Source organism: Phyllostomus hastatus, unplaced genomic scaffold (assembly GCF_019186645.2).
Source record: "Phyllostomus hastatus isolate PE091 unplaced genomic scaffold, TTU_PhHast_1.1 phas_contig_17, whole genome shotgun sequence".
Classification (NCBI taxonomy): Eukaryota; Metazoa; Chordata; class Mammalia; order Chiroptera; family Phyllostomidae; genus Phyllostomus; species Phyllostomus hastatus.
This window is the reverse complement of record NW_025333664.1, coordinates 26,265,215-26,337,303: the sequence shown is the minus strand read 5'-3', so window position 1 is coordinate 26,337,303 and position 72,089 is coordinate 26,265,215. Positions and strand designations below refer to the sequence as shown.

At 41.7% G+C, this 72,089-nt stretch overlaps 1 protein-coding gene and 1 long non-coding RNA gene across 2 annotated transcripts; one reads left to right on the top strand and one right to left on the bottom strand.

Moving 5' to 3' along the window:
• Positions 1-31,307: 31,307 nt before the first annotated feature.
• LOC123814914 lies at positions 31,308-32,376 on the bottom strand. The gene is made up of 2 exons (XR_006785006.1): positions 32,235-32,376; positions 31,308-32,046 (listed from the first exon to the last, which is right to left on the bottom strand). It is a non-coding gene; the product is annotated as an uncharacterized LOC123814914 (long non-coding RNA).
• On the top strand, positions 32,056-71,685 carry FERMT1 (FERM domain containing kindlin 1). The gene is made up of 15 exons (XM_045833058.1): positions 32,056-32,594; positions 35,967-36,138; positions 37,535-37,768; positions 41,659-41,805; positions 43,042-43,255; positions 44,921-45,023; positions 52,834-52,941; positions 53,340-53,471; positions 55,385-55,434; positions 62,658-62,782; positions 63,532-63,638; positions 64,762-64,983; positions 66,900-67,024; positions 67,711-67,852; positions 69,231-71,685. The coding sequence occupies exons 2-15, from the start codon at positions 35,988-35,990 to the stop codon at positions 69,402-69,404; spliced, it is 2,034 nt and encodes a 677-aa protein (XP_045689014.1). The 5' UTR covers positions 32,056-32,594; positions 35,967-35,987; the 3' UTR covers positions 69,405-71,685.
• Positions 71,686-72,089: the final 404 nt, after the last annotated feature.

The following is a 72,089-nucleotide window of genomic DNA, read 5'->3' as shown; positions in this document are numbered from 1 at the left end:
GGTTTGCTGGAAAATGCTGGCATTCCTTGGCTTGTAGAAGCATCTCTCTGATCTCTGTCTTGATCTTCAGAAGATGTTCCCTCTGTATGTCTGTCCCTAAAGTTCCTCTTTTTGTAAGGACACTGCTCACATTGAATTAGAGCTCACCATAATATTTCATGCCCATGACATAGGTGATTTGCCAAGAAATTTGAAGTTTGAAAAGTAAATGTGCAAAGAGGGGCTTTGAGAACAAATATCCATTTGTCCAATATCTGAAATCCCATACTAGGACCACATACAATAATGTTCATGCTTCCAGAAGAGTAGGAGGCTATTTCTTAAAACATGCTATAGTACCCATTAATTGCAGATAATAGTATGCCAATTATTGATTTGGGGGCCCTTAGCTCCAAATTCATTGCCTTCATTGCAAAAATGGAGCTGAACCCTGTAAACATTTCTCCTTTGCCAGATGGCATGATATCAAGCTTTGCCATAGCCCCAGAGGACCACTGCAAGAGGAAGAGATTTCCTTTCTGTCTGCTGTGTTCCTCTCACCCAGATCCTGCAGCATGTGGTTGCTCCAGTGTCTGGCTTCTGAAGTGAATGATTTCTCTATCCTACAGCAACAAGTAGTGGCCAGGGGCCACCAGCTCCCCTGACACTGCCAATTCCCCCAGCACCCAACAGAGCAGATCTCCAGCAAGTTCTACTGTATAGGACCTCAGCCAACTTACCCACCATCCAGGGAGCCACATCCTTGTCCTCCCAACAGGGTCTGGACCCACCCTGAGAGAGGAAGGACTCCTTCTTGGTTATATTATCTCAGCCCTCATGGTGATAGCTACTCCTTACACCTGCTCTTCTTGCATTCTTTTAAGAGCCTTCTTACTTCTTATCCACCAACATTTCATTACTTCAATCCCATCATATTTAATATTTTTCCATATTAAACTTTCCATATTCAAATATCATGTGCTTTATGTCTCCTGGTTGTGCCCTGACTGATACAAACAGTTTAGTTTGGTTTTCAGTATTTAACAGTAAAGATTGGGCAGGGAAGTCTTCGTGTGAAAGCACGTCTCTGTAAGGAAGCAACCCTGCCCTGATGCACTTCCAAGCCTTCCATCTCAAGCCATTCTCTGCTTCAGAAACATCTTCCAGAGAAGAATAACATCAAAACTGCAAGCTCAATTTATTTTGCTCCAGTCACCTTCTAGATTATTATTGATGACACATGTTTTGTTGCCTTAAAAGTAGTATTAAAATATAAATGAGCAAACACTAAAAAAAAGGAAGGCTCCTAAGTTTACGACATTGGCTCACTGAGCAAAATAACTCAGAGTATAAATCACCCTGGCTTGGCTCCAGCTGAAACCCAGATATTCCTCCTTAGATGTTCCAAGGGGTGGTTATCTCCCGCTGTATGGGTAGGCTGCTTGGATTATTAAGTTCTGATCCCCAGAGAGAACAATTTAGCAGAAGCTCCCTTTATCCTAAGCTCATAATATAGAAGGAAGAAGAATAAGAATTGGTTTCATTAGGAGAAGAAAGAAACTGGTGGGGTAAGAGGGATTTCCTTGAAAATCTGCATTAATTATTATTACTTAAATTAATGTTATTTGATACATGGCCTTCAGAAGAACACACAAAAAATAGTCCTTTTGGTATTTAAGTTGCTTCAGCCATGCTGAAAGGTAGTTTAGCTATATTTATTAAAATTAAAATATATATACCCTCATCTCCAGAATATAGAAAGAACTCCTGAAAATCAATACAAAAAAATATAAACATCATAATGGAAAGATGAGCAAAAGACTTAAACAAACATTATACATAAAAGGACATTCAAATGGCCAATAAATATATTAAAAGGTGCTCAACATTATTAGTCATCAAATCAAAGCATATTAAAACCATAACAGAAGACATACCCACTAGAATGGCTAAAATAAAAAAGAACAATAATACTAAGTGTGAGAGAAATCAGAACTCTCAACTATTGCTGGAGGGAGTTTAAATTGATACTCCAGTGACTTTCTAGATTGTTATTGATTTATATTTGTTTAAAAAGCATACATATATATTTATTATATCTTTAATATGTACTTATTATCATTATTATATATTGATTATTATTTGGAAAACCACTAGGCAGCATCTACTAAAGCTGAATGCATACCCACCCTGGGTTCCACCGATTCCACTTCTAGGTTTACACTCAGCAGAAATTCATGCATATGTTCACCAAAAGACTTGTACAAAAGTGTTCATTTTGGCACTGTTTCTGGGAGCCAAAAACTGGAAGTTATGGTTATAGTAGCTAATAAAATGGATGAATGTATTGTGGTTTAGTCACACATTGGAATATTATATAGCCATGATAAATGGTTTACTCTCACAAACATAACAGTGAAAGAAAGAAGTCAGACTTGAAAAACAGATATCATATGATTTCATTTACATTAAGCTCAAGTACAGGCAAAACAAATCTATTTAGAAATCAGATACCAGTTAGCCTTGAGTAGACAGGCAGGGGCATGAGAGGGCTTCTGAGGGACTGATAATTTTCTGATTCCTAATCCGGTTGCTGGTTTCATAGGTGTGCTCAGTTTGTTAAATTGCTTGAGCTGCTTAGTTATAGTGTGTGAACATTTTAAATTTACATAATACCAATAGAAAAATAAATTCTTAGGCAGATGTACAAATACATAAATACCTCATGGCTCAATTTTTTGTTTCTCAGGAAACACTTACTAATGCGTTCAGTGGGTGGATCAGTTCGGATCTCCTGAGAGGCAGAAGCCAAGAGAAGACTACAATGCAAGGAACTTGTCGGGGGGAACACTGGCAGAGAAAAAAGGGGAAAGAGGACAAGAGAAGACAAGCAGACCCTTTAGACTATGACACAGATGTGACATCTAAAAAAGAAAAAAAGGAAGAAAGGATTGAGTAGGAAGATCCTCAGACCACAGCTTAGTTTCGAGAAAATTTAAACCAAATATTTGGGGAGAGCCTTAGTCCTAGTTACCTGGAGTCACACGCCAGACAGGTATAGTTCCCCTGCTGTACTCAGTCATTGGCAGCATGGTCCGGCTGTGATGGATGCACAGGTGTGGCACTTAGAAGCATCAACCAGCTGTGCTCCCTGCAGCAGGCTCTCCTGAAGGGTGGTAGCCATCACAGGAGGCATGCACAAAGAACATTCTTTATAACATGGTTTGCACCAGCAAAAAAATGTAATCCCCATCAATCAATAGTCCACTGCTGGGGAGGTAATAAAATAAGTAAATATATACACTGTAAAATATAAAAAGGAACCAGAGAGATCTCTATGTACAAATGTTACAGAACAGACCATTGGTGGGGGGGTGGTGAACAATATACTATTACTGAATGGAGCCCCCTTTCTGCTCTCGGGGTCCACCCCCCGCTAGGTTTGCCTTGACCATCACCAAGGAAAGACCTCTCAATGCCAGAGATTGGTGAAAAGGAAAGTAATTATTTATTCAAAGAGTTATATGGCCTTAGAGTAATGACAATATCTTCATTAAAATACTAAAGTCCTTTAGAATACCTACAAACACACACAGTCCTTCCTTCTCCCCTCTTCCCAGTCCAGGGTACTGTATCTTAGGAAAAGAAGTAGAAGTCCATGGCTCAGGTAGCTGCTTCATTCCTGGCACCATCAGCTGTGTTGCCACCGCAATCTCCAGTTAATCCAAAACCATGCAACACCTTCTCATGGCCCACCAGCAAGAGTCCTTTCACCCCTTTTCTTCCCAGCAAGGTCCCTCCTGCTTCCTAAGCCACATGGCAAAAGGGAGCCCCAAAGCCGAGTGGTCCTGACTCTTGCCAAAGTCCTGTGGGCCCCAACCTTCCTTCTTTTCTCTCTCATGCAGGTGCTGTAACCAGGGGGAGTTGCCTCCCAGTTACATCCTAGATGGAAGTCACTTCCATCTCTCTGGCTCAAAGCATGGCCACAGTTACTTAACATATCCATGAAACCAGTTAAAAGTTACAGGTATGTTAAATTAGCATTCCTGAGGTTATCTGCAAAACTGTGGTTATCTGCAAAACAGGGCCATTGAAAGTTGTTTTGCTAAACAACTCTCCATATGTCCCATCCCCCAGGTCAGACTTGTCGGGGTGAGGACATCCTGTATACATTTTTTTCTAATATTTCCTGGACACCCTGAGTGCTAGACCCCAATTACAAATCCTTATTTGGGGGCCCCCAGCTGCACTCTGTATCACTAACATGAACAGATGTTTGAGACATATCACAAGAGTAAAAAAAGTAAGTTGCAGAGCCCTTTTCTTTCTACTGTGACCACAAAAGACCCTGATTTGTATTCCTTAGGACTATACATTACAAAATTCTGATAAACTTTCAATCATCATTTCCCTTCTCTTTGGATGTATTTTTAAGTATGATGCATTTTAAAGTATGGCATTATTCCTTTAGCTGCCTTTTGTAACCCAACAAATCGATGGGCTAATTTATTTTTCATCAATACTTTTCCATTGTTCCTTTCTCAACCACTGTTTGCCTTAGGCATTTGCAAATATGTTTCAATAGAAGTGCATATCTTCCATGAAAAGAACAGCCATTGATATCAATGGTCTCTCACAGCTTTCATCTTTGTCCATATCCTGGCTTCTACCTTTGAAATCTCATCCTCTCCCTTTGTCCATTTGTTCCTGGGAATAAGATATTCATATCATTTTAGGGTCTTTGTACCCCAAAGCATTGTATTTTGTTTGAAAAAAAATGATGCTATATATTAGTGAGCTCTTCTCCCTGATTTTTTTCGTTGGTTGGTTTGCCAATAAATGGGAAGAATTTGCCCTGGGTAACTCCCTTCTTTCATCTGATTAGTCCCTGCCACACCTTCCCCTCTCCTCCTACCCTGACCAGTTTCACACAGCTCCCAGGTGGCTTGCTGATGTAAGTGGCCAAGAACTGGAGTCATTTTAACTGTCAATGAATCATGGGGGCCCTGGCATCAGACCTCCCTAGGTTCACATCTTGGCTCTGCCACTTACTAGCTGAATGCCTTCAGCCAAATTAGCTAACCACTCCTCACCTGAAAACAGAAACTGAAATAGTAATTACCTCTGAAGGGTATTGTGAGGATCAAATCAGAAAAAGTCACATAAAGTGCTTAAAGCTCTACTGTTTGCTCAACTGATCAGCTAGCCACAGAACCAATTAAACAACTAAGTCATCAGAGGTGGGATCTTGATCGGAAAAAAGAAAGCGCTTTGCATTTCTTTAAAGCAACAAGTTTATAGTCATTCTTTTTATTTAGCAATAGGCACTGGGAACAGTTCCAGACACCTGCAAAGTGACCAAATTCTAGTTCTTAGGTTTGTGGAGACCTGGACGAAGTTAAGAGAACCGTGACTCAGCACAGTGACGCTCACTCTGCCAAGTCAGAATGTCACCATTACCGAATCTCAGCAGGAAACAGAATCCAGGGTGCCTCAAGTTCAGTGAATTCCAAGTCATTAAAATCAAGAGCAGAGGACTGGGATTTTAACACAACATGTTTATAACATTTGTCACTGAAATGGGCCAGCTGCTTACGGGGACCATAAATAGTTCTGTCATTTCCCAATTTCCAGCTCTCACATTTAAAAAAGATTTTTTTAAGATCAAAACAATAAAAACAGAGGGATCATAAGATGATATATGACAGGATGTTAAGCAACGATAAATGACCTTTTAATACACACACTCACTTAGTCATTGCTCTCAGATGGTCAGGCTTTCAAGTTGGAATTACAAATAATTCCTTCTGTCAGAGAGTCACAAACAACCCACTTATCAAAAATTGTCAAATAAATCTGTCACTCAATAAGGGTTATAAGGCATTCATTTGTAAATGTGGCAGGCTTCCCAAAGTAACAAGCTCCCCAACACCCTTAACTGTCTCTTAGGAGGAGAAAAAGCAAACGATTGAACAGTTGCCGGAGACTTGGAGATTCCAGAGACTGACGTGGCAGCCAAGGGGTCGACAGGAGCCAAGGAGGCCAGCTGCAGGCTGCAGGCTCAGCACTTGGCCAACACACATAGAGGCTGTTTATTCTCAGGGCCCACCTGTCAGACAGGCTGTACAGGTGTTGGATGAACAGTGGCTTTGCCCCTCTGGCCCTTCCATTATTCCTAAAGAGAGAGAACTACAAAACTGGGACCAGAACACCCACCTAGAGTCAGGGACTCACTGAACTTTTGACCCTGAAGAATCCTTAACAACCATCTAATCTATCCCCCTTCATTTAACTCAGGAGAAAATGGTACTCTAGAAAAATCCTAGGGATTCCTAAAGGCAGAACCCAGAAGAGACCCTGGACCTCCCAACCCCAGGCATTTCTTGGGCACTGTAGGAGACAGTAGAGCAAAGGAAGAGATACAGCCTGTCTTCAAAGACACTATCATTGGTTCAGTGTGAAGGACCTAGCATATATTGCATGCTCAAAAAATTGTAGTATCTACCCTTCCCCCAGGTAAAATATTAAATTCTAGCTGGTGAATTAATATTTTAACAATGGCAATATTGACTAAATTTGAAATAAAGTAACTCTCATTTTTACCCAGAGAGGTTATTTAGTTGAAATAAATGAACAAATCTTTAGATGCATTTATAGAATTTTTTTAAAATTCTAATGACTGCTGAAAGAGAAAGTTTTTAACTCTGATTTGCCAAAATAAATATTAATGTGACTGGTCCAACCAAATGTGCTTGCCATTTAGAAACTGCTTTCCAGAGGGATCTTGCCAGAAACATATTTTTAGTCCCCCTTCTTACAGGTCCTGCAAGCATGTTTCTTCTTTTCTTCTTGTGAAGTTCTCATAGGATTGTGAGGTATGTTCATTTTCTTTCTCACTCCCTCATTTAGCAAAACAATTTATACTGTGTCAAATGAATACAAGGTCTTAAAAATCAATCATTTAGATCTGGATTTCTAGTTGGGGGACTTGAGTGAGTTGTTTAAAGTCTCAGTTTCTTCACTGGTAAAGTGGGTATAATAAATAGAGCTTACACAGAGGGCTATTGTGAGGCAAATATTCGAGAGTTTATTTCACCAAATATTCAAGAGTTTACTGTGTGCCAGGCACTGTGCTAAGCCTAAAGAATTCAGTAAAGATGAATGATCAAGGCTCTAGAAAAACAGGGAAATAAGCTGTAAACAAACAATCACATAAAGAAATATATAAGAATAACTCATTTCCATGAGAGGCAAAGTGACTGCAAAGGAGGAAACTGCCAATGAGAATTTTCATTCTTATTGACAGAATTTGTAGGTAAAGCAAAGGGGACAAGAGACCCACGTCTCCTCACACACGGTGCTTTCCCTGGGAGAGGCAGGAAGCTGGGGGGGACCCATAATTGGGATGAATCATATCAGTCGTCACAGGATCTGTTCTTATCCTAACTCCTCTCAGGAAGTTGGTCTAGAGTTTCCCAAAAGTGAAAAATCTTGAAGAGGCTACACCTGTTCCCAAACCACATGAAGACACTATCTCATGTCCTCACCTGGACCTGAAGGGACTCTGCTGTTCACCTAAAAGTCATCAGCTGAGACATCCTACAGACTTTTTCTGCCTCGAGGGGTCTGAGGCAGAAAAATGACACAAATCCAAGGAATAAAGGAGATGAGGGTGACTGGTCACCTGACAGCCTAAAAGGTCATTGCTTTTAGAAAAGTGACCCAAGCAGAGTGGTAAGAAACTCTCTGTAAGAGGTTCAAGGAGCAGCCTCACCAGGAGGGGCATGTAGCAAAAAAGAAAATTCCAGTGGGGCTTTTTGTTTGTTTGTTTTTGTTTTTTACAAATTTATGACCTATTCTACTTTGTTTTTAAAAACTGTTAAATGAAACTTTTCAAAACAAAATATGCCCAAATGAAAGAGAACAGTTGTCTGACTGCTGGGGGAGAGGGAGGGAACTTATTTTGAGCAGAATATCTTTCAATGTCTCTTTCTGTTTCTAATTTTTCTACTTCAGGCCTTCTCCCTTAGAAGGCCCCATCCGAGAGAATTCCCTGGCAGCTGGCCCTCAGGAGCTGACTTTGGAGGTCACCCAGTCTTCTGCAGCTGCTCTCCAAGGCCCTCAGGCATGGAGTAGGAAAGGTCAGCAAAGAGGGGAGGCCGGTGGCATTGCATTATGTTGGCATTGTTCTGGGTCCAGGGAACATCCAGCAGGAACAAATTCCATGAGCCCTGATCCCAGAATGAGCGATTTTTCCCCATGATTCCTGTCAACTCCCCTTTAAACTGACAGAATGCATGTTTCAGATGACTGGAGGCCAGCCAGTGCTGGGGCAGGGTGTGTGTGTTTATGTGCATGTTGGGGGAGTGTGTGTGTGTGTGTGTGTGTGTGTGTGTGTGTGTGTGAGAGAGAGAGAGAGAGAGAGAGTGTGTGTGTGAGAGAGAGAGAGATTGAGAGAGAGAGGAACCTGAGAAAAACCAGGTCCAAGGCTGATGCTTTATAAATGTGAGGCTGATTACTTGACAAGGGGCAAGTCGGGGGAGACATAGAAGGAATCAAAGAAAGCAAATTCCACAGAAAGCTGAGTCTCCTTTCTGCCACACGAGAACCAGAGGTTCCAGGGAAGTAGAGTGTGGCTGTCTTAACACTGACAGAAAGACCTCATAACACTTCTCATCTGTCATGTTTGTTTTCTCACCACACTCTAAGGCAGGTGGAACTGCTCCTATTTAATAAATAAGGAAATGATGTCCCTTGAGGCAGCAAGAGCTTGCTCCTTCAAGCCAGGCCCAAGTCTTCTGACACTGTGCCAGCGCAGTCCTCTAGACACCCTCATCCTAGGACCCAAGGGCCTAGGGTAACCAATGCCCATCTCAAACCTTCACGTGACTCTGATTTCAGCCCTGACATTTGAAGAGTTTGGAAGACATCATCCTATTCTTATAACAAACTAAAACTGGACAAACTGAAAATCAATACTTTTCTTAAACTCATTAGAAAACTGAGGTCAAAGAGCAAACCACCACTTCAAAATCTGAAGAAACAGATGCATCCAGAGAAATGCAACAACTGACATCTGCTTACCTGACGCAGAAGACACTACAAGGGGAAACTGGTGGGAATATTTAAATGGTAATTGTCATGAATTGCTGGAGGCTGAATGTAAACTAGGATAAGAGTAAGAAGCTCCTGTGGCTGCAGTCATGGGGCCCCCACAACTTCATGAGGTTTCTCTCCAGGAACCCCACCAGGTCGCCATATTGAGAATCTGAGAAGGGCCTTCTCATGGCTTTGATAGGGGTAGGGGAAAAGTAATGATAGGGAGATATACTCAGAGCCTTCTCCATAGCAAGAGGAAAAGATTGCTAGAACCCCATTCCAGCTGATAGAGAAGAGCCTTCCTCCTACTCCATCCCCTCCAGCTCCTATCTTATCTGCAGGGGAAAAACACATAGTCAACAGGGGACAGGCACAAGGACATAGGTTGGGAATGGTGCAGTCGCAGAAGAGAGTAGGCAACAGGATAGGTGGGGAGCTGTACCACTGCAGAACAACCTCAAGGCACAGGTCCACTAAAAAGATGGATACTTTATCACAAGACTCTAGAAAATTCCCCTCAGCACACCCTACTACTTTAAGGCTCCAGTATAAAAACAATGGATTAGAGCTGAAAGACTTGCAAGACACAGACTTTCTGAATGAACACAGAGATGCTCTAAGGTCAGGAGAAAAGACACTAGAAGAAGCTGAGGTATCTGATACATATAGCTGCAACAAACACTAAACACAGTCCAAAACCTAGCCTGATTAACACAAAACTTCATGTTGTAGACCTATTTATTTCAGTTCCTATGTCCAGCTTTGAACAAAAAAAATTATAATGCATGCAAAAGACAAGAAACAAAACACAATCTAAAGAAACTAAGCGACCATGAGAACCAGACTCAGGTAAAACAGATGTTGGAATTATCAGACAGGGAATTTTAAGTAACTATGATTAACATGTTAAGAGCTATAACAGAAAATGCAGACAGCATAAAAAAAATGAGTAATATAAGCAAAGAGATGAAAACTCTCAAGAAAAAGTCAAAAGGAAAAGCTAAAAATCAAAAGCACAGTAACAAAAATGAAGAGCGTATTTGAGAGTATCATCAGTTGACTCAACAGGGCCAAGGAATGAATCAGTGAACTTGAAGGCAGGTCATCAGAAACTTCTCTAGCTGAAATGCAAAGAGAAAAAAAGTAAAAAACATTTCACAAAACATCCAATGACTATGGGACAATTTTAAAAGGTATAACATACACAAAATTGAAATACCAGAAAGGGGAATAAAAGAGAATGGAGCAGAAGAAATATTTAAAGCAGTGGCCAAGTACTGTCCCAAATTAATGATAGACACCAAACCACAGATCTTGGAAGTTCAGAGAACACCGCATGGAATAAATACAAAATAAAAATACATTCTATTCTATTCTAACTGCAGAAAAACCAGAGACAAAGAGAAAAATCTTGAAGGAAGACAAAAGAGGAAAAAGAAAAACCTAACCTTTAGAGGACTATGGGTAAGAATTACAGTGGACATCTCACCAGAAATTATGCAATCAAAAAAGGCATAAAATCTTTAAATAGGTGGTGGGGGGAAGGATTAGCAACCATAATTCTATATTCAGTGAAATTGTCCTTCCAAAGTAAGGAGAAAGAAAGACCTTTTTTAGTGGGGAAAAAAAACCCCTGAACAAATTTACTGTCAGCAGACCTTCCCTGCAAGAAATGTTAGAAGTAATTTTTCCAGCGAAGGAAAAATTATATGTCATATATTTAGATCTACATCAAGAAAGAAAGACTGTGTGAAAAGAAATAAATGAAGTAAAATACTTTATTTTTCTCATTCTTAATTGATCTAAAATACAACTATTTGTTTAAAGCAGTAACAGTAACTACAGATTTGGTGACTATAGCATATGGGTAAATAAAATGAATACTAGCACTGTTACAAAGCATGGGGAATGAAATTGAGGATACTGTTATAAGGTGCCTACAAAACATGAGAAGCAGTATAGTGTTGTTTGAAAATGTACTTAAGTTATTTAAAACTGTATATTGTAAGCTCTAGGACACCTACTAAAAAAAGATAAGTTTAAATGGCACATGGGTTAAGAAAAGAGACAAAATGTAATCACAGAAAATGCTCAACTGAAACCAGGGAAGGCAGAAGGAGAAGGGGAAAAGAAACCAAAAAATATATATATAATTAATTTTTAAAATACAGTTACATAGATTACAGATTTTAATCCAATGATATCAATAACCTATTTAAATCTGAATAGTCTAAATACACTAAATAAATGACAGAGACTGTCAAAGCAGGCACAGTAAATAAGTAAGACAAGGTAACTACATGTTTTCTAAAAGAAAACCACTTTAAACATAAAGTCAGATAGGTTAAAAGTAAAGGGATGGAGAAAGATATACCATGCTATCACTAATCAAAAAAAAAAAAAGAAGAAGAAGGAAAGCTGAACTCACTTTACTAATTTCAGACAATGCAGACTTTGGAACGAGGAAGATTATCGAGGATAAAGAAGCTATTACACAATGATAGAGATATCAGTTATCCAAGAAGACAGGGCAATTCTAAATGTGTGTACACATGACAACAAAGCATCACAATACAAAATGTATGATAGAACTGCAAGGAGAAACAGACAAATCCAATATTATAGTTGGAAATGTCAACAATCTCTGTTAATAATTGACATATCAAGCAGGCCGAAAAGCAGTAAGAATATAGCTAACCTAAATAGCACTATCAATTGATTTGAACTTCATCCAACAACAGCAAAATACACATTCTTTCCAAGCTCACATACAATGTTCTAGGCCACAAAAAACAAACCTTAACAAATTCAAAATAATAGAATTCACATAAAATATGCTCTCATACCACAATAAAATTAAACTAGAAATCAATTACTGAAAGGTAGCCAGAAGATCCCCAAATACTTGAAAATTTAAACAACACACTTATAAATGACTCATGGATCACAGAAGTCATCTCAAGAGAAAATTTTAAAATATTATTAACTAAGTGAAAATTCAACTACAACTTATCAAAATTTGTTGAATGCAGCTTAATGCAGAGCTTAGAGGGGCATTTATAGCACTGAAGTACATATGTTAGATAGTTCAAGAGATCTAACATTAGTAACCTAAGCTTCCAACCTTAGGAAATTAGAGAATGAAGAACAAATCAAAACTAAAGCAAGGAAAAATTTAAAAATTAAGGAAAAAATCAGAAGGAATTATAACAAAGGAGAAAATCAACAAAACCAAAGCTGGTTACCAATACCAGAAATAAAATAGGGGTCCTATTTACAAATTCCATGGGTCTTAAAAGGATAATTAGGCATACTACAAATAATTTATGCTCACAAATCCAATAACTTAGATTAAATGGACCAATTCCTGAAAAATTTCATGTGCCTACAAGTCCTTCAAGGATCTTCTTTAAATACAGAATATGATTTAGGTGCCTAGGATGGGGCCTCAAATTCTGCATCTGTAACACATTCCCAAGCGATGCTGGTAGGGCTGGTCCCAAAGTCACGCCTTGAATGGCACTGATTTAGAAGACTAAAGAGAACAGATTGCTTCCTTTCGCAATGCAAAAGTAATGTGAATAGTATCACTTCCAGGTGTTCAGGAGATTTCTGAATTGATTGCATATTCAGGGCCAGATCTTTCAGGGGTTTTTCGTTTGCTTTCCTTGGTCTTTTTTTTTTTTTGGCATTTTAGAACCTCACCCACAATAATGCGTGACAGACACAGAAGATGGAAGGTAACCGTATTGTTCATTAAAGTCATAAAACCCCCAACAACTAGAGGAGGATGGAAAGTTAAAACATAAAAGCCATCAGTGACTACATCAATCTTTGGCTTGCTTTCCCCCCCACACCTCAGTGACCAAAATAAAATTATAATGCCATGGCTGTGTCTAAATTATCTAGCTGAGCTCAGTGCTATTATATAATAAACAGGCTGTTGACTTTTTTCTAAAGATTTTATTTATTTTTAGAGAGAGAGGGAGGGAGGGAGAGAAACACCAATGTGTGGTTGCCTCTTCCATGCCCCCAACTGGAGACCAGACCTGCAACCCAGGCACGTGCCCTGACTGGGAATTGAATCAGTGACCCTTTGGTTCGCAGGCTGGCACTCAATCCACTGAGCCACTCCAGCCAGGGTGGTTGTTGCCTTTTAAGGTGAAGAAATTGGATGTTGGAGAATACAAATGCAACATACTTAGAAGTTTTTGGAGAACAAATTAGATACCTCTAGCATGATAGTCTTAGCCATGTAATTTAAATATATCATGATCTTCCTGTAATGATTGTGAACATATCTTGAGATTAGAATCTTAAAAAAAAAAACAAAATAAGCAAACAAACAGAACAGCAACAGACTCACATATACAAAGAATAAACTGATGGTTGCCAGATGTGGGGGAGGCCAGGGGACTGGGTCAGAAAGGTAAAGGAATTAAGAAGTACAAATTGGCAGTTAAAAATTAGCCAAGTAATATCAAGTGCAGCATAGAGAAAACAGTTGATAACATTGTAACAACTAAGTATGGTGCCAGGTGGGTACTAGACTTTCAGGGTGGTCATTTTGTAAGTTATATAAATGTCTAACCACTATACTGTACACCTGGAACTAAGGTTATATTGAATGTTAACTGTAACTGGAAAAAAATGTTAAGTGAAGACAAGATCTGCATCCCATCCAAACCCAGTGTTAGTTCTCAACCTCCAAGTTTCCGGGGTGAAATCTGAAACAGACTCCTATCCATGGAGGGCAAGGAGAGACCACCGAAAGAGATAGATCATTCCAGACTGTTAGTCAGCTGGTTTAACCAGCAAGAGAACTTAATTTACTAGGCCTGTCTTTGCGGCCACAAGACAAGTAGATCTCTACACTCATCTCCCAAAATCTTAAAAGTTTATATAGTGGCTTTAACAGAGATCAGTCACATATACTATTCAGAGGGTCTCGACAACAAACTACTCTCTCAAGGCTGCGTCCTCGACCAGGGCTCCCACTGGGGAAAAGGTGGGTGGAATGCACTTTCCAAGGGCAGGGAAGGGTTTAAGGAGCTTCGGATTACCTGGGTCCAGCTTGAGTGTCAACCAGTGGTCACATCCTCTTAATGACCTCCTCCAACACTTCACCCCTCATGACTGGCTCTTGTATTCTCATGTGGCCCCTCCTCCATAATGTGCCCTGAGTGGGGAGTAAGGGGGTTCAACAAGCATGGAGGCAGCATGTTTAGTGGATCTCTGGCTGCATTAGAGGCAGAAACCATAGCAACAGGATACCCAGGTTAACATAATAATTCCCAAAATAAGTAACAATTTTTCCTGCTAAGAGCCCCATGATCTGAACCACTGATTTATTAAGTCCCCTAGGCTAGGGGTCAGATCATTCAGGGCATGTACTTATGTCTTCATGTGATTTAATAAAGATGCTATATTTACAGGCTCATCAGGTCTGAACACACCTCATTCTATTTGAACAATGGCACAGGTGCCTCCATGCAAAGTGTAATAATGCTCAAAGTCATCCTATTTTGGAGGACAGCTTTTCTCCACAGGGACATTTAAGTGTTTGGAAGGAGAGACTTTGCCAGTTGTCATTTAAGACTTGCTGGGTGAGTTTAGTAAGGACTTCTATATGTGCTATAATATCCTCCAAGCCAATGGAGGGGACAGAGATGACCAAATGACCATACCAGTGCAAAAAAGAATGTGTCCACGTGGCCTTGAGGAGAGGGAGGCAATTTTTGTTGCCATGGGGCAGATTCTCCCCTGTGCTGGGGAAAACCCAGGCTGCAGCCGCCCAATGATACAGGGGGACCCCACAGCCAATGATTACAACTACTGGATACCTTTCATGGCTGCCCAGAAGAAACCTGGCAGCAGGACCAGTCAGTGCCAAACCAGAAGCTGCCCTTTTCTGTAACCAAAGAACTGCACAGTTCCAATGGTGCCCACGCCGTATTCCTGTATGACTGAGTTAGTTCTTTTTGGAGTGATTTCTCTGTTCCCATCATAGGGGTGCCAGGTGCTCAAGTGTCCACAACCCAGGGTGAGTCACATGAACCCATCCCAAACCTGGTTCTGATGGTGGTGTTTTAGGACCCTTTTGGCCAGCAGTAGAATGGGCTGCCTGCATGGTTTGATTGACAGAAGAAGAAAACCCACACACAGTGTTACAGACAGTGTGTGCCAGGCCAGGTTTCTGATGACTCCGGGGACAGCAGATCCATCAGAAGGTGGTAACATCAGGTCTTGGTAATTTCAGATATCGGTAATATATCAGATATTGGTAATATCAGATTAATTAAGAATACTAGACCTAGCATGTTCTTCCTTAAGGTACTGCCTCAGTGCCTTCAGTCCCTTCCCTGGAGTGGTGGTGCCTGCCCTGGTCACCCCGCTGAGGGTGCAAGGCCCTGAGAGTCAGATCATTTTCTCTGCCAGCGCACATGTGGGACCACTATAGAGAGGTGTTTCTATCAGGTCTCCGTCCTGTGACCACATACTACAGGGACAGCAAGTCTATGGTCAGAAAGGCATTTAATAAGACCTTATATGAGGTATTTCCCATCGGTAAGAGTTACACCAGTGCCCCACTCCTTAATGTTAATGCGGCTGCAGCTTTAGGAACCTGACCTGGTGGTGGGTGCCATCCATGTTGGCCAAGGAAAGCAGCACTGCCAGGGGTGAAGAGCTGAGCTGGGGGCAGGATAACCCAGACCAGGACGCCCCTTCTCCCCCACTTTCCATGGTGCAGGCTGCATTCCAGACATCTGCATTTAGACAGACTCTGTCCACTGGTAGCAGGACACCAGGATCCCAGTGGAGACTGAGTACCATATTTTTTGGACTATAAGATGCACTTTTCCCCCCAAATTTGGGAGGAATAATGGTCATTAATGCTGCTGTTGAGTTCTGTTTACATTTACATCAGTGAATATTATGTTATTTATGTTATTAAATATTTTACATTTTTTGCTTCAAAATTTTTTCCTGTTTTCCTCCTCTAAAACCTAGGTGCATCTTATGATCTGAAAAATATGGTATTTCCTCCTCACCCACCATGGTGGAACCTCTAATTGCAAATTCCCATAGAGTAGGTGATGCCTTTTCCAAGTGCGATGGGGCTTGGTGTTCCCAGCAGTATAGCACGTTATCCACACTGAGACTTGGCAACAGCTGTCTCCCTAGACCCCTCATTTGTTCACGGTGTGGGGTATCTCTACCACAGTCCCCAGTCTGGCACATGGAGCAGGTTGACCGTCCGAGTGTATTGAGCCTGCGACAGCACTTCAGTCCACATGGCCATGGTGATTTTACCTGTTAGTAATTTAATCTGATGCTTTCAAATCCCATTTTTCCTTTCTGCCAACCTTGCTGCTTGCCAGTAACAGAGAAAATGAAATCTGCACTCAATACGATGTTCTCTTGCCCAGCATTGCACATCGTGGCCTTTGAAATGCGATCCCAACCACTGTCCTTTCAAAGAAGTGTCAGAACATTGCACTCAGCTTCTCTAATCCCTGGTGGGGGCAGCCTGGCAGGGGTGGCAATGGGGGCAAGTTTGGGTTAGGCCAAATATCAAATTAATCTGATACATTTCTAAATACAAACAAAACCCTCCCTTACTCTTAAAAAAAGATTCGGACTTAAAAATAAGTAATCAAGTAAGCTTTCTTGAACGCTTTCTCAAGACAGCTTGATAAATCATATGTGCCTCTCCACTTGTAAAACAAAATTAAGCATTAAAGTGACACTTTTGGTCTGATAAAGAAAAAAGTCTTGTTTGTCTCTCTATATGGTCTTTCTTAAGTTTTGTCTGTTATTGCGAGAAAGTCGATTCTTCCTATAACTTAATTTCCTTTCCAGGAAGACAGCACAGTTAAAGCCCCACCTTGTTTGACGAGGTGTATTAGGCTTGAACATAAAGCCTCTGCATTTTATTTTTCTCTCAACTTCTAAGCTCTTGTAAATGGTTTATAATTACATATTATAGACCTTCCTAATAGGCCAGGCAAAGTTGTCTCCCAGGGTTCTGCAATTTTGTCAGAACTTTTAAACTAAAAAATCCATTTGCATTTCAGACTCTTCCCTGCCATGCCATCAATCCACAGCGGCTGTAAGTGTCTCTCCTCTAAACAATGATTCAGGGGCTAGGGATAGGTCAGCCACCTCCATCGCTGCCATCTTCAACTTCTAGCCTCCAAAACTCCTTCAGGGGTTGTCTCCATTCCAGCCAGCCTTGGGGGTGGGGCAGGGGGAGAACATAGTGGTCCATGGGGGATGGTACAGGCCCCAGAGCAGCACATATCACTTCACCTTCCACCTGCTGAAAAAAAATCAGTCACATGGCCACACCCAACCGCACAGCATGCTGGGGGCTGTAGTCTGCTCACAGGAGGGAAGAAAAGTCCACATAGAAAACTGCTGGACTGTCACTCCCACCGGAGCCTCTGTCTCAACATCATTCACTCCTCACTCATCAGTGAATGACTCTGTTGTAATCTTCCTTTTTGGCTTCTTAAAAATTATCATCCTAAACGGGCTGAACAATGTCCCCCAAGAACTTGTGTTCACCCAGAACCTCAAATAGGATCTTATTTGCAAGAGTCTCTGCAGATGTAATTAGCTAAGGGTCTGAGGTGAAATCATCAGAGTTAGGGTGAGCCCTAAATCCAATTCTAGTGTCCTTATAAGAAGAGGACAGGACAGAGACATAGGAAAGAAGGTGTGTGAAGAAGGGGACAGAGACTGAAGTCATGTTGCCACTAAGGAACGCCAGCAAACCCCTGGAGCTGGAAAAGGCGAGGTAGAATTCTTTTTAAAGAGCTTTTAGAGGGAATGTGGCCCTGCTGACACCTTCATTCCAGACCTCTAGCCTCCAGGACTGTGACCAAAGACATTTATGTTGTTTTAAACCATCGAGTTTGTGGCAGTTGTTGTGGCTTCCTTAGGAAACTAACACTGCCTCCCTCTCCATCACCACCTGTATTTGCCAGGTGTGGCTACTTTTACCTGCTATGTCTTTGATGTGTCTCCACTCACTACCAGTGACCAGTCCCTCACCACCTTTCACCTGTTGTATTGCAAAAGCCTCCAGATTAGATGGCCTATTTCTGATTTGCTTCCCCATCAGATCCATTTCTAGAACATCCTACTTCCCTGTTAAAACCCCTCAATGGCTCCTGCTGCCACAGAAAGGAAATCCCAGTTCCCCAGCACAGCCTGTAAGCCTCCCTGGATCCCTGGACACCTTCTTCCTTTTCTTGGGCCCTCCTCCTCCCCTCGCCCACCCCCTCCACTCATCAAGATTCAATATATGTCACTTTAGCAGGAGACCTCAGAATCACCCCCAGGCATGAGAAGGACCCTGCCTTTACTATGTTGGGTAGGAAATGTCTTTTTCTCGGTCAGATCACCTCCAAAACCCTGGGATTCAATAACAATAGTACTGGCAATGGGCTGATGTGTCAAATATCCAAACTGCTGTGCATATATAAATTTGTTTAACCTTCACAACATTCCTGTGATGTATTACATTCCCATTTTACAGGTGAGGAAACTGAGGCGAGGTAGTAATTGATTGCGGACCATCAGCTGACAAATGATACAGGCAAGATTCAAATCCACATCCATCTGCAGAGTTTTTGCCCACTCCTCCATGCCTACTTGTTTTTATTGCCCGAGACACACTGAAGAAACCTACTCTGAAAATGTACTGCTCAGAGAAATAAGGCATTAGCTAAACACTAAGAAAATCCCCCCAAAATTGTACACTTCAGTTAATAATAGTGCACTGATGTTGGATCCTGGGTGCCACGCGTGTCCCCCAGCCACGTGAGACCCGAACAATAGAGAACGCCGGCTGCAGGGCAGACGAGATCTGTGTCCTACCTTGGCAACTGTTCTGTAATTCTAAAATTATTGAAGAATACAAGCGTATTATTCCAGGCCAAGTCGGTAATGAGAGAGTTTCTACAAGGAAGGATTTCATTTCTTTGGCTTAAGACTTCAACTACTAATTTGATTAAATCAAGGCTGTAATAAATTATATAAATTAAATTACAATGAAATTTTCTATGTATAGTCTTGCCAGTCATTTACACTCTTTATCCAAATTTTTTTGGCTTCAGGTCTGGATTTGCTTGTGGAAATTTCAAAAAGGAACAAAGAGAAAGAGAAATAGTATGGTAGTGTTTTGTTTGTTTGTTTTTAATTGTTCTTCGAATACAGTTTTCTATCTTTTACTCCCATCCCAGCCCAACCCCAGCCCTCCCCACCTCCCTCCCATTTCCACCCACCCCCCATTTTTGTCCATGTGTCCTTTATACTTGTTTCTGCAAACCCTTCCCCTTTTCCCCTGAAATTCCCTCCCCTCTGGTCACTGTCAGAATGTGCCCAGATTCTTTGATACTGGAAGTGGAGCCTAATCCCTCTCTCTTCACTTCTAAGCAACAGAATGTGACAGATGTGATGGTGTGACTTCGACACTAGATTATAAAAGGCATTGTGGCTTCTGCTTTGCCCTTTCTCTTAGCTCACCCCCTCTCCGGGAAGCCGGCCGCCATGTTGCAAGGACACTCGAGCAGCCCTGCGAAGAGGCGCACGTGGCGGGACACTGAGGGCCTGCTGACAGCAGTGTGAGTGCACCACTGAGAAGCAGGTCCCCAAGTTCAGCCTCCAGCTGGCCACAGGCTCGCAAGGGACCCAAAGTCAAAACCACACAGCGAGGTCACTCCCAAATTCCCGACCCACAGAAACTGGGAGATAATGAATGGTTATTGTTTAAGCTGCTACCATGCGGGTACTTTGTTATGCAGCAATAACAAACTCCTTAATTCTCCCCATGCCACCTGCCCCACAGACAGACCTGTCCTTAATGGATAATAGTCTACATACAGGGGTTCCTACTTTTTTTTTCTATCATAGACCTCTTTGCTGCGATTTAAAAAAAATTACTGTAAGTTTAGTGGTTTAAAACAACACAGATTTATTCTCTTACAGTTCTGGAGATCAGAAGTTTGAATGGGGCTAAGACCAAGGCATCAGCAGGGCTGTTTCCCTCTGGAGGCTGCAGCAGAGAGTCTGTTTCCTTGGTTCTTCCAGCTGCTAGAGGCTGCCCATTCCACTCTCGGGGACCCGTCCACCATCAACACAGCGAGCACTTCCGTCCACCTCTGCCATTTATCACATCTCCCTCTCTCGTCCTGACCCCAACTCTTCTGCCTCCCTCTTTCACTTATGAAAAGCCCTTGTGATTATACCAGGCCCACCTGGATTCTCCAGGATACTCTCCCCATTTTAAGGGCAGCTGATTGGCCACCTTAATTCTGTCTGCTTCCTTAACTCCCCCTTTGCTGTGTAACCTAGCGTTTCACAGGTTCTGGGGATCAGGACATGGACGGCTCTGGGGAGCCATTATTCTGTCTGCCATAGCCATTTTGGAGAAATCTATGGACCCCTCTCAGGGTAACACTTTTAAATGCATTAAATAACATACATAAGACTACATGAATTCCACTGAATACAATTATCAAAATGTTTTTCTAAAATAATTTGTGATATGGTAATATATGTGCTTCTTTTTTAACACATAAGACCTAACAGTGGATCTAGTAACTACTTATTACTTTCAAAGTGGAGATGATATGACATTTTAAAACTATCTGCCTGGCTGGCGTAGCTCAGTGGATTAAGCGTGGGCTGCGAACCAAAGCATCGCGGGTTCGATTCCCAGTCAGGGCACATGCCTGGGTTGCAGGCCATGGCCCCCAGTAACCGCACATTGATGTTTCTCTCCCTCTCTTTCTCCTTCCCTTCCCTCTCTAAAAATAAATAAATAAAATCTTTAAAAAACTATCTGCAATAATGTGGAATAAAAAGTTGTGATTACCGTGGGTGGCATAGACCCAGGCATTTCTGCTGCTGTGGTTTATTGCCTACACTTAGAGCCAAAGGAAATGCTACTTCTCTGTTAGAGGTTGGTGGGTTCATTTCGTTTTCAAATTCACACTGAATTTGTTTTAGAACCCTGGTAATAACAAGGCATTTACTTAACATTTTAAAAAATAAATAGTACTGCAATAAGTTAAAGTAAAGGGCACTATCTTTTTCCAATCCCTAGAAAGTCCCTCTTTTCAATTCATTTCCAATTTTATTAAGCACCTATTATGTACAGGGACCTTCATATGCCCAATACAAGGAGGGAAAACAACAAAAATAATTGAAACTCAGTGACAACATGGAAATAAAGCAAGGATTTTGACAATTTATAAAGGAAAACCTGCCCTTTAACTTCAAAAATGGGCATATTTGTGCTCTGAATCTAACGAAGTCAAACCAAGGTGGGGGTCGAGCAGAAGGAAATGAGGGATACAAGATTTGCAAACATGACAATAGTGACATCTAGTGGCAAATCTGTGATAAAGCAGCTCAAGTCTCTACCAGGAAACGTAGCAGGTAGAAAACCACAGAGAGCCATATTAATTAAACATTTACTGAGCACCTATTAAAGATTAACACCTTCATAGTCCCAGCGGAAAGCCCACTCATGTTCCTTTCTCTCCACTGGCTCCATCTCACACCATAATGGTCTCATAGGTACACACCCCAGCCAAATATCCCAGATATTGAGTAAGTAAAGAAAATTATTCTGGCTACTCCTATCTTCCTAAAACAGACTGATTGGAGATGCAGTGCCAAAGTAAAAGCCCATGCAGGTAGATGACCAAATCTAGACAAGGAATAGTTGTCCATTTTACCATGTCTCAATAATGTAGACAAAGTAAAAACATGTCTTCTGCTGTAGGTTGTGATATTGGAGACCTGGAGGTGGGATCCTCCAATTCCCCACAAACCACTTCCACTCTCTCTCTAGCTTGGATCACTCCCTTTCCTTCCTCTAACATACCCAAGTGCCTTAAAGGCAGCAGAAGGACCATGAGAGAACAAGGGGAGGGGAAGAGGTGGGATCCCTGGCCACCCCTTGGACCTCAGGTGCACAAACCTGGGGTGGGTCCACCCCGAGGAGGAAGGGCAGTTCTGGACACTGTTCTCCTCTGTCCTGAGGTCCTACCATTGGAAATCCACTGGAACCTGGGTGGTCAGAACCCAGTGACTGGAGAAAACACCCATGCGTTCCAAAAACAGGCTTGGGGCCACTTGGCAGGGAATTCTGACTCTCTGGTACTCAACGTAAGGTCTAGTCGGGCTCCAGGCGAACACTCCTCTTAGCCCCATGGACTTCTTAGCCCGTGGGGTGGACATGGACAGGTAAGGGCCATTGTCGTGACTACAGCAACTGCTTAAACATTTCTGGACCACACTTTGAGTAGCAAGGCTGCAGCAGACCCAGTTTTTGTCTGCTCAACATCCTCTGCTTCTGCTTTTGAAGAACCCCTCCCACTTCCACTCCATGAGAATCCTCCTCAGTCCATGTGATTCACCTGAGGGTGGTTCCGCCCTCTGAAGACCAGCCCCTGCCCCAGGCCAGGCTGGTGGGAAGCCCTCCCAGCACATTGTCAGAACCATTCTGCATTTCCAGTGAGCATGGTGAAAATCATCCTTTTCCCTATGTTGAATCAGCCTGAAAATGATGCCATCATGGAGCAAAACAGCCAAGAGACAGTGAGAAAAAGGGCAGCCATGCCTCTAGACTTCTCAGTTGTGACCAACAAACCCCCTTCTCCCTGAGCTAGTTTGAAATGGGTCTCTTCGCTGCCATGAACATTCTTCGTGTTGTTGCTCTTCATGCAAATGGAAGATACAGACAGCAGCTGATTTCCAAACAGAGACATGGGAGCCTTTCCTACCCCCATGATCAGCGGGAAGCCTCCTGCATCGAAACCCACAGCTCCCACGCCCAGGACCCCCCATGTGGAACTGTTCACTTACAGCAACATTTATAATACCATGTACAAAGCATTTTCCAATGGCAAAGCCTCAATAGTGACAGATTAGATCCCCCATCAGCCCAGTTGGAGAAAGGAGGCGTGGGAGAGGGGATAGTTTAAAATACTTTTGAAAAATTAATCATTTTAAATTTGTTGACAAAACTTGCACTTACTTGATGAAAAGCAACAGTTCCATACCCTGATCCTTGCTATCCAGCATCCTGTTCCCCAGAGGCAACCATTTCTAATTCTTTCAGCTCTTTCTTCTGATTGTTAAATGTATGAGGTCTGTCTGGAGAAAGTCCAGCCATTGTTAATAGAATGAGAATGGGTTATGCGACATCGATGCAAACCTGGCAGCCAAGGAGAGTGGACTGGAATGCATATGTCCAAACAATGATGACTTTGCTGCACTAGTCAAAGGGGGCAGTGGATGCCATTGAGTGAGCATGTGTACTGTGTGGCCATCACATTCAAAATGACTGAGCAAGGAGAGCAATGAATCTGCATCAAATTTTGCATTAAGCTTCAACATTCCTCTGTGGAAACTACTCAGATGATTCAGAGGCCCACAGCTATGAACAACTGGTGATTGGCAGCTTCATCACAACAACACGCCTGCTCATACATCACGTCTCCTGCAGAGTGTTTTGGTGAAACATCAATTCACCCAGGTGACTCAGCCCCACTATAGTCCAGATTTGGTGCCTTGCAACTTCTGGCTTTTCCCAAAACTAAAATCACCTTTGAAAGGAAAGAAATTTCAGACTATCAATGAGATTCAGGAAAATATGACAGGGTAACTGATAGCAATTGGGAGAACTGTGCAAGGTCCCGAGGTACCTACTTTGAAGGGGACTGAGGCATCATTGTCCTATGTACAATGTTTGTTGTATCTTGTATCTTCTCTAATAAATGTCTCTGTTTCTCACAGTGCATGGCTGTGTACCTTCTGGACTAACTGCCATGTATATCTCTATAGAGTCAAGCCTTGGTAATCATAGATTCCCTATTTGTGAATTCCCCTACTAGCTAAAATTTATTTGGAACTACTAAATCAATACTCATGGCACTTTTGTGGCGGGCAGCAAAAAACCTGGGTCACATCGACATGCTTGTGTCCAGTTCCTGAGGTGGGACACCAGCCTGCCTTCTTGCTCTGACTCTCAGAGATGACCAGAGGAAGGAGGCCAGCGGGCAGTGCCACGTGGCTGGCAGTCTGAATCCCAGCTCCAGCACCATTAATCACGGGCTGGCCTCAGCTGAGCCCATGGCTCTTCTGAAGCCAGAAAACACTTCTGAACCCCAGAAAAATGTGAAATATAGAATCCTACCAAATGAGTTGTTTCAGACTTCAGATTGTAACGTATGTGAGGTGCGTGTGTGGGTGTACACGTTTCCACAAGGGCAGTGTCCACAGCAGCTTCATGGGACATACTCCCATGAATAATGTGAACTGATTGCATATAATGTGTCTACTGCTAATTCTTAATTTACCGTTTTAGACGTCAAATGTGGACTTCCAGCTATAACCGATAACTTACACAATTCCTACCTCCTAATACAGTTATATCTACATTAGCTTGTATTTTACTTCTTCTCCTGGTTATTTTTGTTACTTCAAATAGTATATTAACACCATGATTACTCGTTTATTGACTCGACCTCTTGGCATCTCATATTGTGATGTGAGGCCCTAAACACCTGCTAATGTTTGCCATCATCTTTTCTCCCTTTCTTCCACCCTGAATTCTGTCACTGTAGCTTTGTTTGTACACTGTGGAGGTTGACTAAAGGGGTTCTTTTCTATAACCAAATGTCTGATTCTATGGCATCAACTGGGTGTCCTTGAATGCAATTCACTGCAGTCCTGACACTACCTACCTGGAGTCAGCAACAGACCCCACAGGTTTAAGAACTCGGTCCCACCAACCGTCCTCACTTCAGATGCCAGCTGCAAGAAGTAGGTCCCCTGGTTACCCAAACTCCTGTCCTACTTGGCTACAAAGTCAGGAGTTCCCACAACCCCACTCCCTCAAGGCTCAATAATTTGCTCAAACAACTGACAGAACTCAGGAAAGTGCTATGCTTACTACATCACTTCATTATAAAGGATACGAATGAATAGGCAGGTGATGAATAGGCAGGTGTTCCTAGGGTGAGGTGCAGAAGGGTCCCAAGTGCAGGATCCACTATTCCCCTGGAGATGGGGTGCACCATCTTCCTGGCATAGAGATGTGTTCACCAATTCAAAAGCTCTCCAAAACCCATTGTTCAAGGGGTTTTATGGGGGTATCATTCCGAGGGCATGACTGTGGAAGTTAGTGATTAACTCAGTCTCCGGCCTCTCACCGCCCTGAAGAAGAGGGTGTGGTGCCGAAAGCTCCACGGTTTTACTCAAGGCCCAGTCTTTGTGGAGACCAGCCCCCAGCCTGACCACAGTCACCACACTGGAACAAAAGACACTCCTGTCACCCTCACCACTCAGGAAATGAAAGGGTTTCAGGAGCTCTGTGTCAGGACCCAGAAGAAGACAAATACCTTTCCTATTATTCCACATCCACAGTGCTTGCATTCTGTTTCATGACCATAAGTAGTCTTATTTGCTTTGGTCACCGATTAATTTTTTAGCTTAAGTTATATTTCCTTTTTTACACCTGCTTGCTTTACAGAATTTTCTAACTGACTTTACTTTTCCTCGCACTATTTTCCTTTACCATATCCCACATCGTTTTCCAAACTTCTCATAACATCAGGTATTCTGAGGTCCCTTTGGCCCCGGGGGCATCCTCCGAGGGCTCTCAATTCTCTGACTCCACTTTTCTGCATTGGACCCACTGCTTCCTGCATCCTAGGTTTCCCTCTGTCTTGACCCACTCTCTTCTTTTCTGGAGCTCATCACTGTGAGTGTTTCTAAGACAGAATACACAAGAATCAAATTTCTGAGTCCTTGCACATCTGCAAATGTCTTCACTGATAGTCTTGCTGGGTATAGAATATTAATTTGGGATCCTTTGTAGAAACCTTTTTTTTTTCTTGCTAAAGGTATTGGGTTTGTTATTTTTCTATGGTAATCTGACATTTGACAATGCTATGTTTTGGTGTGGCTATTTCTTATTAATTTGATGAATATAAATAACTCTTTAGACTGGAGATTCATGTTTCTCATCTGTAGGTGGTTTCTCATACTATTTCTGTGATAATTTATTCCACTCTATTTTTGCTCCTCTCTTATATTGATCCTCTAGGTTTCTTATCTTTTTAACTCATTTTTTTCTGTGTTAAATTTTGTCATGTCAATTATATCTCAATAAAACTGGAACAAAATAGCCCTGGCTAGTGTGGCTCAGTGGACTGAGCACCAGCCTGCAAACCTAAAGGTTGTTGGTTCAATTCCCAGTCAGGGCACATGCCCAGGTTGTGGGCCAGGCCCCCAGTTGGGGGCACATGAGAGGCAACCGATTGATGTTTCTCTCACACGTCAATGTTTCTCTCCTTTCTTTTTCCCTCCCTTTCCCTCTCTCTAAAAGTAAATAAATAAAATCTTTCTTAAAAACTGGAAAAAATCAATTGAATAACTTTTTCTCTCTCATATGAAGGAGGACTTCTTCAAGCATTTGACAATGAAGAGTTATTGTTCTTTTTATTTAATTTGTTTGGGAGCTCAGTGTCGAAGTTTCCACTGATAAGCTTTGCTTTACAGAAACTGGGTGAGGAGTTGGCCTTTATGTAAAAGTTGCCTTTTCAAAGGAGACATTTAGCTCCCACAGAGTAGAGCCCTCTGGATTGTAGCCAGCTGGGTAGAGATCTGGCAGCCAGGCACTCCCCCTAAATGTGATGGTGGGAGGGTTGTGTTCTGTGTCGAGATTCTCTGTTCGTTCCCTTCTTTCTGACAACACACCTCACTTCCGCTGCCTGTCGTACCCGGCATTTTCAAGTCCTGAGTTTCTTGGAGAACACTCTGGAGAGCTTCAGGTACATCCCCATCTACACATGCTCCTGGACTATGAGTTTCACTGCCCTGCTTTATCACTAACCACTCCTCATTCAATATCCTATTTTCTAGAAAATTCTTGAAATCTCTTACTGGCTGACGGCCTTTTTCCTGTTACCTTTGTCATTGTAGGTTCAAAGCCTTTTATTCCTACACTATTATGTAGGGACTCGATTACAGAGAAGAGATAAACACGAGGAGCAGATCAATCATCTTTAACCAAAAATCAATAGACTAAGTTAGATTTAGAAAAATAGAGGAATATAAGCATCCTCACTCTCAGCATCCTGGATTTGTCAAAATCACACCTGCTACTATCATAATAGTCTTTCCTGAATAGGTGATGTTTATTGAGCACCTACTAGAAATCATTCCAGTGTTTCTCAGGGCACCCTAAACCTGTATGGGGTTTGGGAGGAACTCACTGTGACATGTTCTTTTTCCCTCCTAGCCTGGGTTCACCGAGGTGACAGTTCCTCTCCTTCTTTCATCCCTTACCTGGGAGCAAGAGAAGAGGGCAGGTGAGCATAGTTCTACCTCCAGGGATGAGAGGCAACATTCTAGGAGTCTCGAATCCCTCCTGTTTCGCAGAGGACACCCCCACTGTTTCCTATGTATTTATTACTCTAGTGTTTACTGAACATTTGCCATGCTTCAGGCTCTGTCCTCAGTGCTTTACAAACATTGTCTCATTTCACAGGACCTTACGAGGTGGGTATTGTTACTCCCACTTTACAGAAGCAGAAACTGAGGCGCACAGAACATAGAAACGACAGCACACCTAAGCACATGCCTCTGACCTATTGTCAGCAGTGCCAGCAGGTGAACAGATTCCTCAGTCTCCAAAACTTGAAACACATTATGAAGTCGCTGTCACGGGGTAAGAATACTGGACAGGGTTCCCAAACCCTCACCCAGTTTGAAAACTCTGAGGTACAAGAACCATCAGCTGTACGTGGTCCTCCTTCCCTCTGCTCGCTGCAAGGTCACGGCTGGCTCCAGGGCTGTGACCCTCCTTACCCTCTGGTGACTTGCTTCAGGGTTAGAACTTGCTCCTGTCCTCCTCTTCCCTCACCCCCCTCTTTCTCATCTTCCTGTTTCAAGTAATTTTAGACTTATAGACAAATTGCAAAAATAGTACACAAAGAACCTACACCCAGCTTCCTCTTGTTAACATCATGCATAACCAAAGTACAATTATAGAAACCAAGAAATTAGTGTTAATATAATACTATTAATTAATCTATTGCCCTATTCAAATTTCACAGGCTTTTCCATTGAGGTCCTTTCTTCATTATAGTATCCAACCCAGGACGTCACATGGCATTTGTCATCTCTGTAGTCTCTTCTGATCTGAGACAGTTCCTCAGTTTGTCTGTCTCATGACCTTGACAGTTCTGAAGAGTATTAGCAATTTATTTTGTAGATTCCTCCAATTTGGGTTTGCCTGACATCTTCTTATGATTAAACTGAGGTTATGCATTTTGGGTGGGACCATCATGGAAGTGATGCTATTGCCCTTCTCAGTGCAGCGTATCAGGAGCTGTGTAAGGTTGAAGTACATTATTACAGACGATGTTCATTTTGATCACTTGGTTAAGGTGTCACCTGCATTTTTCTCCACCCTAATGCTACTAACTTGAATCGACAAATATTTTGCAGGAGATACTTTGAGACTACAAATATCCCATTTCTCATCATATTTTTACTCACTATTTTCAAAATCTGTTATCCATCAGTGACTCTTGCCTACAATTATTAGACGGAAACTTCAAGTACATCCTGCCTCCACATCTCACTCACTTTCAGATTCAAGTCATGCCTAGTGTCTCTGAGAGACCAAGTCTAAGAGGAAGACCTGTGTCCTAGCTATAGGAAATCTTAAGATTTGTGTTCCTGAGATCTTGGGACTTTGATTTATAGACTTGAATAATAACACATGGATTTCTACAAAGACAAAGAGGACTTTCCAAGGATGGTAGGCAGCTGTGAATAGGACTGATGCCCCCTATAATCACCAAGATAATTTAAAGTGAGAAAAGCAAAACGTGGAACAATATGTGTAGACTATTATCAACTGCATAAAAATCAGAATTGTTAGCCTGTATGCATTAACTATCTCTGGAAGTTTCTAGAGGAAACTAATAACAGTTTTCCCCAGAGAAGGAAACTTTATTGTCAGGAGAGGTAGAAGAACTTAATTATCAGTGTATATCCTGTATCAAGCATTATCCTGGGTACCCTTTGATTGAGACGGATGCAAAGGAAGGGAGAGGAGAGAGGAAAAGCGGGAGGGAGGGGCCATCCTTCTAGCTCCTCTAATTCTCTGTGGTGACTCCAGCACCGCGGCCTCCAGCAAGGCCTTCCTCCTTCGCTTTGCTCTTGCTCACCCTTCTTCATCTGCTGTGGATAGATGAGGACACACCCTCCCCACCCTCACAAACAGGAAATTATAGAACTTGCCTGGGCATAGAAAGTGCTCGTTATCCACCCAGCTAGAAAGGAGGGTGTAGCTGTAATAGGCACATTCTGCTGCTTTGCACTAAACAGGCCATGTTCTCCATAAACACAAATGTTGCAACCTCTTAGTTGCCAGACTTTTAGTGTATTTATAAGAGGAACGCTCAATTTAAAAACTTACATTGGATAACACTGTTTTGTCAAATAACATCAATTAAAACAACGCCACCCATGTCTTCTCCCAGCAGCTTTTTCATTCTTTCTAATACAGAATTTTTTTAATTCAGAGGTCTCATTCAGTGAAAGTGGGAAGGTGCTGGAGGGAGAAAGTCACTTGTGCTCAACAAGCTAAAGACACTAGGACTTTCAAAGGCCTTCTGCTCATCCATTCCCTTTCTGTCCAGTGAACACAGAACATGGCCACAGCTGCCGCCCAGCCGATCTACTCATATCGCACATGTGCAGACAAGGGAGGCTTCTCTTTTCAGGATACTAATTATCACGTCAGTTTTTCAGTAGATGGGTATCTGATATTAATTATCATTTTAATATTAGCCCATTGAACATGAAAACTTGCAGATCAAGAGACACAGCTCCTCTTTATCCTCCACCTCTGCTAAACTGAAGCACGAGAACTATCTGCTAACTAAAAAATATCTTAAAATGGTTTTCCAGAGACTACAGGTTATATTGTAGGCAACTATCAAGCTCTTAGCCAATGCTTCAAATTCCATCTCAAAACCACCTCCTTCCTGAAGACCTCGGTCACACTGCCACCACCCTGCACTCCCAGCACAGAGAGGCAAACACCCCTCTTCTGAATTCCTTAGCATCAGAGTTACGATCTGAAGACAAAGTCTATGCCCAGCTGGCCTGAAAGTTTTTGGCGCATACCGCAGTGTCTACTTCAGTGACGCGATGGCTGGGTGAATAAAGAAGCTGATTCACTGCTTGATTTATATATGTAGGTGAATTAAATAACTGACTCAAAGTGTTGATTCTACTTGCTTTTTAAGAGAAAGGGTGATTACTGCTTGTTTGTATATATACAATGTTGAAGTCCAGAATACACTTTTTAATCCACTTCTAACCCAGGACCTTAGGAGATGTATGGGCTGGACCTGTTTCTCAGGTAGTAATTAAAAATACGAAACATAACACATCCAAGGACACATAATATGGGTGAAATTCAAAAACATAACTTTCAGCAAAAGGACCCAGACACAAATAATACATATCATCTGATTGCAGTTATATATGGCACAAAAATCAGCAAAACCCTTTTAGGGAGTCAGAGGTCAAGACGGTGATTACTCTCGGTGGGGAATGGCAGTAACCGGAAGGGGAGCTAGAGGACTTCTGGGGCCTGCTAATGCCCTGCTTCTTGATTGGGACACTCAGCACACAGTTGGTGAAAATTTATCAGCGATATATTCATGATCTGTGCTCTTTCATAAATAAATATATATAATAAAAATATAATACTATGTGTGTGTGTGTGTGTTCCTATATACGCACATATATGTGTGTGTATATAAATATACATATTTATATATACATACACACACTATTTCAATTAAATCTTTTTTAAAAATCTAGGACAAGCAAAAGCTTAAAACAGTTAAATTCTTTGGCACAATCCAGATATTTTCAACTAAAATAAGAAACCAAGACGGTGTAAATAAAGCCGTTACTACTTCAAGATCACACACAAGATTTTGAAGACAGGCGGGGATCTATTCGGCGTGAGCAGGCTCCAGAAAGCAAACCTTTAGGCTCTTTATGCTCCAGATAAGGCATATTTGTTCCGTGGGTGTTGGCCTGCACGGAAGTGGGGTCAGATGACGTGGACCCGGTTCCCAGAGTTGACAAACTACTAAACTAGGAAATTGAGTTTCAAGTTTTTAATTACGGTTTAACTATAACATCCCATATTTGCTTACAATTATGAAATTTCCTTGTAAAATTAAATTTACAATACTTTCAAAACCACAATAATGGCTAAATATGGTGACGTTGAAGAAAAAACAAGGATTCCAATTCTAAATTTCATAAAATTTTAAATTTGTATTTAAGTTGTTGTAAGCTTTATATACTTGATGTAAATCGCTAAGGCCTGTATTATACTGCATGAAATTCCGTCATGGAATGGAGGTTAAGCCCATCCCTCCGCCCATTCTACAGGTGAGGGAACTGTAATTTTCATGTCTGTTTTATAACTAGCGTATCCTCTGAGCTCGGCTAAAGGCCTGGTATAAAATAAACACTCCACAGACGTGTGTAACAGGAACGAAGCGGCGTAAATTCCCCGAGATCACCCGCCCTCCCCGCTGTCTTCGGACTGAATCCGACGGGAAGGTGCGGGACCGCCGGGTGGTGAATCTGCAGTGAGCCACTCCAGACTTCCGCGCGGCGGCTGTCCTCGGGCTGCCCCGGGGTCTTCCTTTCTGCGTATTCTGGGAGCCTCACCCTCCTCGAGGGTTTACCGCACCCTCTTACTCAGAGATGAACCGCTTTTGTGTCTTCCACTTGGCGATTCCAGGTCCCCCAGGCTCTTTAAGGGGCGCGGTCGTTCTAGCCTGGGGCCCGGAGTCTCCCCGCCTGGCTTTCGGCGGATGGTGGCCATACCTGGAAGGCAGGGAGGAGAAAGCAGGACTTGAGTCACCTGGGCTCGTCTGGAGCGGGCCACCCGGGACCAGGAACTCTGTAGGCGACTTAAGGGGGCGGGATGAGAGGTCACAAGAGGGGAGCAGGGAGCGTGTCCCAGGTTCCCACCGCTCTCCAGCTGCCTAGCAGCCCTTGGACCACCCTTTGACCTTAAAACGGCTGCGGAGCGCGCCTCCTCCGCCCGGAGCGAGACCCAGCAGGCCCGGCGCTGGGCGTGCCCTCGCCTGCCCTGCCGCGCGCGGGCCTCCACCGAGCCTCTGCGGCCCGCGCAGGAGTGCACCCCTCTCGTCTCGTCTTGCCTGGGAGCCGGCGCTGCGCCTGGGCGGGAGGTCCTGGGGGATCCTCGCCCGGCGTCCGCGCACTATCCTTGCCTGCAACTGCCAGCAGAGCGGCCGCAGCCACCGTGCGCCCTCAGCGCCCGCCCCCAACTCGACCTGGGTGGCCTCTAGGGGCGCAGCCCTACACATGCGGGTCTGCGAGGCTGCACACCACAGGATCCGTGAAAGGAGGTAGGTGCCAAGGGACTAGAGCTAGAGGGGACGGAAGATCGGCTGGGAGGAGAAGCTGTAGTGGGCACGGCCGATTCCTGAAACCGCTGCCCCCTTCCTTTCTGCAGCCGCTTGCACTTAAATAGCTGTTGAGTGAAAAATAAGGTCCTTGGCGTGCGACAACCTTCTCCAGCCCTGCGTATCCCGCGGCGCAAAATACACTGTCCAGCCGCGATTGCTGCCTTCAAGGGCGCAAGGGGCAGGTTTACACCCATCCACCATGCTCCCGGGGGACCCTGAACCCTGCAGATCTGGCAAAAGGCAGGCCTTAAGAAACGCGCTCTTCTCTGATCTCCAGGAGAAGCAAGGGAGGCTATTTCCCTTATCTACCAGTCAGCTATCATCTATCTAATCAGTCTATCACCTACCTATCTTCTATCATTGTTTCTGCCTAGTTTTCTGTCTGCCTTCCTTTTTCTTTCCGCGTCCTCTCCCCACCCCACCCCCCCGCACTCCCGTATCCCACCCCCACGCCCAGTGTCTGGCTGTCTGGCTGACTTTCCTTCTTGCATTTTCTATAAAGGGAAGGAAAAGGGGGGCTTCACCCAAGGAAGGCATGTCTGCTGGTGCCTTTGCTTCTCGTTCTGGTCTCTAAGGTGCCTTTTCGCGGTTGAAGTTTGCGGCTCTACTCAACAAGCAAGAGCTTGTTGCAGATGAGAAATTCAATCAAAAATGAAGGCGCAGAAAGATAGGGAAGGAATGTGGAGAAACCAGATTGTCTAATTTTAGCTTGGATTTCCTTCTAAGGGAGCCACCATCTGTTGCCTAACTGAGAAGTGTGTCGATTGCTCAGGTTAGAAAAAGAGAAGACCTTACGTCTGATGCTCCTGAAACAGGCAGTAAGGACTCACCTTAAAGGACACCTTATTTTCTTTATGTGCAAAACATTTTTAAAAACTAAGCCTCAAATCACAGCAGTTTACAAACTGTAAAGATCTTAAAGTCAAACAGCTCAGTGCCTTGTTAGGAGTTTAACTGTGAAGGTGGTATCTTCGTAGTTTCCTCACTGGGTAAGATTACATGAGTCGAAATGCTTAGTAAAGGCTACTGAGAGTTTAGCTTATGTGGTCTTAAGGGTTATACTTCATTTTGGTGTTGCAACAATATCAAGGATGTGTCCCAGTGTGGTGCTTAAGAATTTAAAGTCAGAAAGACCTGGATTCTGTCTGAGCTGTACCATCTAACTTGCTTTGTGATTTCCGGCAAGTTGCCCGTCCTCTCTAAGCCTGAGTTTCCTCCTTTTTAAATGGGATTGCTGAGAGGATGGAGACAACACAGGAACAGTGGTTAACACCCAATAAGAGTACATCACCTAATAAGTGCATAATAAACAATACTTGAGGCTGCCGATGACGATTTGAGTAGTTAAGCCCAATATACTCATTTCATGGGCACTGCCCGAGTGAGGGGTCTCTGTGTGCACGTATGTTCATGGGAAGAACAAGCGTTATATCACTGGTATCCTTCTGGTTATAAAACGTTACAAGCTACTTCTGAACCTTTGAATTGATTCAAACAAATAAAATCTGTCCTGTGCCTCTTCAGATTTGCATGTTTGTCTATTTTGTGTATTTCAAGATACTCTGAGGCTTACCGTTATGAACAGTTTCAAATGCACACAAAGCTGGTGTGATCCTGGTGGATTGATTATTGCTTATTATTAAAAATAGTGTTCCTCAGATGTCACTACAGTCCCTGGCTTAATCTTGATTTGGGTAGGTTGTGGGGAGGAACTGAGCCCTAGAGCTAAGGTTTCACTGAGCTGTTTCAACGCAAAAGTGTGAACCACAGACCAGCATCGCCTGGAGCTTGTGATGAATGCTCTGGGTCTCCACCTCATGAAAACCTGCTGAATAGAACCTGAATGTTAATAAGATCCACAGGGGATGTGGGGGCACTTTCCGTTTGATCAGCCCTTTCTTAGGTTTGAGGGCACTGATGTTTCTTTAAAATGCGCCTTACGAAAACATGGATTTCTTGTAAGCTGTCTTAGTGGAGATTTGTTATCAACTTAAATGACTGATTTTTATTTTAAGTCTTTAAATAGCCAGGAGAGAGACATTATCATTTGCTTTCTGTTTAAAAGTAACAGAGAGTTGATATTTTATTGGGTTGGCCAAAAAAAATCATATGGTTTTTTCCATAAAATAAAAGACACATGTCTCATCTTCACCAATAACTTTATTGATTTGGATATTTTGAGTGTATCTCCCGCATGGTATAACATTGATTGTTCTCAATGTCTGGATTTGATCGCTGTCAACTTCAGCTGGTCTACCTGACCGGAGCATCATCCAGCAAGAAATCTCCAGCACAGAACTTTGCAAACCACTTTTGACACTTTAGATCAGTCACAGCACCTTCTCCACACACTACACAAATCTTTGTTGGTGTTTCAGTTACATTTTTACCTTTATTAAAATAATAAATGTTGGCATAATATGCCAAAAATGTTGCAAATTTTCTTCCATCTCTAATATTAAAATGGTACACAAAAATTCACCAATTTTGATGTTTTTTAAATGACACTGATATGACAGTTGTCACAATAAAATCAAACAAAATTGTTTCAAATGAAGTTAAAGACAATGAAGCACTACTAGCACCATCGTACGGAAAAAAACCAAACGAACAACAACAAAAAAAAAAGAAACGAATGAACTTTTTGGCCAACCCTTCAGTTCTGCTAGGTTTGGGTTGCAGTGTTCCTACTACCCTCTAAGACATTTCCATTTTGATACTACTTAGCTGAAATAGACACTATTTTGCTATATTTTTAGTTTTTGAATTTTTATACCAGAATATGTCACTAACATTTATAGGAAGAATATATGAATACATATGTATTAGACTTAAAGAATTTAATGACATCCTTTTTTAGGATCAACTTTATTGAGATATAATTTTCATACATCAAAACGCATCCAATGTTACACTTAAAATCTATTTTATTGTATATGAATTATATACTTCAGTAAAGTTGATTTTTAAAAAAAGTATCATTAAGGATTGCTATGATTTGTTGCCTGTTGCTAGAATAGCTCAGAGAAGGTCGAGAAAAGTCAATAGAGAGGGAAGATTGAAGATCGACACATTGGGCAGGCATGGAAAATAAATAGCCCAGTGGTCCTGGGAGAAAGAAAGGATAAATTTAGAAGGCTTGAGACCATTTGTACAAGACTTTTTGTCTTTAAAATTAAGAAGCTGAATTTAATATGTAGGGATCTGAGAACCCTGCAGATTTTTTCAAGAGGAAACTAAAAAACGGGGGAAAAAAACACTTTGCTCTGAAGGGTCTCCTCATGTCTGATCTATGTCTGCCTTTTCCTGCAGCAGACACCAACACTGGCCACGATGCTGTCAGCCAATGACTTTGCATCTGGTTCTTGGGAGCTCGTGGTCCAAGTGGATCATCCAAGTAAAGAGAAGGACAAAGACGTGCCACTGAGAGTGTCCGGAGACCTGCATATTGGGGGAGTGATGCTCAAGTTAGTAGAAAAGATGAGTAAGTTTCCGTTCTGTTACGGTGTCTCTGTATTTGAAACCCTCTCTGTTGCATCACCACTGATCTAGGTTGTCCGACCACCTAAGTTTTTCTGACCACTTACCTTGTGATGGCCCAGAGAGCAGGCACCCTCCCTACCAAGAAGAAGAGAAACAGGGGCCTCTGCAAGACCCTTAGACTGATCCTCCCAAAACGACCCTTATAAAATCTTGAGTTGTCAGTGACCAGCTAAAGCTTTGTAGTAGTTATAATGCCGTATTTCCACAAGAAGGTGCTCATTCCACTGCTGACATCTAGGGTGACCTTAGACTATTTCTAAGGCGTTGAACTACTGTGTCAATTCTCTGCTAATGCTTGTTTGCTCAGTGAATAAATCAGCTTGGGGCCAATGTGCCCTCTAACACTTCTCCATTCACTGTGCTCCCTGTTTAAGCAAAGGAAGAGATCTCTTCAGGATCAGAGTTTCGCATTAGGAGTCAACACAATCAACCAAGAGTTTAGTAACATTCTATTTGCTTGTATTTATTTTTATCTTCTAAGGTCATAGATGTTGGCTTTCCATTGATACTAGACAAATGAAGCACCTTTTCCCTCTTTTTTTTAATTGTTGTTCAAGTATAAAATAAAGCTTTTCTGAAGCAAGTCTTCATTAAAGTATAATATACATATAGAAACTTATCTTAAGTGTAAAATTCAGTGATTTTTTCAAGGTCACATAACCATCACCCAGATCAGGAAACAGAACATTACGTCTTCCTCCACCAAAGCCCCACACTGGACCCCTCCCAGTCACTGCCCCACTGAGGTTACCCACTGTCCTGAATCCCAGTACCACAGGAATAATTGAACTTGTTTGGGACTGTATGTAAGTGGAATTATACAGAATATAATCTTATACATCTGCTTTCTTTCACTCAATATTGTGTCTGTGAGATTTATCCTTACTAAGATTTGTAAATCTGTGAGACTTATAGTACTTCCGTGTGAACTGTGATTGGGAGCTATGGATAGTCCCTCATTATCCAACAGTTCAAGGATACATTTCTATTAGAGAAATTGTCTTGATTAAACAAAGCCACAAGCTCCTGGCCTTCCCAGAAAGGACCATGGCACTAAGAGATTCAAGGAAGAGAACTTTAGCATTTCAATATGAACAAAATATGTATGTTTCTGTTCCTTCCACAGTATGTAAGTATCAGTGATGGTAAGGTTCGGTCTGAGCCCTACCTGTCCTGCCTTACAGACTTGAAGAGAAGCCTAAAATTGTTGAGCCCTGGGTTATTGTAGGAGCAGAGGGCGCTCTGAAGACGTCATTTGTTTCAGTTTTTGCACACAGTGAAATTCAGTGGAGTGCTGTCCCTCTCCTTGTACTTCCCTGTGTTTTCTGTTTTTGCAGAAATAGCTCAAGACTGGTCAGACTTTGCCCTTTGGTGGGAACAGAAGCGATGCTGGCTCCTGAAAACACACTGGACCCTGGACAAATATGGGGTACAGGCAGACGCAAAGCTCCTCTTCACCCCTCAGCATAAAATGCTTCGCCTCCGCCTGCCAAACATGAAGACCGTGAGGTTGCGAGTCAGCTTCTCGGACGTGGTTTTTAAAGCCGTCAGTGATGTCTGCAAAACCCTGAGTGAGTACCCTGGAGGGGCCCCCCCGTGCCCTTTGGACTTTTAGCAAAGGAGGGCAGGAAAATGCTGTGTGCTTTCTGCCTACCTCAAGCAGTTGGCTTTACAGAGGACTGCCTGGATTAGGAAGCACACTTTTCAAGCCCAGTTCTGAGGAATTGAGCCATTTAAGTGCAGTTAAACCAAATGGGACATTATTAAGATAACACAGATTTATTTCCACAAAGCTTAAAACTATTTCAGCCCTGACTGGTGTGGTTCAGAGGGCTGAGTGTACTCCCACAAAGCGAAAAGTCACCAGTTCAATTCCTGGTCAGGGCACGTGCCTGGGTTGCAGGTTCAGTCCCCGGTTGGGGCATGTAGGAGAGGCAATGGATCGATGTTTCTCTTCACATCAGTGTTTCTCTCCCTCTCTCCCTCCCTTCCCCCTCTCTAAAAATAAATAAGTGAAATCTTTTAAAAAATATTTTGAAAGACAGTTATAAACAGAAAAAACAAACCCATTATGATCTCCCCCAAATTCACTTCTCTAAGCCATAGTAAGTCATCATTATATTTGAGACAAACAGAAAAAGAGTTCTATTGAATCGTTATTGCCATGGAGCCAGTGTGTCTTTATGTCTTTGAGAGACTGGTGCAGCGGTGCCTTCATTGCTCCACTAACACTTGGCTCCAATAAATACATAGCCTTATCCACAAAAATTCTTTGTGGAGTTTACTTTAAGCAGAAAAGTACACTTAATGATGGATTGAAACTAATTCCTACGGGCTGGTGTCCATGAGTTTAACACCCATTAAGGACAGTATCATCACCCAAACCCTTTCTTTCTTTGGGGACTTCTATAGTGGGAGCAAACCCTGCATTGTGAAGGTACTTTTATTTTATATTTTTAGAAAGTGTGTAGGTATATCCTTTGGTTCCAAGGCTAAGATTCAGCATTTGAACACAGTATATACTATAGATAAGCGAGTGAGCTGTCTCCCCCATTAAACTATAAACTGCTTGTTCACTCCTTCAGCAAATATGTATTGATGAGGCAAGCACTGTGGTGAATGCTAGGCATTTGTTAGTAATAAAAAATAACCCAAAGTCTTATCCTTCCTTGAGCTTACATTCTAGCATACAGAGACAGAAAATAAATAATAAATATAAACAATAATATGTTAAAAGGAGTGCCAGTATTGGACATTGGAGGCTGGTACAGTATTAAATAGGGCAAAGACAGAAACCATTTCTTGAGCACGCCCAGCATGATGCCTGGCACATATTAGCTGCTTAATAACTGCTGAATGACAAATGAATGGAACCTTCCATTATGGAATATAAACTCTATAGTGTCCCTGATACATGGTGAGCAAATGGAGAACACCAGTCCCTTGTTTTCAAATAATAGTCTAATGAGAATTTGAAAAGCATTTCTTTTTTGAGGGGCTTAATAAATGATTAAATTACATCATGTACTGTATACACCACAGAGAACTGGGAGCACACATCATAGCTGGGAGCAAAAACTTGAGGCATAGAAATAAACAGAAACAGCCCTCGCTGGTGTGACTCAATGGATTGAGCACCGGCCTGCAAACCGAAGGGTCACCAGTTTGATTCCAATCAGGGCACATGCCTGGGTTGTGGGCCACGTCCCCAGTAGGGGGTGCATGAGAGGTAACCATACACTGATGATTCTCCCCCTTTTTTCTCCCTCTATCCACCTCTCTCTAAAAACAAATAAATAAAATCTTTTTTTAAAAAAAATAAATGAAAGCAGTCAGATGTTCTTGTCTTTTCCACATTTTATCTTCATAGGAGTTCTAAAAGGCTCAGCCTGGCATTTCTACTAATTGCTCTTTATATCTGATTACTTGGAGCTAGATCAAATTTAGCAGTATGATGGTTTTTTTCCTTCAGGAAAAACAAAACACAAATCTTAGGCTTGGAGGTAGGGTATTTTTTGTTGTTGTTTTGGTGTTTTGTTTTGTTTTGAATGCTTCCAAGAGGACATTTTGATTCATCTCTAGGTTTTGTGTATAAATTAGGCATTTGAAATGGTCATGGGTGCATGCTGCATCCTGACAATCAGACATCCTCGATTACTGGGGAGAGAATCCAGCTGAACTACCAGCCTCAGTCTCAGCACAAAGCAGTGTTTGAACTGAGAAGGGGTGGGCCTATGAGATCAGTGTGCTGCCCTCTGGGACAGCTGCCCAGAGACTCTCACGTCACATTCCTTGGCTTTTACCTGGGATCAGAGCAGCTCAGTGCAGTTAATGATTTGGCAATGATAGATACATTTGATTCATGGAGGGAAATGGAGATTCTCTTCCGAGAGTTCTCCAGAAGCAGACCCTGAGATAAGGAATCAAGTACAAATATCCATTTACTTGGGAGGCGATACCTGAAACACTGGCTAAGAATGGGGATGTGAGACTGGGCAGACGAGGCCACCAATAAGAGATTGCCACCCATCAGGTCACACTTCGGGCACCTGGGGACCACTGGGAGATAGTGCAGACATACCTCTGAGCCACCCCACCCAAAGGGCAAGGGAGCTGGGGTGTTAATATGATGTGGACCCTGTCTCATGGGGTCTGCCACATTGCAGATGAGACACGAGACAAATTCACACAGCCTACCAGGTCCGGTGGAGGAAAAGTGACAGCATGGATTTTCTCTCAAGAGGAGCAAAAGCCACGTCCTCTGCCATAACAGGCCTTTATTTCTTTTCTGGGCATATTACATGATGGTCCTCATTTACTGTGCACAGGTTCATTTTAGGTGGTTACCTTTTACAGAAAACAAAGGAGACAATGCCACTAATCACATCACAGAAGGATATTTGCAAATGCAAAGGGAAAAGTGGTTGAACCAGTTACACTCATCCTCAGAAGGTTTGGCATGGATTTTAGGAAGTTACTTGGAGGCAGTAAATGTTTGTTGCCTCAATTCAGGGTGAGGGAGTTTTAGCAAAAGCAAGCCTCAAAGCAACCTAGGTACATTGCAGGCCTGATTCCCCATGGGAGAACCTATCCGTGGGCATGGGTCCTGTGCATCTCCAAGTGGGAGCTGGGCCCACGCCATGCAGAATTGTCTCCTACATTAATACACCACTCACCAGTCACTGAGGGCCGCTCTTGGGCAGTATTAATGCTCTGAACTTGTGTGGCCTGTTGCTTAGGTATCTGGTCAGTATAGACCCTGGCATTCAGAGCAAGCCCTCAGGCCAAGAGATAAATGTCCTAGCTGCCATTGGTTGTCAAGTCAGTGCACTGAAATGGCAAGGGCCAAGAAGGGAGGGGCAGGGTGGCAGTGATGGCTGCCACAGGGAGGAAAGTAGCTACTGGGCATCATTTAAGAAAAACACTCTAAGGATCCCTGGTCCATAAAGAAAATAGGTGAGGTCCTTGACTGTTCTTTAAAAAAGTTAAATTAAAAAAAAAAAAGAGGGGGTGGGGAGAGATAGGGAAGGCAGGAGGGAGAAAGAAAGGGAGGAAAGAAGGACGGGAGAAAAGGAAGGAGGGAGGGGAAATTAGTAGCAAGTAGGTGACAAAAGAAGAGTCAAGTTCTGGTAGTGGTTTGAGGCTGGGTGATGAGCCCAGGGAGGGGCCATTGTACTGTTCCCTTTGCTTTAGATATGTTTGAAACATTTCCACAATAAATTAAAAAACACTAGAATTTTAACAGACTGAATCTCTTCCATTATTTGACCCCCACACCCCTCCACTGGGGGTGTCTCTGTTCCCCTCCTATTTCTTCAAAAAGGAGTGCAATTTAGTTCCATTTACTTCTCAGGAATTTTATGAGAAATGGTTTCAAATACCCAACGTGACTCTGAGTCTTAGAAGGAATTTTCTTCTTGCTTTTTAATGTTCTTCTTTCTTTGTTATATTTATTTATTAGATATTAGAAGATCGGAAGAACTTTCCTTGTTAAAGCCTTCTGGTGACTATTTTAAAAAGAAGAAAAAAAAAGACAAGAATAATAAGGAGCCCATAGTTGAAGACATTTTAAACCTGGAGAGTTCTCCAACAATCTCAGGGCCACCAGGTGAGATTTATGACAGGTTCCCTGTTGTTTTAATTCATTCTTAAAGCCAAGAGTTTCTTAAATTTTTAAATCCAAGGAACTCTCCTCTGCTCTGTCTTTCCTCTCCTTCCCTCCCCTCTCTAACACAAAGAAGGAGGACTAAAACTGCACAACTCCTATCTATGATGAGGAAAGGATACCCAAATAATTTCAGAACAGAAATTTTTTCGACAAGATATGTTTTATAGCTTATTATTTTAATTGCATGCATTATGTTCCTGATGAGTTAAAAACCTGAGTAGAACTTGCCATGAATTTGAAGGGAAAAATAGATTACTTGGATCACTCAAATATACTTCTGTTCTCCTGGTTCTATCCTCATGTGGCTCTTATGAATTCAGTTTAAAGTTTGCACTGGGCGTGTAACAGGAGAACAGGTAAAAACTCTAGAAAGGCATAATCCTTTTCTTTTTATATAAAAATATAAAAAGCTAGTTTGCTTGCAACATTTGATATACTTTCAATATACTTGCACAGTATATTCCAGTGCAAAGGTAAAAGGAATTATTTATATCTTTCTAATGCAAATTAAAGCTAGATAATATATAAACCACAGGTGGCAAACACAAGGCCCACGGGCCAAATCCGGCCCTCCACCTTGTTTTATCAGACTCAGCACCTTGTTCCTGCCTAGGGGCAGCACTGAGCTCCTTGCCTCTAGTTAAGGAGTAGTTACATTTATATAGTCCTAAAGTTATATTCAGCCCTTTGAAGGCACTGTGAGACTGATGTGGCCCCCAGTGAAAATAAGTTTGACACCCCTGATATAAACCATCAATGAGATGGTTTCTTAAAATTGACAAATACTCTTTCTTTAAAGAATTTGCCCAAAATATAGTCTGTCCATACATTCTGTGAGATTTCCAGTTCTCTAACAGTGTAAAAACTCATTGCTAACAGAAAAGAATTTTGAACTGCTGGGAAGGAGACAGTCCACAGCATTTGTCTGGATTGATTCTGGAAGCTTTTACAGCCTACCAGGTTCCAGATCTTCAGCAGCTAAACGTTCAGGGAAGAGTTTAACCTGCGCATAACTTTCCTACCCATCAGTCATGACTCGTCTGATTATTTCAAACGGTACAAACATCTAAATTCAAAATTTATTTGAGTGTCCGCAATGTTAGGACTTATTTTCCAAAGAAAGCAGCACCTGCCCCCTGAACATCATACCCTCACGTGCTCCCCTTTGCTTTCCAGTAAGTCCTGGCTTGTACAGCAAAATGATGACTCCCACCTACAACCCCGTCAACGGATCGCCGGTGTCATCCACCCTGACTTGGTTCAGTGACAGCTCTTTGACGGAACAAAACTGCGGCATCCTTGCATTCAGCCAACCACCCCAGTCACCAGAGGTGCTGGCTGATATGTACCAATCTCTGTCTCTGGTCGATAAAGCCAAGCTTAATGCAGGGTAAGGATGTGGCTTGTTTTGCTTCTCTGTGAACTGATACTGAAGTAATAAAAGAGATGCTGCAGAAAAGGGGGAGGGGCTAATTTTTAAGTCAGGATGCCTGGGGATTGTACACTGTTAGCAAAAGTCAGTACTGATTTTAGCAACAAAGAGGAAAAATGCAGCCTTTGGGCATTTCAAAACATATAAAAGCATGACAACATTTTTGTGCTTGGGTATCCCAATGGTTCACTATATATGAATACTAATTCTTGCCCCTGCAGGTGTGCAGAGTGTATTTGATGGGATGTGAGCAGTTTGTAAGTGGGCTGGTCCCCGTGGGTCTGGGGGAGACCCACATGGCCCACCTGCCCACACTGTCTTGTAGAGCACCACTTCTCTCTGTAGGCCTTCAAACAGGCAAGCCCTTCAGCTTTGCGATGGCCTCAGAACATACACTCAAACTATTTATCAAACCACCAGTTCTTTTCAGTCCCCGCTGTTCACCAGATAAATTCAGTTTGTGATATCTGGCCCCAGTGGCTCTCTCTGTCCTGCTGTTCTCATGCACCCTGTCCCCCAGTGGGGCACACGGACTCTTTTGGTCGCTGCCTGGCTTCCACATTTTCCTCTGCCCAGGACTCTTCTCCTTTCCTCCTGCTCTACTGGTCAGTCCCTGCTTGTCCTTTAATACCCAGTCATGTACTCCCTCCTTTGTAGGAGTCACCATTCAAGATCGGTCACTCTCTGTAGTTCTGTTCCCACAGTTGGCTGGCTCCAGTGTTGCCTTGTTCCTTTATTATAAGGGTTGGTCTCCACTACTGGACTGTGAAATCCTTTAGGGTGGAGGTTGCACCTTGGGGCTAATATACTAGAAGTTCAAGCCTCTTTCATTCAGCAGTCCTAGATGACACTGGTTTTGTCAACTTTTAGTCTCCATCCTTCCGCTTCTCACCACTATCCAATGTTTTATTTTTCAATTCTAGGACTGTACGTTCCTATATAAGAGCCACTGGCCGTGTGTCGATATTTATCTCCAAATCTGAATTTAATTTAATTAATTAAAATTAAACATTTGGCTAATGGCTACTCTATTGGATAAGGCCATATAGACTATCATGGTAATTACAGAAAATTCTAGACAATAAGATAGAGCCAGCTTTGGGTTGGACCCCCTGGTGTGGAGGAGAGGCTGTGGGAGTAATCAGCAAGTACAGATTCTCATTCTGGCTCCACCACGAGGCACATGACCTTGAACATGTCACTTAATGTCACTGAGACTCTGTTTTATCACCTATAATGCAGAGAAAATAAAAACCACTCTGGCTCCTTCACTGGGTTAGTTTAAAGTGTCAATGAGGAAAAAAAAAATATATATATATATACACACATATATACACACACACACACGGCACTGGGAAAGCCATAATATAAAATATAGGTATAAGCTATTCTCAAGCCCTCTACTGGTTTTTGGTCATATTACTTACTCAGACTTTGTTCAAGGAGGTATGTATGCCTGTATGTATGTCAATAGTATAAACATATACAACATTCATGTGGTGTGATACATTTTATTATATAACATACTGTGTAACATATATAACATGTAGACATATTGTGCAGTACTGTAATACATGTGTATGAAACTGATCGACTGTTGTAACTCATCCTGTTGTTTTTTAGCTGGCTAGACTCCTCGCGTTCCCTCATGGAACAAGGCATCCAGGAGGATGAGCAGCTGCTGTTACGATTTAAATACTACACTTTCTTTGACTTAAATCCCAAAGTAAGATACTCTTTCTCTATTCTCCCTTTTTTAAAATGTGAATCCATGGAAGTGTGCAGTTGAGTCATTTAGTCATCAAAGTTAGGGTTAATATGGGTGGGTGGGCTGGAATGGGAGTTAAGGACAGAAAAATGTACTTGAACAATGATTAAAATAAAATTTAAAAAAAAGTTAGGGTTAATTTGTGGAATCTTCTGTTTAGCTCTTCAGAGTTAGATGGGTAAATGGATTCTGGTCTCTGATTTTCATCTTTTGGGTTCCAGCAAGCATGATCAGCTGCCCCTAAGTGAGTGGGAGTTTCTAGGGTCTTTGTGTCCAGCAAGGTGCATGGGCACCATTCACAGGAATGAAGGAACGAGAAGGGAGCGGCTCATGGAGCGAGAGTCCTTAGTGCTTAGGAAGGGAGGCATGGTCAGGACCCAGGTTAAGAGCAGGGTCCTTATGAATAAACCAGGACCCCATGATGGCGCACAGCAGACTCCCCGTGGCAACACTGAAAAGTCTCTGGAAATGGGAAAGAGGGATCATCTATGTAAACAAAGACCCAGACAGTTGCTAGGTCCCATTGGAAGTTCATGTCCCCCACTTGAAGTTTACTGGGACAACTGGGTGGTGAAATAAGTCCTGTGAACTCCAGGCTCTCCCTGCCCCTGATTTGCCCTTTTCTACAGTTGTGAGTCAGCAGATAAATGGCCAAATGTAGAAAATGTGCATGGGTCACTGCTTCTCCCGTGCACACAGTGCTTTCATTGTATTGTTCCACTCCAGTTTCGTGCTCGGTGTTCCGTGACTTACTGCTGGTTGTGGGTTTGACGCGCCTGCTTCCGGCCACCTATTCTGCACAGACCGTTCTCCACCCACTGCAGGGTTACTGCCTTTTGTAGCACTGTCTTCTCCTCTGCTCTGGCTTTAGGTCTGGTCTTCAAAGGCCATCGTGGCTCCCACTGCTTCCCTTACACATCTTCTTCAAAATAAGCTTTATTCCTTGTCATTCCTGTGCAGCTCCTGCTCAGTCTTTGATTTCGATCCAGCTTCATGCCCATGGGCCTAGCTTGTGTCTGGGGTCTATACCTTTCAGTGAAACCCAGCAAAAGAGCAATTTGGGGCTCTCCTTTGGGAAAACCCTCAGGAGAAATTACTGTTAAATAATACCCTTCTCTTAAATAATAGTCTTTATGTTTTTAAGGGCACTGTGAATTATGTAACTGCCCAGGTTTCCTTTTTGTTTTTTGCATTGTCTGCTAGAACCAAATGTGTACATTTTCTGTGATTTTATTTATGAAGACTCATTACTAACTCAACTTTACTCTTTCTTTGCTTAATTCCTAGTAAATTCAAGCTATCTTGTTATATGCTATATATTCTTTTTTCACATATAGTTAACATTCAATATTATTTTACATTAGTTTCAGTTGTACCACATAGTGGTTAGACATTTACATAATTTATTGAGTGTTTCCCCCGATAAGTCTAGAACCCACCTGGGACCATACATAGTTATTACAGCATGACTATGTATTCTGATAAATGCCTTACATCTTTTTTTTCTGAAACTAGATAATCCATAAGTAAAACATACTCAAGAACTGTCTAATTGCTAAGTAATTTGGCTTTATAGTATCTATTTTAACTTGTACTCCTGTTTGTTTGTTTATTGAGCAACTGCTGTGTGTCAGAAACTAATCTAGTGTCTGAGAACCCAAACCTGCTAGATGTTAGAATAAGGTTTTCAATTTAATGAACTAAAGTGCATAGGGTTACAAAATGAAACAGTTATATTGAACTATGGTAACCAAAATACTTTTCAAAATGAAAATTTTATGCCTGGCAAAAAATTATAAACAAAGAAAACAATCTTTGCAACACAGACTATAAACAGAAAGCTAATTTCTGCTAATATATAAAGAACTCCTACATATCAATAATAAAAAGACCAACAATCCAGTAGGCTAATGAGCAAAAGATGTGAACACATCCTTTGGAAAGAGTTAATAGGAAAAAAACTATAATAGCTTCTTTCCTATTAGAAGAATAGGAAATTTTCCTATTAGAAGAAGAATACAATAGCCTTATATTAGCAAATATCAAAAAGTTTCATACACCATCTTAGCAAGACTGAGAAAACAGGCTGTCTCATATACTGCTTACAGGTCAAAGTACAAATTAATCTAGCTTCTATGGAAGGCAATTTAGCGATATCTACAGTTCAGAATTACAATTCTACATAGCTTTGGCCCAGCAAATTCACCCCTTGGTATTTATAGCACTGTTACACTCATACATGGGAATTGATATCTCTGTACACAAGAACAGCTATTACTATATTGCTGGCTTTAGGAAAATATTGGAAACCACCTAAACATCCATCAATGAGGAACTAGTTACATACATTATGGTACATCCATACAGCGGTGTTGTTAAGAAGAATGAACCAGCCTTCTTTTGTGTGGAACATATTCAGGGTACATTATTGAATAAAAGACAGCAAGGTACAAAGGAGTCCAGAAAGAAACTACTATTCATATGGAACAAAGAAGGGAGAAAGACTAACCTTTTGTACCCTTAGAATTCATTCAAAATAAATTCCTTCATTATATACTCTTTTGCCCCATTTAAATGCATTCAAAATGTGAATTAAAAATTTATAACTCCAGTAGTTCATAGTATTTTTCAAATGTTCGCCAAGGAAAAGGCACATCAGTTTTAAGAAGAGGCCTGGAGGACACTGAAAGTGCTACCCAGCTAATGGAGAGTCTTAAGTGATTAGATCTAAATAGTAGCCCTTGAGAGCATGAACACTTTGGGAGGTGGGCCTTGTTATTAGTTTGCATCTTTGGTTGGTGGGAGGGGTGATGGGGAGAAACAGGGGCTCAGGAGGTGGCAGGGGCCATGCACTTCTAGCCTGGGGTTTTCCGTTTTCAATGAGCCAGGAGAAGGAAGGCTCGGGCCAAGGAGAGGGCGGGAGCAGCCAGTCTTCACCAAGAGAGCAGTTTGCTTCTAAGTCACTGAAACCTCTGAAGAGTTCTCAGAGAGATAAAAACCTATCAGGATGCCTGTTGATGACTGACCTGTGAAAGACCCAGGACTCTGTGATGTCCCAGAGCCTCCGTGGCAATGTGGACAAGCCTCCTAAGAGGAAACCCAGAGCTCTGCCAGATGCAACAGAGAAATGCAGTGCTCCTCACTGAGGGCCAGGGCGCATCCTGAATGCAGCTCTGACATTTGTAGTAGGTTCTATTCTTCTCCTAATGACAGTGTGCAAATAAATGTAGGTAACTTTTGTTTAAGCAATAGTCTTCCAAAGAATTGTTTTATTTGGCTGGGGGTGGGTGGAGTTAAGCATGTTCAGGTGTGGAAGCTTTTATTTTTAAATTGTTGGTGACTGTATTTGAGATAAAAGCCTTATTTGGTGATTTAACTTATTACTCTCACTAAAACTTCTACAGCATTACAATTGTAGCACTGTGTCTGATTGCTGGAGAGGGAGGGATGGATAAATGGGTGGGTGGGTGGATGGATGGATATACAGACAAGTAGAGAAATAGGCAGACAGTTCGGCAGAACAAACAGATAGGACAGTTTGTTGGCCCAGTTCACATTTCAGCAGCTGCACTTGCTATTTAGATCTTTGCCTTTGAACTGTGAATTAAAGGAGTGGCCTGATTTTGGAGGCTGGCAGAGAATGGTTGCATGGTGGTTTTTTGGTGTGCACTGTGTGTCTGTTTTTTTCAGTTGTCATATCTTTTGGTCACAGTCTAATTTACATGATAAACTCACCCACTGCAAGTGCGTAATACAATGATTTTTAGTAGACTTATGTAGTTGTGCAGCCATCATCACAATCCAGTTTTAAATCGCTTGCATCAGCCAGAAACCTTTCCTCACGCCCATTTGTGGTCAGTCCCTGCCCCCAGCCACAGCCCTACCTGCAACTGGTCTGCTTTCTGTACAAGTTTTGTCTTTTCCAGAAATTTCATACAGATGGAATCATGTGGTGTGAGATCTTTTTCGGGATTCTTTTACTTGGCATTATGTTGTTTTAGATTTATCTGTGTTGTGTGTGTCAGCGGTGCATTCCTTTTTGCTGCTGAGTGGCGTTCCGTTGTGTGGAGGGACCACGTTTTCTTTAAGGGTGAACCAGTTGGGGGATGTTGGCTTGTTTCCAGTTTGGGGCTATTATGAAGAATGCTACTGTGATTGTTCTCACATGTGTTGCGTTTTGATTTATTTGGAGAGGATTCTGGGGCTAACTCCTAAGGTGTTCGATGACACCTGGCAAACTTCACAAAACCAGGACAGACATTCTTAAGATTCTTCTTATCCCAGCCTGCTGAGTCCCACCCCCTGGATCTGCATAGTCTCCCTGTCCGGAAAGAAGCATGCCTGTCTAGAGGGTCCCATTTCCCGATTACCCGATAGCCACGCTCTGCTGATTCGGGCTGACTGTGGACTTTCACGTTCCCTATCACCTTTTTCCTTAGTGTGCATGAGGTTCATGCAAAAGGAAAAATGAATGCTAATCAACCTGTGATAAATCTGTTTAGGTACTCTTATCTTTCTATTCCTTTTCCATGTTTTCTTTAACATTTTAATTTTTTAAAGGATATCATAAAATGTGTACTCAGGGTCAAAAAAAAAAAAAAAAGGAAAGAAAACCAGACATGGGAGTCACTGTTCAACAGGTACAGAGTTTCATTTTTGCGAGATGAAAAATTCTGTGGAATGCCACTGAACTGTATACGTAAAAACAGTTATGGGAAATTTTATCACAATATTTTTGAAAAGTTTTAAATCAAACATAAAAAGGAATTCTTTAGAGTTAAAATGGAAAACAGTCCCTTACCGTGAACTTTCTCCCAAGAGGCAGCCACAGTTAACAGCTTGATGGCTAACAATACTTGCAGACTTTTTTAAATATAGTTTTAAAACTTTTTAAACAGATTTTCAGGATCTTTTTCCCCTCCATAAATGGGATTATGTCTTTGCTCTGTAGCTGGCTTCTTTTTACTTCAGAATATATCATGGCCACCTTTCCATGTCAGCGTATATATGTCTGACTCACTTTTTTAAACCACTACAAAATAATGAAAAGAAAGGTTAAACCAGGGCCCTGGGTTCCTTGCAACTTTTCCTCTCTCAAAAACTGTGGTGAACCTTTGTACGCCAGTGTCTTTGATGAGTGCATGCCTTTCTTTAGAATAGGAACCATAGATGTGCTCATCAAAGGGCAAAAGACATTAGAAGATACCCCTAAACTGCCTTCCTACTGGCCTCATAGGTGAAGGGGCCAATCGCACCCCATCCTCTCCAATGCCGGACCTGATGGATCCTGACAACTTCGGGTGAACCTGATAGGAAATAGAAACTCTTGTCATCTTTTTTTTTAATTTGAATTCTCTGATATTGGTGAGGGTGAGCATGTTTTCCAATGTTTATATGGCCATTTGGTTTCTTCTATGAATTGCTTATTTATATATTGACTCCATTTTTTATTGAATTACTTGTATTTCTCATATTGACTCATAGGAGCACTTTGTATGTCCTGGATATTATCTTTTCTATTTTTTGTAAATATTTTCTTCCAGACTCTGTCTGACCTTATAAAAGCATTATCTCCTTTAGGGTATTTTCACCATTAAAAATGTTTAATTTTCTATTGTCAAGTCAGTCTTATGCATCATAACTTCTACACTCCCTGGCTTGCTTAGAAAAGCTTCCTCATTCAAAGATTACAAAAGTATGTTCCCTTTATGTTTCCTTCTAATAGTTTTCATTGTTAAGTTTAGACTTCTTATAAATTTTTTGAGATATAATTCATATTCCGTACATTTCACCCATTTACTACATGCAAGTGAATGGTTTTTAGTATATTTGCAAAGCTGAGAAACTGTCACCACTATCTAGTTACAAAACATTTTCATCATCCTAACAAAAAATTCATTATCCATTAGGAGTCACTCCCCATTCCCTCTAACCCTCCCAGCCCTAGGCAACCATCAGTCTTCATAGATTTGCCGATCCTGGGCATTTCGTATGAATGGAATTATTCAATTTGTGGTACTTTGTGACCAGTTTCTTTCACTTAACATAATATTTTCAAGATCCATCCATGTATTACCATGTGTCAGTATTTCATTTCTTTTTATCATAAAATAATATCCCATTGTATGTATATACCATATTTTGTTTATTCATCAGTTCATGGACACTTGGATTGTTTTGATGGACATTGGGGCTATTGTGAATAATGCTGCTATGAACATTCATGTACAAGTTTGGGGGAGTGGTTCTTTGACTTTTTTAAGTGGCAGTAAAAACATACATAACATTGGCCATTTTAACCAGTTTTAGGTTCACAATTCAGTGGCATTAAGTACATTCACAATGTTATGCAACTATCACACCACTGTCCACTTACAGAACATTTTCATCATCCTACACAGGAACTCTGTACCCATTAAACAGTAACTGCATTAACCCCCTCCTCCAGCCCCTTACAACTCTGTTCTACTTCCTGTCTCTGTGACTTAGCCTATTCTAGGTACTTCGTATAAGTGGAATGATACAATATTTGCTCTTTTGTGTCTGGCTTATTTCACTTAGCATAATGTCTTATATGTTGTAACATGTATGAGAATTTCATTCCTTCTTAAGGCTGGATAACATCCTGTTGTATGTATATACTGCATTTTGTTTATTCATTCACCCATTTATGGGCATTGGGTTGTTTCTACCTTTTGGTTATTGTGAATAATGCTGCAGTGAACATTGGTGTACAATTATCTGTCTGACTCCCTCTTTTTACTTTTTTTCAGTATATTCTTACAAATGGAATTGTTGGATCATATTCTATGTTTAACTTTTTGAGGAACTGCCAAACTGTTTCCCACAGAGGCTGCAGCATTTTATATTTCCACCAACAATGAATAAGGGTTCCAATTTTTCTACATCCTCAGTAACATTTGTTACTATCTGTCCTTTAGATTAGAGCCATCCTAGTGGGTGTGCAGTGGTATCTCATTGTGGTTTTGTGTCTTTAGATTCTTTACTCTATCTGTGATTAATATTTCTGGATGGTGAGAGATTGTTTTTTGATTTTGGGTTTTTGTTTTCCAAGTGGCCAGGCACTTTTAACACTACAGTGTTAAATTCTTTCTTTCCCTACTGATATAAAATTCCTTTTTTATATTATATTAAATTTATATATGTATATAGGTCTGTTTCTAGATATTGTGTTTGACATTTTGTCTATTGCTATACCAGTACCACACCATTTTAATTACTACAGCTTTATAATATATTTTAAAGTCTGGGAGGACAGGTGTCTTCCAAATATTGTTTCTTTTAAATGTTCTTAGTGATATTTGAACATTGTTTCTTCCAGCTTAACTTAAGAATTTGATTGTATAAAGTTTTTTTTTAAAATCCCTATCAGCTTCTGATTAGAATTGCACTGAGTTTGCAGATCATCTTGGGGAATCCCTTCTCCTTTATGTTACTTAACACATAAACAATTCTTACTATCTGTTTTCATACCAACAGGAATGTGATAACAGAGAGGGAAAATAATGGGATCTAAGATCAGTTAGTCTGGCCCCTAAAAGAAAGCCTGGGAAATATTTTGGAAAAGTTCTAAATACAGAAATAAAAAGAGCTGGGGCAGTGGAAAGCTAGAGGGTTGTTCCTTTTAGTTACCTGAAGTTCATTGCATCTGGTTAAGGAATGGCCTCAGTCATTCCAGAATTTTGTATTGGGGAATATAAATATGCCCCTTATACTCTGACACACATTCCTATTTTTTTTTCTCTAGTACGATGCTGTCCGAATAAACCAACTCTATGAACAGGCCAGGTGGGCCATTGTCTTGGAAGAAATTGACTGCACAGAGGAAGAAATGTTGATCTTTGCAGCACTACAGGTGTGGGAACTTCAGTGCCTTTTTTCTAGAAGGAGACAAAGCAAGTTTGTTCTGCTTAAGTTTTATTATACCATTTTTTTCTTTTGAAGAAAGCACTGAAAATAAGGGGGATAAATTAAATTTTTAAATGCTCCTCATAACATGTATGTAAAGCATTAGTCTTGCAATTCCTATCTCTTCCCCAGTACAAACTCAAAGAGTGATGGAAAAGAACCAAGGTAGAACACGACTAATTGTAAACCTCAGAATGATTCAGATTCAAATGTCAGTTTCTCTGCATAGGAGGGAGATCCCCATGGAAGAGGTGTTTGGTTTCATAGGGGAGCTACCCCCCAAAAAGAACTGGCTAATGAGTTCATTTGTGCTTATAACATTTCTAAAACCTGTTTTCTTTGTAGTATCACATTAGCAAACTGTCATTGTCGGCTGACATACAGGATCTTGCAAATGAGTCTGAGGTCGATGAAGTAGAAGCAGCACTTTCTAATTTGGAAGTGACCCTTGAAGGTGGAAAAGCGGACAACACTTTGGTATGTACTTTTTTGATTACTCTGAATTGTGGCTTTGTTCTGGCTGGCAAATGTAGGTGAAACTTTTTTATTAGAAATATGAGAATATTTTGTCTGAATTTGAAAAAAAAACAGGCTCATCTTCTGACAAGCTTAAACGTAGCCAGAACTGACTAGCTTTTCTCAGGTCAGCTCTGTAAGGGACTATAAGATATTTTCATTAGTACTTACGACAATGCTTTTGATTCCTGTGTCTTCTTTGGGATGAGCTGGCATAGGAGAAACACTGCTGTGAGCTCCATTTCACCACGTGGAACATGGAACCAGTGACTTAAGTCTAGAAAGAACCCCCAGTCTATTGATTGTATGGGGTAGCTGTGGGAATAGAAAAAAACACTTTACAGGTAAAAAAAAAAAAAGCCTTATTATACATTCACCTAGTCACACCTTTCCCTTGCAAAGGTTGACAGAAGTGAGGGCCTTTCTCTAGAATACCATACAAATCTCCTGAACCCTTTCCACTTCAGGAAATAAACACCTCCTCCCCGCCCCCAGTAAAACATAAAGAAATAATATGGTTTTGTCATCTTTTGCTCTTTATCCATGAAAGGTGGCTGAATGTCCACTTTATAATTGAAAGGTCCCTCCTATTTGATTCATTTGTTGGGTGCCACTCTTTTGTTTAATTTCTTTAATCATGGGAGTAGTTTAATCACATTGATTCAGAGAGGTGGATCCATTGTAATTAGACTTTTTAAAAAGTAAGAGATAAGAATGAGTCATTGTATTCTTATGTATTTAATATGTGTTCACTTATGATTAAATTCCTTAAAAAATGAAATTGGTACCATGCAAAAACAAGCACCTGAAGAAAACTAAATGCCAAGGTTCTGTAGATACTCAGAGCCCTTTCTCACGTTTGTAGGCAACACCTGCCCCGTGGAATTAGTGTCCTTTATTCCACCAGCAAACACACACAGCAGGAAACTGTTCCTTCTCGGAACAGATGAAAATCTCCCTCCTCCTGCCCTTAATATTTTTATGCCAAGCGTTTGTGATGTCAAACAATAGGCTTTTCAGTTTGAAAATAAGCACCGGCCTACACTGTAGAATGAACTTTGTACCAGATACCTTGTGAGAGTTTAATCAGTAAACTAGGTGCACCTAGAGTTACTCACTCTGGTGTACAAGTTGTAAAATAATTTTGTTTGTACATAAAAGTAGTTGTTCCTAACTCAAATGTTTAACTTGAATGGTAGTATAGTGAGTGCTTGGTCAAAATTTTAACCTTTTTCTTATTTGTATGATATATGACATGTACAGAAAAGTAAAAAAAAGAACAAAAATTATTTTACTCATATGTGGAATTTAATGAACAAACTGAACTAACACACAAAACAGAGACAGACTTGGAAAGAGCAGGCTGACAGCTGGGGGTGGCATGGGGGTTTAAGGGGCAGAGGAATGAGCCGAACAAAAACAAAAGGATAAAGGACTCATGGACATGGGCAGCAGTGTAGTGATTATGGGGGGTGGGGGTGGGTGGAGGTAGAAGAGCATATAAAGGGGATAAATCGTCATGGAAAAAATACAACAAAAATTTTTTAATGTACAACCTAACAAATTAGTATTAAATTATCAGCCAACTCACCACCCAAATCAAGAAACAGAACTTTGCTGGCTGCCACAGAAGCCCCTGCTTGTGCCCCTGTACCCTGTCCCCCTCCCAGTTCTTCCCCACCCCATTTCCCACCCGAGGCAACTACTGGGTATGTGGCCACTGAAACTGAGTTTTTCACTGTAATTTAACTGTAATTCAATCAAATTTAAATAGCTACATGTGGTAGCTATGTAATAGCAGCTACAGTGTTAGTTCAGGTATAGACCACTAGTTCAGCACCACAGCTTATGAAATGTTATCTGTTTTTCCTTAGGAGGACATTACTGATATCCCTAAACTTGCAGATAATCTCAAATTATTTAGGTAAGTCACCCTTAAAAGGGGAAGGTATTACTGTTAATAAAGCCTTAGAGGTAAAGAGTCCAGGAGTTTTCGTTTTTTTTTTTTTTTCTTTTAGACCATCCATTAAGCAGATTCATGGCTCACACGTAAGAGCATGAGCTTTGGCACCAGACAGACAATGGACCAAATCCTAGCTCCACAGCTCATCGCAGTGACGGTGGGCATTGCCCTCACGTCTCCGAGCCGTAGTTTCCTGGTCTATAAAATAGGGATATACCTCCTCCTGGGTTTGCTGAGAAAATTAAGTAAAATAACACGTATGAAGCATTGAGCATGGTGCCTGGCTCACAGAACACACCCATCATGTGGTGGCGTAATGGCGGCCAATGTCAGCAAGGAGGAACCGCTGCACCAGACAGTATTTTGGGGTTCTTTCACACTCTGCAAATCAGTTGTCACTAGCACTTGGATCCTAGGCTTGTAGAGAGATAGCCTTCGTTATCTACCTTTGCCTATTAAAGTATTTCTGATCAACTCCCCAAACACCTCAGGTCGACCTGAAACTGTTGAAAAAAAAAGCAGAGAATTTTTTATTTCATAGGAAAAAGGACTGCCACGTTTGTGATGGTGCCAAAGCATGTTAGGATGAAAGCAATAAGGACCCTTTGAAGTTCTATCAGTTACTTACGTTACTTTATGATTTGTTGACTTTTCCTAACAAACTGACAAGTCACTGTGTCAGTTGGCTTAAAAAGAAACAAGTTGCTTTTGATAATGCATGATGCAAAGAAAGACTTAGAAAGAATGGACAATCAATCAGGTATAAATGAGAAACAGGAATCCACAGGTAACAATGTTTGTCACTGAGTTTCTACAGGTTTGTTCTCCTTTTCAAATGTGATCTTAGGATGTGGTCTCAAACAAGAGGGTCATTAATTCAACCTCTGTGGCATTAAGAGTTGCAACCATACATACGGGTAAAGTCAGAACTACAGAAAAACAGTAACAGTTTGAATCCACAAATACATCTACATAAATTTTCAGTAATTACACTACAAAGAAATTAGGTTGCCCTATTCTCTGCCTAGAGCAATTCCAGCTCTTTATAAACCAAATAGCGAGTGTCCTTCCCATAGATGTTTTAGATGAAGAAGAAGATATCCTGGAGTAAAGCCCCACATCCACATCACTTTAGTGGGACTGATATGTTCAGACTCACAAAATCATTCTCACTTGACCAGCGGGCACTTTGTCTATCAAAGTCTCAAAATGCTGAATTTAATATAATATAGTTCATGGAAGAAAGAAGTGAAGGAGGAAAGGAAAGAGGGAGGAAGCAAAGAAGAAAAGGGAAGGGAGGAAGCAGAGTGGAGAATGGGGCTCTGTTCCTAGTGAGTGTGTGACCTTGAATAGGCCCTTCATTCCCCTGGACCTCCTTTCCTTATCAGTAGAAAAGGGCTGAACTAACCCTTTGATGTTCAATGTTGTTGGTTTCTTTAAACACGGAACCTCCTTCTTTCCTAAACTAAATCAATTGAATCCACCACATACATAGTGGACTTCAAATTTCAGCAACATGCCCTCTGATCTAATACAAATCCCAATGTTAACCATAAATACATATGAATGCTGGATAAAATAAAAATAAAAGAGTTGTAAATAAAGTTGATCTTGAAGTGAGATTGAAAAATCCCAACGTGCGGGGAAATAAGATGGGAACCTAGTTCTACAAATGAAGCCTCAGCTGCACGGAGGGAGTTGGGCCACGGACATAGATTCTCATGGCTTGGGGTTGTGATTTTTATCCCCGTTCAGAGATCAAAGATGAAGGTTTAAGGTGGGGTGTGCTTAGTGTAAGGCAGTGAGCCGGGCCTGAAGGCCCTGCCTAAAGGTGGAAATTTGCAAAAGTTGCCTTCTCTATTTAAAGGGAGTAGAAAAACTACCCATCAGCCAGAGGAATCAGTAAGGAAGTTCACGCTAGCCTGGGGTTCTGTGTGGGGAAACGAAAAGTCTCTCTGGAGAACTCAGAGCTAAAGTCTTTGCCTCATACAGATGTAGATCTAAATTTAAATATTATATGATTTAAAAAATCCTGAAAAAATAAACTAGAAACTGGATTAAGACCACAGAATCTATGAAGCCCTAGCAAATGTAACTTTAAAAATCCGTGGAGGGGAGTATCCACAATCTGGCATGCACAAGCCTTCTACAGAAAACAACAACCCCCTTTAAAAAAAAAATAAGCTGTGTCCAATAAAAATTACTAACCATCTGAATTAATGAACCACCGTAAAGGAAAAACAGACCCAACGAAAGGATTAGCGGTTCCAAAAATTTAGATAATGTCACCATTTAAAGAAACTATAAAATGAGTATGTTTAAAATCATTAAGTAGATTAAATGTGAAGTATTATAATGAAAGAGAACAGGCAATATTGAAAAGGAACCATATAAAAATTCTGGAAATAAAAAAACATAGTCACAGAGATTTAAAATTGAATAGCTACATTAACATCAAGTTTAAAAACAGCTGAAGAGAGAACTCAGGCAGTAGAAATGGGAAGTGTGATGTAAACAGAATGAGAAGGTTCAACTGCAAGTCCCAGGAGAAAATTTCAGGGAGAATCAGGCATTTAAAATAAAAAAGAACACTTGAGAATTTTATATAATTATTAAAGACAAAAATCCTTACATTAAAAAATTATAGTTCCTCTTTTTGTCTTTTTTTTAATGTACATCTTGATACAGCCAACCACTGATAAGAGAAATTCTTTAAAATCAGAAACAAAAGACAAATTTTCTACAAAGAAAAACAGTTGGGTGGACAGCAGACTTGGTTGGGGGGGGGGAATATCTTGAAAGTGCTATGAGAAGATAACAGTCAATCTAGAAGTTTCTGCCCAACCAGTTCTTCAAGATTCTACTTTTTACAAACACCCTAAATATAAAGTTACATATTTAATAAAAAAACAACAACAATGATTTATGCCCAACTGGAAGGTGTGACCACCATTGGAGAAACTGCTTTGAAATACATGAAATGACCCCACAGCAGGGTTATAGAGAAGGCCACACATAAAATTCACTCATTGCGTCATTGGTCAAGCTCCTGTAGATAAGTGGGAAAGTGATGATAGCCGGGAAATTCCATTCAGACTTAACACATTGGGCTGCAGGAGATTATCGGTGAAATTCATGTTATAAGTACAAGACTCTTACAATCTTTACAGTATTTAACAATTCATGGCTACCTGGAGCATGACCATAAAAATCTTTCCATCCCACATCAAGGCTCACTGGTTATCAGATAGAAAAGTAACTGAGGTCAAGTTACACACTTTTGTTTTTTTGAAAAATGTTTTCCAAATCTGTGACCTTTGTGATGACCACTGGCCATGAGCAATAAGCGTCCAGATGCTTTCAAGATAATGAACACACTCAATCTTAAAGAGCACATTTTGAAAACAGTTATTGGGAAATGTCTTCATTGTCACCCTGTCACCAATAATGACATTGACTATGAAAACAGTATTACCTGGACACCTTTAAAATTTGCAGGCAGAATTTTTCTGTGTTAAATGTCATCCAAATTGAGAGTTATAGTATGTATTAAATACACTTACTGAAAACATTCTGACTACTACGCATAAGTGATTAACATTAGAGAAGATGGAAATCAGTGGCTTTGTTTCAACAGAAACCTTCACGGGTAGGTAGGTGTCATTAAAATATGAGTGATGGGCCCTGGGTGGTGTGGCTCAGTGGACTGAGCATGAGCCTGTAAACAAAAGGGTCGCCGGTTCGATTCCTAGTCAGGGCACATGCCTGGGTTGGAGACCAGGTCCCCACTAGGGGGTGCACGAGAGACAAGCACACATTGATGTTTCTCTCCCTGTTTTTCTCCCTTCCCCCTCTCTAAAAATAAATAAATAAAATCTTTTTTAAAAAATATGAATGATAGGATTTAGCACAGTTGCAGTGTACTTCCCCAACTGAGATTTATGTACCTAAATAATAACCTTCCTTCTTAAAACTAACTGAACTTTTTATATCTATTCATTTTTAATTTACATGTGTAGGTTTTATAATGTATGTAATTTATTATGGTATGTTATAGATACAGGGGTAGGCAAAGTAGGTTTATAGTTGTGAGACCATGAAACAGTTTGTTCTTGTATTATGATTTATTAATATAGGCACTTATTTGTATTACAACTATAAGCCTACATTTGCCCATTTCTGTATACAAAATATCACAAGTAAACAATTGTAAATACATTAAGGCAGCGATTTTCAACCAGTGTTCCAGAAGAATTTTTAAAACATTCAATACCTGACTATTTAGTCAGAGGCACTGATTTCTATTCCCTTAGGTTGCCAAATAAAAAAATAATATCAGCCAACACAGCAATAGCCGTCCAATGTGAATGAGCCAAAACTATACCTATTCTTTTGTCAGATCAGAAAACACACACACATGTATATGTATGTGTGTGTGTGTGTGTGTGTATGTTTTTTTTGGTGTGCTGCAGAATTTTGGTAATTAGTTTATTTGTGCCATGAGATGAAAAGGTTGAATGAAAATCACTATGTTAAGGGATAGGTACTTGACATATTTTAATGATGAGTGCACCCAGTTTTTGGTTTGTTCTTGTTTAAGATTTTATTTATTTATTTTTAGAGAATAGAAGGGAAGGAGAAAGAGATGGAGAGAAACATCAACATGTGGTTGCTTCTCGCATGCCCGCCAGTGGAGGAACTGGCCTGCAGCCCAGGCATGTGCCCTGACTTGGAGTCAAACCAGTGACCTTTTGGTTCACAGGCCGGCACTCGATCCACTGAGCCACACCAGCCAGGGCGGAGTGGGCCCAGTTTTAGTTTGGAGATTACCAATCCCAAATTAGTGTTTCTCAAACTCTGGGGAATCACCTTAGGAAAGCTTATTTAAAATGCAGAGTCAGGGCCCTAACCTGGACCTACGAATCTGCATTTTGGGGATTAGAGCCTCTGACAAGCTTCCTTCTAATTCTGATGAGCATCAGGGTTTAAGAACCATTCTACAAAATAAAGTCCAGCTCCTTAGCAGGACATTCAAAGTCCCAGCCTGGCCTCCGCCCACCTTGCTGTTCTTGTCTGCATTATCCCCCATACATGGGAAGCCTGTAGCCACAGAGACTACCATCTCTCATTTCCATTGCTCAGTGCAATGCCCAGCATGAGGTTGGTGTTTAAGAAATGTTCAACCTAACTCACCAACAAGGTGCCTGGCTCTCACTCACCCCCACATTTTGAATGTGCAGCTGCCACCTTCTGAAATTTCTTTTCCCTTTTCCAATCAAATTCTTATTCATCCTTCATTTTATGGTTAAATGCTGAGTCCCTCTATAACTCTCCATACCCTCATTATATGACTTATCATATTTTATTGTATTTATTTGTTTTGTGCATTACCCTCATGAAACCAAGAGACTGTCTCATTCTTATGTACATCATTCCACACCCAGCCACCTTCTCTACTCCTCCTTCCCCTACCCAGCCTGCCCCACCCTCTGGAATTTGCAATGGAGCAGCAACTGTTAGCTTTGGGGATATGTGGAAACAGCCTAGAAGATGAACCAAACTGCAGGAGGTAGTAGAGAAAATTTGAGATCTACTGATATTTTCACAGTCCAATTAAAATAGAGAAGCACACCCTGGCTGGTGTGATTCAGTGGATTGAGCCCCGCAGGTTTGATTCCCAGTCAGAACACATGCCTGGGTTGCTGGCCAGGTCCCCAGTAGGAGGCATGTGAAAGGCAACCACACAGTGATGTTTGTCTCCCTCCCTTCCCCTCTCCATCCTGGAGAAGCAGGGTGTCATTCTTCATTCTGCATAGAAATATTTAGATGCCTGGGACTAACCTGAGACCTTACTACTTTTGGTGATAGGCTGAGTCTTTAGATTTTATTCTGAAAAAACTGTTAATGTTGGGGAATCTGATTCTTAGACAATAATCTTTTAAATATATTCTTTAGAATTACATTAACTACAACTCTCAACATTTTAATGCAGTGGTTTTCTAAATCCTAGAAATGTTCATTTATATGATATCTTTCAATTTTGTTTTATAATTTTTAGGTAACATGCTCCTGTTACACAATGTCTTTTAGTGAACATCTTCTCCCTTATCTTTGTGTTAAGGATACATTTTTTTTAACAAAGGAAAGATAAGTACTGATGTGTTAAAAGGCTTGCCCAAACTTATATATGAGTGGTATTAACACCAAGCTTCCTCTCTATCTCCCGTTCTTGAATGTAGAAATCTAGTCCTCTGCCATGAGGTCCCCTGATTCACCCCCAAGGCCAGAGTTGTTCTACTGAATCACATACAATTCATAGTATCTTTTCTATGCCCATCTGTTCCCCCTTTTCACACCCTAGGTCTCACACTTTCTATTTCAGTGACTCAGCTGAGTCCTGCGGTGGGCACTATCACCCTTGTATGGCCCAGAGAACAAGGTTTTTTGGTCCCAAACAATATCGCTGTTAGAGATCTTCCCCAAAAATATTTTAATAATAATAGAGCCTATATATATTAGCTTTAGGTTTTTGTGCTTTCCATGGCTCACTGGGAATTCTCTGCTGGTTTCTCACAAGGGTCAAGAGAAACCACAGAAAAGGTTGCTGACTTTCATGTCTGATAACTTGGAGGCTGTGCTGTCCACATGGACAGCTTTTTCAGATCTAAAGAGCAGGTGGAAATTTCAGATGTCATGGATTTGTGGATGTTTCTTACATGTAATAATAATTATTATTGCTATTACTAATATTAATAATTATTAATTGACTACTTATTTAGCACTTCCGTTGTCCCAGGTGCTGTGATAAGCACCTTTCAGAGATTACCTCTCTCCCTCCTCGCAAAAGCCCGGTGAGTGAGAGGCTATTACTCTTCCCTTCACACAGAGACAGTGCACGTGGCCCCGGCAGATGAAGTGCCTTTTCCGGGGTCACACGTGTAGATGGTAGCAGAGCCTGAGTGTAGCCCCAGGTGGTCTTCCTCTTGAGCTTTTGCATTAACTTCTACATCTCATAGCAAAACCCCACTTCTAAGTTTCTAGAAGTGAGTTGGCAATTTGAAAATTGTTTTTAAAAATAAAGCATGTGTTGTTTGAAAGAGTGTTTTGATCTGCTTGAAGTTTGTGATGTTTCTTCCCTACATTTCTGGATGGTTGTTTAAATGCTTCCCATATTTCATTTGCAGGCCCAAGAAGCTATTATTAAAAACTTTAAAACAATACTGGTTCGTCTTTAAAGACACGTCCATAGCCTACTTTAAAAATAAGCAACTTGAACAAGGAGAACCAATAGAAAAATTAAATCTTAGAGGTAAGAGGGTTCTACATCTTGCTGTGGCTTCTCATGAGCCAGCAAGCAATGGAAGCCAAGATCGCTGTTGCTGAAGCGAGCTTGCCTTCCAGTGTGGCACCGTGCTCACAATGGCGGCCGGCCTGCAGCTCCCGTTCCCTTGGCACACGGGCCTGGGGCATAGTTTAGTAAACATGGTTATTTCTATTCTGCTGTTTCTTCTTTCCCAGGGTGTGCAAGTCTATGAAGTGGGGGTGAATTGGCATCATAAGTATAATACATCGTAGGATCCTGAAAGGCTTTCTGAATTCCAGGACAGTTATGTTTCATTCAGTGTCGCTTTAATGCCTATTCTAATTTCTGAAAGTGACTGTGAGTGTACTGCTTATTCTATTAGTTGAAATATTTTATAACCAGTTATACTCAATTCCCTTATCATTGTGGCAGAGAATTTTCTCTGCTGTAATTTATTTTTTAAAGTTCATATTCATAAGCATTCCTATAGGTTAGGGTAGCCAAATCAAACTTTAAAATGAATTCAATTGATATATTTAAGAAAATCATAAAAGAAAATATTTTCCTCTATCCATGTTAATTGTTTGTAAGTCTTAGTTATCCTTTAATTAATGTTATCAACTTGCTCCTCCATTTTTCAGAAGAGAACCAAATCTGAGGGGCTTATGTTCAAAGTCTTTATTTTGGATGCACACCTGATAATTATATAACACCTTCTTCAGAACTCAATTGTGACCCTGCCTTTTATTATTCAGGCTGTGAAGTTGTGCCAGATGTGAATGTAGCAGGAAGAAAATTTGGAATCAAGCTACTAATCCCTGTTGCTGATGGTATGAATGAAGTGTATCTGAAATGTGACCATGTGAGTAAAACCATACAAATGTTCATTCACCTCACCTTTACTAAACCTAAGGACAAACCACCTGAGGTGTTTTCTCAAATGAGAACAGTGTTGCATCAGTCAGCTGTTGCATTGTAACAACCACAAAATCACAATGACGTGTAACCACGTATAACAATGACCCATGAACACTCATTTCTGGAATATCTACAAGTAGGCTGGGTGGGTGATTCAAGCTGGCATCAGCTTGGCAGATCTGCTTCGAGCTGTAGGTCTGGTTAAGCCTAGCTCTTCACAGCAGGTCAGGCTCATTGTATTTATTCTGGGTGCCTGGGGAGGCCCTTCTCACAGCGACAGCAGGAATGCAAGAAGACAACTGAAAACATCTGACACCTCCTAACACTTAGGCTTGCAATTGGTACACTGTCATTTCCACTCATATTCCATTGGCCAAAGCAAGCCTCATGGCTGGGCCAAAAAATCAAGAGGTGGGAATTATACTCTGGCTCTGGTGGGAGGAGCTATAAAATTACATGGCAGAGGGTGTTGAGACTTAGGCCAGTAATTCAGTGTACCACACCTACCATTGCTGTGAAGAATTATACTCCTCAGCTGCATCCCTTCAGCTCTGAGACCATTCCTGTTTGCTCCCTAAAGTTAAAAAAAAAAAAAAAACAGACATTAAAGGTAGACGGCACCACTCTCTGGTTCAGATCTTATCAATGGCCCTGATTCCTACTCTGGGATTAGTCTTGATAGGCCAGGACACAAATAACATGGGAACTCACAGAGATCAGATGTGATCTGAAAATGGAAATATGTATCAAGGAAGGCTGCCTGGTATTTGAGGTTTTCAGCTGTCTATGATCCATGGCACATGTCTTTCAATTCATGGAATTTATCAAGACTGACATTGCTATTCTATAGCCCTCTATCATCTAGAAACTCAACACAGGAATCAAAAGTCATTGTTGAGGGTTAAATTAGATGATGAATAGCCACTCAGAACATATGTCACTTTAATCTTACGGTGCTTGGAAGGTGACAACTTTGTATTATGAAGATGAAAGCCCAAATCCTGCTGTTCCCAAAAGGATGGCTTTGCACTTGAACTTGCATCTCATCCCTCCTGTGTTTGCTGCAGGAGAATCAATATGCCCAGTGGATGGCTGCCTGCATCTTGGCATCAAAGGGTAAAACCATGGCAGATAGCTCCTACCAGCCAGAGGTCCTCAACATCCTTTCTTTCCTGAGGATGAAAAACTGGAACTCGACATCTCCAGTGGCTTCCAGTCTCGAAAACATGGACATGAACCCGGAATGTTTTGTGTCACCTCGGTGTGCAAAGAAACACAAGTCTAAGCAGGTACTGCTAATCTTGTTGGGGTGATTGTTTGCAGCGGATTCTGTGTTTTCTTTTTTTTTTAAGTCACTGTTTTTTTTTTAAGATTTTATTTATTTATTTCTTAGAGAGGGAAGAGAGAAAGAAAGATAGAGAGAGAGAAACATCAATGTGCGGTTGCTGGGAGCTGTGGCCTGCAACCCAGGCACGTGCCCTGACTGGGAATCGAACCTGCGACACTTTGGTTCGCAGCCCACGCTCAATCCACTGAGCTACGCCAGCCAGGGCTCTGATTCTGTGTTTTCTGAAATAAAACGAGGCATTAAAATAAATGAAGAATGAAAATCAGTTGATGGGCAAACTTGACTATAGACTGAAAATTAGAGGATAGTAGGAAATTATTGTTAATTATATTAGAGGTAACAGTACTGCTAACTGAACATAGCAGTATGTCCTGGTGTAATTTAATTAAAAATAAAGTGATTTAATCCCTACTGCCGGGGTCCAGTCTCGGCAGGTCTCAGGGTCCCCAAAGGAGGAACGGCTCAGGCAAAACGAGACAGACACCAGATGTGATGCCAGAGGACAACCAGGCTCTCTAGACCTGACTGACTCACCGAGAAAATCAATCTTTATTTTTATAGGGGAGGTTATACAACATTCAATGCATAGTGTGATTATTAAAACAAAAATGACTACCACAGAAATAATTTTTAAAAACACAGAAGGTTTTACAAATCAATCATGTTAAACAAAGAAATAACCAAAAAGTACAGGAAGTCCCACGGATCAACCATATTAAACAAAGGTTATTTTGACCAAAAGGGTCATTAATCAGATAGCCAATGAAGCTATACAAGCACAAACTTTCAATGCTGATTATAATTAAATATCTACTAAGTTTCTATAGATTGGTCTAAATCAGAGGGGTACAAGGAGTGATTTAAAAATTAGTTATTGTTTATAGAAATTAGATTATCTGAATTAGATAAATGATTAACTACATATCTAGGGGGACTATGTTATGTTTCCATGTACTGAGATTATTATATTTTAATTAAAACTCCTTTGTTTTTTATCTACCTGGTCTCATCAATAACCGCTCCTGCCCAGGGCATGGGAAAGGCAGTGGTTCTAATAAATCTTAAGCTTTTGAATGGTGACTCCCTAGACATTCCTAGCAACGGCCTCCTCCAGCGTTCTGGCAGCTAGTCTGCCCATAGTTTAAATCTATCCTTAACTTTCCAGGTGGCGGGAGTGGACAGCATTAGGGTTATTAGGGGCTTCTAGTTAGTGGCCAGCAAGTCATTTCACGCAGAATCAGAGGCATCGTGCAAGGTTTTTTGTCATAAAGCACAGGTGTCCAAAAATCTCACCACCTGATGCTAATAGGGACAGGCATATGGGAAGAGATAGACAGGAGACCCGGCCACAGCTGCTTCTGCTGTGCAGACGCGTCTCGCCTGACCCCACTGTGTCAAAGGTCAGCTGTTGGACGGCTCCCAACGCCCTACAAATTAAAATTTCAGATTATGCTTCCATAAGCATGGGTTAAACGTTAAACAGATAAACTGATTCAGGTAGACCCATTGCCCATGGACACACCACTGCCCCAGAAAGAGGGACCCAAAACTCCATCTGCATGACCTTAGAAGCTTTTGTGTTGGTTGGTCTTGTTTCTGGTTCTCCCTGGTGATGAGAGAGAGAGAGAGAGAGAGAGAGAGAGAGAGAGAGAGAGAGAGAGAGAGAGAGTGTGTGTGTGTGTGTGTTGGGGTGAGGGAGGGGCGAGGGGAGGGACATGAATGAGAATGAGTTGTCCAGGTAGAGCTGCCATTGGGCTTTGCATTCATTTTCCTCATAGGGATCTGCAGCTCCAATGGGATGATTATAGAGCTGTCAGTGCATGCCAGGAGGGTTTGATGTCTCTTGTTTCTGTTCAGCTGGCAGCCCGGATTATGGAGGCCCACCAGAACGTAGCCCAGATGTCCCTGGTTGAAGCCAAGCTGCGATTCATTCAGGCGTGGCAGTCTCTACCTGAATTCGGCCTTACCTATTACCTTGTCAGGTAATTACAATGTTCACTTGCCTCTCTCACTTTCCCTTCACTTTTAAGTGGCTTTCTCAGAACCCAGTTTATTCTCACTTGGTCTAGAAGGTAGAACTCTTTTTATTTTTGAATACTGCCCTTTCACAAATGGCCCAAAACTTTTGGCTGCTCATAAAGATTTTCCATACCACGGTCCAAAGTGCCAACACCCATGAATCCTAGCTGAAAGTGGGAAAGGAGGTGTGGTCCTTTTGGGATTGCAACATTTGCGAAACCAGGGAGAGAAATCGCCTGTTGATTTGATGAAATCTGACCTCCTTTCATGTCAAATTGCCCCCCCCAACTAGACTATAAGCTCTGTAAAGTCAAGAATTTTCTGTCCATAGTAATCAGTGTTCAGAAGGGTGCCTGGCATACACAGTTGGTGCTAATTTTGAATTAATTAATTTGACCCTCCCCTCTTATTTTGCTGTCCCCTAATGTCGATTTCACTTAAAGAATATCTTCAAAACAGCCTTAATTCTCTCCACTCTTCATGTCCTCTGTATCACAATAAAAGTGCCCTTCTATAGAAAGTTAATCCCTCATTGTCCACTCTTTGTAAATGACTTAGAAATGTTGGTATGATTTATCTTTAAGAACTTGTATGTGAGTAAACACATTACAGGAAGCAGATGCTTCTTTTAATTAATTTTTTGTTTCAGATTTAAAGGAATCAAGAAAGATGACATTCTGGGAGTTTCGTATAATAGGTTGATTAGAATCGATGCAACCACTGGGATTCCAATCACCACATGGAGATTCACCAATATGAAACAGTGGAATGTAAACTGGGAAATCCGCCAGGTAAAGTGAAAGTTCAGCCTATACTTGGTGGTGAGCCTGTGCATGCCCTCAAAATTGCAGATTATTCTGATTTAAAAAGCCATTTTTATATTTAGAATTCAGAAGCCACAAGCATGTGGCACTTGTTTGCTAGAATCATCACAGACGATTCTGGGTGGTTTCCTAACAGGTACAGGCCAAAAGTGGTATCAGTTAACCCCACTGATTGGCCTCATCTCCATACAGATGCCAAAATTGCTAAGCAGTTTGATTAATTTCCTTCAACTCAGCATAGGATTATATAAGATTTAGGCTGATAATTACTTGGCAGAAATTGCATGAGATGCAGCTGTCACCTGGAATAAATCCAAAGAAAGGCCTCTTCTGACTGGCTGCAAAAGGTCTGCCTGGTTGGGACCCAGATGTTCCTCTGCCCACCTGGAGAGCATTGGTGGTGGGATGGGGGCGGGGGGGGGGTTGCCCAAAAGGGAAAAACTGCTGGAGAAGCAAGCGAGGCACACGGGGTGGCTGAGAAAAGCTTTGCCTCTTGAGCCTGGGAATCCTTGAACTCTCAGTGCCCGGGCATTGGCACCCAGGGAGCTTAGTTCAGGCCCAGGCTACATCATGGGAAATTCTAGGTGAAGTCAGAGCACCTTAGTATCCTGCTAAGATATAGAGTCCCTCCTTGCCTCAGTTTTCCAGCAGAAAACCATCAACGTCGCGGCACAGTAAGAGACTCACACTCTTTTAAAGGAGTGTCAGCGGATTTCTGTCAGTAGAGCTGTTAACCATCTGGGTGCTCATTTGTGGAATGAAGGTCTGAGACTAGATGACTTCCGAGGGAGTGGTTCTAAAGTCATTACATACAAGGATCGCCGGGGGAGTTTTAAATTACTGCTGCTCAGGCCACTCCCAAGACCAATTAAAGTGGAATGTCTGGGGACAGTGGCTGGTTCCTCAGGTGATTTGAGTGCAGTGGGCAGCCAGGGTTGAGAGTGCTTAATGTCTCTGTTTCTGCTTAGAGTTTATGACTTCCAGCTGGGAGGGCCTGAGAGCCAGCGGCTAGAGGAAATTTCAGGCAGGTCTTTTGTACTCTATTAAAAAGTCTGTAAAGTACCTACTCTTTGACACACGGAGTGCTTAGAAAGTTCTACTTCTACACAACAGACGGGCAGAAAGTCTGTGTGTGTTGGGAGCTTTCCCAGGTTCGCAGCCAAGTTGATGCCACACGAGGGCACGGAGAGCAAAGACATGTTTTCTATAAGCAGTTAGTGGATATAGTGGTTTTTTGTGGGTTTTGAAGGGAAATCCATCTGTCAGCCACCTCAGCAGTCCTCCAGCAAAGCAACTTCCTTCTCATCTTTCCCAGTCAGAGGTTCACCTGTGTCTTCCCTTCCAGGTGGCGATCGAGTTTGACCAGAACGTCTCCATTGCATTCACCTGCCTGAGTGCAGATTGCAAGGTTGTGCACGAATACATCGGTGGCTACATTTTCTTGTCCACCCGCTCCAAGGACCAGAATGAAACACTCGATGAGGACCTGTTCCACAAGCTGACAGGCGGTCAGGAATGAAGTGAAGTGGGCCTCCTGGGCCTGTACACAGGGGGCAAGCCAAGGGTGGCCCTCCTGGGACAGTGGGACCCGTGGCTCACACAAGGTGTAGATTCCAGACTGACAGACAACATATATTCACCACCAGTCACCCAGAGCCTTGCCTTGTGTCAAACACACTGCCTGGCTCACCCCTTCGGTTACTTTGCCTTGTGCTACCTGCAGTGGAAGGAGCCTCAGTTGCCTTTTCCGTAAACTGGGAGGGCAGGAGAAAGGATAGTACTCTGAGGTTACTCTAAGGCCCAGCATGTGCCTTCAGTTCTGTGACTTACAGAATCTGCAAGCCTATGGCTAAAAGTTGCTCCCATGCTTATCTGCTCCATTGCCCAGTCATCATAGAAAACAGAAACTTTAAAAGCACATGTGGCAAGCACAAATCTTATTCCTTGAACTCAGGTATAAAAAGAAATAGGTCATTCCTTAACAGAACTGCTTTTAGCTCCCATGTTGTGAACATGGCAGAGGGAATCCACACATTTCCCCTGAAGGTCAAGGTCTGGCGTTGGGGTGAGGAGAGGTGGGATTTCCTGATGCCAGTTTGTGACAAGGGATCAAAGCAATGGCCCCCAATGTCATCAGTGACATGTCCATAGTGACTTCTACCAAGGGAACCACTGGCTCAGTCTGGTTTGGACACTGGTCCTCTCAGGTTTTTGCTGCCCCCCACAAGTCCCTCTGCATTCTGGGGATCTCTTAACCACCTTCATGTCCTTCTTGATGGCATGAGTGACACAGGTACAGGGAACTTGTTCCTCATCTCAGCCCCATGTCTCCACTGCTTCTACCCAGAGTCAGGGCTCAAGAAGAAAGGCCCAGTTCTCTCTGTTCATAAAACCACCTATCCACATCCATGCTTCCATGCTTCTGATGAAGTCCCATCCCACTGGTCAGGAGGAGCAGGGCGGGACACAGGCTGGGCCCACTCCCAAAGCCCACCTTGTTAAAGGGCTGATGGCTTTCCATCTACATGGCCTTTGGCTGGTGTGGGGCAGGGCAGCCTTGCTCTTATCACTGCTCAGTGTTTTCCTAGATTTGGTGTCTGTTTAGGTGACTTCTGGCCTTACCCATTATAGGCCTTGGCTTCCATAAGTTGAAAGCTGATCATACACTTCTTTTCTCTCTGCCTCTTCTCTAAGACATGAGCATGGGCCAATGAACAGCTGCCTCAGATGTCATATTCTGTTTTGGTTTGTCAGCACTGGGAGGAGTAGGGCTTTGAGGAAGTATAAAGCAATACCAACAGTAGTGGGAAATATCAGACAGTATTTTATTACTTTGTTATAATGTTCTTTTGTCACACAAAGGACTTGGGTTGCCAGGGTAATGCAGAGGCTGCATTTCCATTTTGAAGTTCTCCAAGATGCAGACTTCAAGGGGCCTGTCCAGAGCTCAGATACCAGGAAATATCAGCTAGCTGTTGCTTTATTTCCCGAAAAAGCCCTTTGAGAAGAGAGATCTCCAGAATTCCTGGAGCCACAATGAGGCAGCCTTGCATAGGGACGCCGGAACCCTGAGTCAGAAACTGTCCCTGGAAATCTCTCTTTTGGCCTTTCCTTAGAGGTCAGTGTTAATGAACACTCCCCTGGCTGCAGCTGAACTTCTGATGTCTACCTTTAAAGCTCAGAGGTGGCTTAGGCACTTGGAAAATCTGATCCATGTCAAAGAATTTCTTTCGAAATGTTTTATATAGAAACTAGTGAAGAGCATAGTGTGTTAAACTTGGTGTTGGTCATTTCTCTAGACTCCTGGGCTCTATTATCTTAGAACCTACTCAGGTCTGTAAGGTTATGTTGGGCCCTACATTAAAATAATGCTCCCTGTTGTGACATTTCACCTGTCTGCTGTCAAGTACAGCTCTGCGTAACTTACCAGAGCCAACCTTCAGCGCAACCCTCTTCCTTGGCATTTCAGGGTTGTCTGACATTTCTATGAAAACGCTCAAAGGAGCCGACCGGGTTTAACCAAACTTTCCGGGAACATTTCTCCTGTGTCCACACGATCACATCCCAGAGGAATAAACAAGTGTGAAACAGAAATCTTAAATGCTGCTGCTATTCCAAAGGGCAACACAAGGACATTTTTTTACTTAGGGTGCAAAAGGTCATTGGACTAATGATGAAGTTTTAAATTAAAGTGCCTTTCAGTCCCATTTGCTTTCTTATCTACACTAGGTTGGGAAATCTGCCTTTTTTGTTATTTTTATATGACTTCTAAATTAAATGGTTTATATGGACTTAAATAAGTCCAGTGTGTTCTCTCCAGGCTGCTGTCTCTCACAAGGTGAACATTTTTCTCTGTCATGGAAAAGGATGCGACTTGCAGGTTTAACGGGCAATTTTCCTCACAGTTCTGAGATTTGCGCTTCTCCCCACTGAGACTGACTTCGAACCTGTTGGTTTCAACTCCTTTCTCATTGACCTCCACTAGATTTCCTGACGTGTTGTGAGCTCTTCTGTTCCAGGTCTGCCTTTTGAAAAAAGTACCAGAGAGCAAGGAAACGTCCAGAGGCAGAGGAGCATCAGTGGGTCTCTGATTTAATGGCCAAACATCAAGGGCATTTCTCTGATTTGTTACCAGATGGTCCATATGGGCGGTGATGTACCCTTTAATGCAATTCTCACACCAACCCATAGGGGGCAGGACGAG

Bases quoted from the DNA above. Each gene is read 5' to 3' on its own strand.
- FERMT1 (XM_045833058.1), top strand. From the start codon at position 35,988: ATGCTGTCAGCCAATGACTTTGCATCTGGTTCTTGGGAGCTCGTGGTC. The intron at 62,783-63,531 runs GTAAGAGGGTTC...TTTATTATTCAG, and splicing joins AGAAAAATTAAATCTTAGAG to GCTGTGAAGTTGTGCCAGAT. The intron at 67,025-67,710 runs GTAATTACAATG...TTTTTGTTTCAG, and splicing joins CTTACCTATTACCTTGTCAG to ATTTAAAGGAATCAAGAAAG.